At 31.3% G+C, this 72,089-nt stretch overlaps 6 protein-coding genes across 8 annotated transcripts in view; 2 read left to right on the top strand and 4 right to left on the bottom strand.

Moving 5' to 3' along the window:
* The window catches only part of LOC114380848 (amino acid permease 3-like), a 4,867-nt gene extending 2,340 nt beyond the window's left edge, over nt 1-2,527 (bottom strand). Inside the window, exons 1-2 of one of the 2 annotated variants that reach the window (XM_028339932.1) lie at nt 2,363-2,527; nt 42-148 (exon numbers count right to left, since the gene is read on the bottom strand). In XM_028339932.1, coding sequence (XP_028195733.1) covers nt 42-144 — 103 coding nt within the window. In that variant the 5' untranslated portion in view covers nt 145-148; nt 2,363-2,527. Of the gene's footprint in view, nt 1-41; nt 572-2,362 lie in introns of those variants that run through there. The other variant, XM_028339931.1, reaches the window with a different exon arrangement.
* An 11,945-nt stretch (nt 2,528-14,472) lies between these two features.
* On the bottom strand, nt 14,473-19,247 carry LOC114381412 (cyclin-A1-1-like). Its single transcript, XM_028340662.1, has 11 exons — nt 18,931-19,247; nt 17,259-17,652; nt 16,969-17,108; nt 16,704-16,796; nt 16,355-16,488; nt 16,162-16,237; nt 15,989-16,065; nt 15,853-15,889; nt 15,514-15,663; nt 14,967-15,101; nt 14,473-14,873 (listed from the first exon to the last, which is right to left on the bottom strand). The coding sequence occupies exons 1-11, from the start codon at nt 19,141-19,143 to the stop codon at nt 14,811-14,813; spliced, it is 1,512 nt and encodes a 503-aa protein (XP_028196463.1). The 5' UTR covers nt 19,144-19,247; the 3' UTR covers nt 14,473-14,810.
* A 26,719-nt stretch (nt 19,248-45,966) lies between these two features.
* Nucleotides 45,967-46,374, bottom strand: LOC114381562 (protein DOWN-REGULATED IN DIF1 11-like). Its single transcript, XM_028340835.1, has one exon. It carries the CDS (start codon nt 46,372-46,374, stop codon nt 45,967-45,969), a length of 408 nt encoding a protein of 135 aa, XP_028196636.1.
* Nucleotides 46,375-48,622: 2,248 nt separating this feature from the next.
* LOC114382145 (SWI/SNF complex subunit SWI3C-like) lies at nt 48,623-54,515 on the bottom strand. Its single transcript, XM_028341380.1, has 9 exons — nt 54,285-54,515; nt 53,661-54,128; nt 52,484-53,019; nt 50,923-51,286; nt 50,771-50,844; nt 50,256-50,383; nt 49,973-50,046; nt 49,663-49,847; nt 48,623-49,412 (listed from the first exon to the last, which is right to left on the bottom strand). Exons 1-9 carry the CDS (start codon nt 54,310-54,312, stop codon nt 48,972-48,974), a joined length of 2,298 nt encoding a protein of 765 aa, XP_028197181.1. The 5' UTR covers nt 54,313-54,515; the 3' UTR covers nt 48,623-48,971.
* Nucleotides 54,516-62,688: 8,173 nt separating this feature from the next.
* Nucleotides 62,689-68,520, top strand: LOC114382750 (proteasome subunit beta type-3-A-like). Its single transcript, XM_028342345.1, has 6 exons — nt 62,689-62,958; nt 63,052-63,159; nt 65,413-65,502; nt 66,557-66,641; nt 67,282-67,376; nt 68,205-68,520. The coding sequence occupies exons 1-6, from the start codon at nt 62,771-62,773 to the stop codon at nt 68,251-68,253; spliced, it is 615 nt and encodes a 204-aa protein (XP_028198146.1). The 5' UTR covers nt 62,689-62,770; the 3' UTR covers nt 68,254-68,520.
* Nucleotides 68,521-71,736: 3,216 nt separating this feature from the next.
* LOC114381928 (E3 ubiquitin ligase BIG BROTHER-related-like) overlaps nt 71,737-72,089 on the top strand; it is a 1,088-nt gene continuing 735 nt past the window's right edge. Inside the window, exon 1 of one of the 2 annotated variants that reach the window (XM_028341161.1) lies at nt 71,737-72,089. This exon is cut by the window's right edge and continues 324 nt beyond it. In XM_028341161.1, coding sequence (XP_028196962.1) covers nt 72,040-72,089 — 50 coding nt within the window. In that variant the 5' untranslated portion in view covers nt 71,737-72,039. The other variant, XM_028341159.1, reaches the window with a different exon arrangement.

The following is a 72,089-nucleotide window of genomic DNA, read 5'->3' as shown; positions in this document are numbered from 1 at the left end:
AGTAAATTTTAATACTTGGAGTTTGGAGGCTAAATGATTACCAGTTCTTTTGAGACGGCCATCATCATCAAAGCTCTTGGAACCTACTCGTTGAAGCGTGTCATTGGAGACTTCAAATGTCTGTTTGCCACCGTTTTCCATCATCTTGCTATGAGAGACACAAACCCAAGTTAGGCTTCAGAGTGAAGACTCAAACTCTAATATGCAGTCTCAGAGTTTGTGCACACTGCCTAGTAGGATTAAGTTATGAGTTATATTTTGTTCATGATCAATCAATCAACATGAAAAGAAAATAAAAAATGGGAGGATGGGTGTCTCTCAAATATGGATTCAAGGCTTGCTATGAGGCAGTGACTTTTGTGAACTAAAATTTCAAGCGTTGCTAAGTTGAGAAGTCGAGAGTTTCACACACACACACCTTAGCTGGTATGTTTGGAAATCAAAGAGCAAGGAAGTGTGTGTTTATGTGATATTTGTCTAAACTTTGGACAATATTCTTAAGTTCTGGAGAAATTGGTTTAAGAGGTTGTGCATGAAACAAGAGACGTGTGTGGTATATATAATGTGTTGGGAGGAAGAGAGTGGTAGTATTAAGAACTTGGAAGAAATATTTTGTGCTGAAAGTGCAGTTGCAACCCCACATGCACGATGAGTTCAAAAGGTGATTGATTGGTATATTTAGTCAAATTTGACCATTTTCAACACATGGTTATACAGGTGCAACTAAAATTAAATTAATCCATAATTTTGTGGTAATGGTTTTATATTAAATTTAAGTTAATTCATATTGATAACCTAGTTTATAATTTTTAATAAAAAGTTAAATTAATTTCTAAAAATTAAGAGAGAAAGTGGACATTTGATTTCTACACGAGTAATCATAGCTATGCTCTGCCGTTACACACAGTCACACACCGCTTTATCTCAAACCGTGTGGCTACCCCACCAGCCACTGTACTACTGATTTATATGAGAAAAAAAAATCTCCCCTACCACTATTTTTTGGCCACTTTTCCACTTCCTCTACTCGTTTTCCTTCTCATTTCGTTTTCCTTTTTCCCTTTACTCAAATGGATTTTTTTTAACGAGAAAGTATCTAGGACTTTTAATTCGCACCAAACTAATTCTTTCTCACTAGGTCGACCAATGTCACACTTCTAGACTTCTAGTCACCAATTTATGCCTATCCAAAAATCAAACATCAATTTTATGTTAGAACTCAAATGTTGAACTATTTGAACCAATAACTTTTAATTCAAAAATTTCTTTTTAGGCAACATTAATTAATGAGCATCGTCTTCTAAATCAACAGAACTTGTCCTTTCTTTGGAAAATTGCGGAACACAAATTGTAAAAGTCATGCCTAATTAATTTGGACACTTCATATAGTTTGTAACGAGCAATTGCTGTTTGAGTTGTGTCTCTACTAGATTGAGAAATCCTTCTAGATTCCAAAAATATCTTGCTTGTTAAGTGCATGTGCTGTTCTGAAGTGTGGTTTATTTTGGTATTCACAATATGTACAGTTCGGAAGAGATTTTTTTGTGTGTGAAACTTCAAAAAAGTTATATGTATACAAGTTAAACATACCAAGTTATTACAAGTCATAATTGTGGCTGATAAACTTGGTAACTACTAATTATAACTGGCTGTAAAACTAATTAGAACTGTTACCTCGTAACAAAATTTCCATAATATTCTCTGAAATTAGTAAAAGTACAAAGTATTGAAAAAATTAAGAAAATGTTGAACTATTGATAGTTTGTATGAAAAACTGACACTTGAAAGTAATAATGTAAATAACTTTAATCGGTGTGTGTTGCTGGGTTATATTTGAATATCTAATAGTGAGTGAAATAAAATATAACGATATTATACGCAATAGAGGAATGGCTGAAAAGGGAAGAGAAAGTTATATATCACACTTTAACTATGAAATAGGAGGAAAAGAGATTGATTGAATCTCATGCCTTCAAAGTAAAATATCTAACAGTAGTTTGAGAAAATATTTTTTACAACAATATCCGCCAATGTTTTGATAAATTAACTTTTTTTCCGTTGTTATCAAAATGATAAATATATGAATAAATAATAATGTATCAACAATGTATTGGAGGATATGTGTATCAATATATGTAATACTTAACTAATCCAATTAGTTGTAGGACACCCTATGTTATTTGATTCAGGATAAAAAAAAAATGTAGTGCATAACTAATAACACTTCTTCTTTCATTTTTTTCTGAAAAGTTTCTTTCAAATGTTTCAAAGACAATGCAACAGCAACAATAGCAATCGATCGAAAAACTATAATCCGATTAATAATTGCTTCACAAATTAATTAAAAGCACAAGTCTCATACCTTCAGCTATATAGGGCAGGGCCTTCTTTCTTTCTCTATATATGCTTCTCTGTGTCAGTAACCACTTTACTTTATTAGATGCAATGTAAATCGCACAGCAAATTTAAAGCTATAAAACTAATAACAATGAGAAAGAGAGGTATAGAATAGAATAGAAGCTACAGTGTTACACAAGTAGCGCCTTCTCTCTCGGACTACTCTTATCTACCTTATATATAGTAGAACAAAATATGTATCATAGAGCCTTCAAAGTATCGTTATACTTCTCTTTAAAGGACCACCTTACGAAAAAAAATCTTGTTCGTAGAGCTACCATTCAATATTCTTATTGAATGAGAATAAGGTTCCTTTTATTATTCATTCTGGATTGGATGAATTGCCTAATATGCTACACGATAGGCATATTTATCAATTTTTCAGTCAATTTGTTTTATGATTGTGAGATATTAAAATAATCCATAATACGGGCTAATGGTTCTCCTCAGTCGGACAAATGCATACTGAAACTCCCATAATTGGTGGACATGGGGCATCTAATTCTTATCTTTAGTTCCTATGAGGATAGAAAGGGTTAGTAGCGAAAGTCTCTTGGGTCTATCTTTCAAGATGTTTCTAAGTTAATTTTAATAATTTAGTTTACATTCTTATATTGTTCTGTTTTAAGTACTTATTAAAAAGTTTATAAAAAAAAATCTATGCTAGATATTTTTATATACTAGAATTATTATCAACTACGGTTCTCCACGATTACGTCTCTTTCTAGTATTTTTTTTTCATTTTTTTTATTGTATTTAATCTTTTTGTAGTTCTCTCTACTAGTTCTCCATTCTACAACTTTATTCGTTTTGCTTTCAATTCCAACACAATTTCTTGACGTACAACTCAGTCGAAGGAGACACGATACGTATGCTAGGCTAGAAAAATAATCGTATGTACAGTGAAAAAGTAAAACTATATCTTTGATTTATTGTGAGTCAAGTTTTTAAGATACGTCGTGCATGTAATTTGCTTCACCATTTAGGATTTACGTCCAGGCCAAGTTCACATCCAAAGCAGCCCAAAAGCAATTAATAACATGTTTAGAAACTCATTAGGAAAAATCACCAATACAAGATATAAAAATTATATTTGTTAACTTTATAAAATCACATATAAAATGTGACAAATAGCATTCGAAATATAAAACTAAACATATTATAATGCTTTGTGCATGTAATTTGCTAGCGCTTCACCATTTAGGATTTACGTCAAGGCCAATTTCACATAAAAAAAAAAAAAAAAACAACCCAAAAAGCAATTAATAGCATGCTTAGAAACTCAATGGGAAAAAAAATCAGCAATACAAGATATAAAAATGATAACTGCTAACTTCTTAAAATCACATATGAAATGTGACAAATAGCGTTCGAACTATAAAACTAAACATACTATGATAGTTGCGTTGTGAATCCACATCAAGGAACACAAAACGTGTTACCAAACACAGATCAATTTTTTTTAGAGGCACATATATTATCTACTATTAGAATTGTTCGAGAGTTTGATAAAATTATTATAAAAATTCAATTCAAATTCACCGTATATAATACTTTCTCACTTATGCCTCTTTATTTTAAAGGAGTCAAATCCATCTGCCTGCCCGTCAAAACACTTTTACTATCCATATCATATAATTTTCACCCATATAAGATATAATATGCACGTGAAAATTTCTAATTAGGACTAAGAGGAAGGATAGTCACCTGGATAAGAGAAGGAGATCCCTCTATTTTTATATGGAATTCTGTTTGTTGTGCATCTTGTGTTATTTCCTGTGTATTCGATCTATCTTATCATCTGATTATTGATGTTCTTCCTCAATAAGCCTTAAGAGATTGCAACTTTTCAACTTTAATTTGATTCTTTATGTGGTTGTTGACGAATATACCACCAATTTTTGTGAGTATATATATCTGATGATTCTTTTTGGAAATATGAAAGAATCACCAGTTCTTTGTTTTGGAGAAGAGGGAGGAGCTACAACAAGATGTGTCCGTGTCCTCCTTAACAATAGTGAACATTTTGAGAACATCGATTAGAACTTTGTAGGTTATGAAAGGATAAAAAAAAAAATAGTTTGTGCTTAAATGTAGAGATAAATTTAAGCCACGAAGACTGGAAGATATGTCTAGGGGTATAAATTGCTGAAATATAGCTACCTTTGAAAGCAAGAGTCAACCCTTCATTTTAGTTTTCTTTTTAGATTCTGAAGGGTTTGGGTGTTTTGATTTGTTAATTTATTTTTAACTTCCCATAATCACGATTAGAAAATTTTAGTTTTGAGATTATCTGACTTGGATGTGGCTATAGGTACCCGCATTATTCTCTCCGGTTATTGTGCATATATAGTGGCCTATTTTATAGTCTTCTATAGCACCTTCACATTAGACATGACATTTGAATTTGAGGATCGATCTCCATCCGACTCCAACTCAACTTTAATAGTAAAGAAACTCGTTATAATTGGGTCGGATTTGGATTTTAGTTTCTCCGTTTTATAGAAGCAAGTTGCAGTTGAATTTGGAGATATGAATCCCACCTCCAAATTCATCCCCAAACCTATCACATCTTTGATAGAGACATAGATAAATATAGTCAAATCTATCTTATTTTGTTTATTCTCGATTTTCATTATATGTATTTTTTAAATATTGTATTCCTTTATCGTACTCTTTATTTAAACTCTTAATTTAATCTCTCTGAAAAGAATAATATATTATTTTTAACCCTTTTTTAAATTTTAATTGCATTTTTTTTTCTAAACTATAAGTATTTTTTATTATGACTATCTTACTTAAGTTGAATAAAATCATTATGAACAATAAATTTTTTCATTTGAGATCAATACCAAAATTGGAATAATTAATCCTGAACAAGTTGATCCACACTCTTTGGAAGGATTTAAATTACTCCAAGTATAGGGATAAACTAACACAAATTTATTCCAATTTAACTAATAATTTTAAGTTTAAACTTTAGATATATAACTATGCTAAATACTTGAAGAGATAATTCTATTTTTCATAGGATTAGTTCTACTTAACTTAACTCGAATACGATTGTCACATATAAAAAATAGTTATGAGTTGTATAAAAATAAATAAAAAAATTTAGGCCTTAAGATCGCCTCTATTTGTATGGCATTGGATTTTCAAACCTGGACTAATATTTTGATTAGCTGGATATTTTATTAAATCTAGTGTAATACATTGGGCAAAATGGTGTCAAGTATTTATGGAAAGCCAAATAGTTGAAAGCATTGTTCACGTCTAGAAAACATGAGAATAGTAATTTTGGGGTGGAGGAACAAAAAGAAAAAAAAGTGAAAATAAGAATTCTCGCGAGGTAGTGAAAATGAAGGAGTTCATAGTGGTCATAAGGCAACATAGTTAAGAGATTCGAAAAGGATGGACTCACTGGAGAGACCATTGTTAACTTTTGACGGAAGAATCATGTTTAAGATATGACTTAAGAAATATAAAATGTGGATACCTTTTTTCAGTGAAAATTTGAACATTAATTCATCAAGCATGATAGGATATTAGCCTCTTCTACTAAATCCAACCTGACAACCTGCATAAGTGATTGTTGTATTATTTGACAACAAAATATCTAGGCAAATTTTCATTTTTGTTATGGACATGTGTGTTGAATTTTACTCTCAAAGTGGTTCCTAATGGGTTATGGACTGTCAATGGTAATGGATTTAGTGGCTTGTGGCATAAGGTATATTTAATAATTTTGTTTCAAGTAGTTATGGAATATTGGAATGTATTATCGAGTGGATTTATTTGTTATAAGTCAGTATTGTTCAATGCAATGTTATCATATTCATTTAAATTGATTAACCATTTGATTGGGACACTGAGTCGTTGATTGATCAAATGAATCAACAATTGACTCACATGACTTGTTGAATATTAAAAAGTTCTATATAATTCATAATTTATAAAAATGCTATACTTAAAAAATATGCAAAAATTTATCAAATCATACCTTATAAAATCTCAAAAAATTTACAATGCAAATTATACTAATTCCACAAGTACATTCTTCAAATTTACTCCGACAAGATCTAAACTTAGGGTTCGCAACTTTACTCCGGCCAAGCCTCTATGCGTGGCAAGAATGGAAAAAAAAAAAACATTTTTATTATAATATTATACTGTTTATTTATTTTATATTATATCCAATGGTAATGAGTGTATTCCTCACTCGTGAATCACTTAAAACAAAGTTAAAACTTATTGTCTCACTGGTGAATCACCTATTTGATGATTCACCCTAAAATTAGCCATATAAAATAAATTAAGGTGAAAAGTGAAAACGACAAATGTGTTTGGAAACCTAAAGCTATGTTTATAATGATGACAATTTCTAAACTAGTTAGCATACCGGACACAAGTTTCGGTTATAAGTTATCGGAGAAGAATCAAATTCAAAGCAAACCAAATACCATTAGTCAAAAGTTCTCGTGTACGCAGCTGAAATGTTTGAACATTTGCATATGTAGAACTTTGCTAGGTGGTAGGTTTTTTTTTTTCTTTTTCTGACTGCTGGTGGTAGGTAGAGAAAGGTATAATCAATTAAAGTTAAATATTTTTTTAATTCTTGTACTTTAATATTTTTTTTAGTTTTTTTCTTTATAATTTTTTTAATCCTTATAAATTATATTTGTTTTGTTTTTAATTTTTAAAATATTTAAAATAATATTTTTAATTCTAAAAAAATATTATCTAAAATATTATAAAGACAAAAAATAAAACCAACATAATTTATAAGAACTAAAAAATTATTTAGACAAAAAATAAAAAAAAATTATAACGATTAAAAAGATATTTAATCCCTAATTAAATGTCCTCTTTCTATTTTTTATTATTTCCAAAAAGTTGCAATAAGTGCTCATCTCACCTTCTGCTAGCTCTTGTGTGACACTTACCAGCACTGATATTTTTAAATTGAGAAAAATTGGTGAACAGAAAGAAAAACAACTTTCACCATTGTTTCTTATCTAGTATAAAAGGTAGTAACCATGTCATTTTTTTTCGTTTGATGTGTCAAACAGAACATTGGGTGGTTACTAATGGCCATTTTCAAAAGTAGTATGCATATGCATGGTATATCTCCCAATGTCTCACAAACACATTAACCTATAACTAACTTTAACTGCCTCACAGCGCAGTTTCATATCTACGTTTAGAAAAATCTCTTGTTTCTTTTTTTTTAAGGAAGAAAATCTCTATTACCAATTTTTTAAAATCAAAATGGTAGTCGAATTAGTAAATATGTTAATTTACGATTTATTTATCTAATAAATGATAATTATGCACATGCTTTTAATTTTTTTTTTATTTTATAACGGGAGCACTATGCACTCACATTTATTTTTAGAAAGATTTTTTTTAACAATATGCGGATTATGTTATAAAGATAAAACTTAATTTTATTAAAAAAAAATTACAATTTTTTCTGTTAATAAGTTCTTAAAAATAAACTTATGTCTTGGAAGGGAAACGAAACCGAACCAACGTTAAAACTTAAAATTTAAAATGTAATTTTTTAAATGACGTGACACAAGGTGATTGGAGAGACAGGAAAGGGGCCAAAAGCATCAAGAAGCTCAATTTTAAAAAAAAAATCATTTGGGGTTAAATTTAAATTAATATTTCAAAAGTAATAAGTCTTAAAAGAGATTAAGACTTCTGAACTAAAAGTCATAATATTTTTATAATTTTATTTTTTTTACCTTCTAAGTTGTAAAATATTTTGTGACTTTAATTTTTTTTTAATTAAGATTTTAAAGTTATAAGAGTTTTTTTTTTCTTTCTATGGCTCTAAAGTCCTAAAGTAAAATATTTTTTCAAAAAATAGTAAATATTTTTTTATTTTAATTATTTAATGAAGTAATGTATGTTTTATTTTTTTAGTTTTATTTAATATTTTCTATATTTTTTTATATGATTTAATTTAATATTTTTATATTTTTCGTATATTATTTTATTGAATAACTTTTTTTACTAATATTAAGGATTATTATTTGTTTAGTAAATTAAAAAAATAATGCAAAACACTTAAATTTAAATAAAAATATTAAAATGTTTTGTTATTGGTATTAACAAATAATATTAACTTATCAGATAACATTAATTTTTAAAAAATAATTATTTTTTACATTTATGAGTAAGTAAATTAATAATTTCATACGGTAGTATTAATTAATTTTATTTTAATATTAACAAAAAAAATAATTTAGTAATAAAAATAGTTGTTAAAATAAAAATAACATAATACATTAATATAAAATAAATAATGCAAATTAAACAAAAGCATAAAATTAAAAAGTAAAAATAATATTAATCGTTAACTTGTTTGTATGAACAATTATTACGATATATTATATCTTTCGATTCTCCATAATGATCATTTTAAACTAATATTTTTGTTAAATGAATATGTAAACATTTTAAAATTTTTATTTAAATTTAAGTCTTTTGCATTATTTTTTTAATTTACAAAGTAAATAATAATCTTTAATATTAGTAAAAAATATAGAAAATATATTAAATAAAATAATATACAAAAAATATAGAAAATATTAAATAAAACTAAAAAAAAATAAAACGTACATTAATTTATTAATTAATTAAAATAAAAAATTATTTAGTATTTAAAAAAATGTGCAAAAAAATTGAAATCATAAAATAAAATGAAAACTTTACTTTATCACTTTAAAGTTGTAAAAAAAACTCTTACCACTTTAAAGCTACAATAAAAAAAAATTAAAATCATAAAGTATTTTATAACTTCAATGTAAAATAAATATGAAATCGTATCAAATGTTACGATTTTTTATCCAGAAATTGTAACCTATTTATCTTTTTTGGTTTATTAATTTAAATTTTACTCCCAAATGTTAAATTTTCAAAAAAAAAAAAAAAAAAAACTGCCCCTTCTTAGTACTGTGGGCCAGGAAAAGGGACATGTTTTGGGGCAGTAGTCATGGGAATTACACAATAAAATAACGTCTTCTTTAATTAATATAGATTTTAAAACATATATTTCATTATTACGTTAAATTTATTAAGAATCATAAAATTGCATAAGTTTCACTTTTTTATAGAAATTTTTATCCTTTCTTTTTTGTTTTAAAGAAAATTTAACTAATAATATAAAATGAATTAAATTATTCCATTTTACCTTTTGTTTTATATTTCTTACACAGAATTCTATCGATCTATTTCTGAAACCTACACAAAATTTATTTTACTATACAAATATGCTACATTGAAACCAAAAATAATTATATATAATTTTTACAAAAGAAAATCATTTATTATAGATCTTGTTTCCCTTTATTGAAAAAGAGAAATCTATCATGTTTGTTAATTAGTAAATATGCTCCTTAAAAAAATTTAAATTAATATTTTAGTCGTCCTCTCATTTCTTTTTAGGATCAATTTGTTATTCTTATTTTAAAATATTTATTTTGATTTTTTAATTTATTTATTAGGTTCAATTTGATTCTTTTATTTTTCAAAAGTATGTTGTGTTTTGTAAATGTATATTTAATTTAACAAAAATTTAATTATAGAAATAAAAAATTAAAAAATTAAAATAATGTGCATAATTAATTCAAATAAATATAAACAAGAAAATATAAGTAACTTATATTTAGAGAAAAAAAATAAAAATTGGAAATAATTAATTTAAAAATATAAGTAAGAAAAATATCTTAGCACTTCTTTTAATTTATTAAAATTTGATTATACATTATCTATTAGAAAGCATGTTAGGGAGTGCTATAACAACACACTATCTCATACAATTCTTTTGACATATTATTTTTTATTTAAATTTATTAAACATTATAAAATAAGAAAAATGATTTATTAATTAAATAAGAAATGAGACCTGTTTTTTATAAATAAAAAATAAAATCTAACAAATTTTATCCTAGAATTAAGTGACTCCAAAAATATGTTGTTGGTATCTTGTGTCTCGTGGTGTCATCACCTAGCTAGCCAAGACATTGGGGTGGTTGACTTGACTCCATGGTAACGCGGCAAATTGGAACAGCTAGTGATCGACAACATGAGAGCGTGTGCCACATGTGGTGCAAAGAGGAAGAAGAGTGCGCCATGTGACACGTGACGCATGAGTCAAGACAGTTCCAAAAACTAACACGGTCACACAAATGGTAGTTACTTTATCTCTTAATGAATAGTTCAGAATTTGAATTATAATTCATCCTTGTATATAAAATAAATTGTATTAAAAAAAAACACATATTATATGGGTTTGCATTTACAGTCTCCAATTCCATTAAAACGTACCAATATCATACTAAATAAATAAAAACTAAAATGGCCATGTTCAGTGGTAGCCATGCAGTGAAGTGGATATTACTTACGGGTTCCACCGCTCTATGTGTTTGTGTTCAATTAATTAGGCAATGATTATTATATATAGTAATAAATTTTAAGTAATTATCAGATGTTTCATTATGATATATAGCGGAAGACTTGAAGTGACTTAAACTATGTTTGTGTTTTGGTATAATAGCCTTTCGAGAAAAGGACTAATCATCCAACGATACATCTAGGTTTCCTTTGGCTACATAATCTCTAGCATAGTTGTAGCTATCAATTCTTTCTAAGATCATGTTGGATAATATGCATGTTTTTTTGTATGATAATATGCATGTTATGTATTAATTCCATGAACTTATTATTAATCTACAATTGCGTGCAAGATTGGTCTTGGTCATGCACATATGAGAAGAGAACTACGTAAAATGAACCAGTTTTTTGGGTATGTAGTTGAACATTTCATATAAATTATAGCCGTTTTATGAAGATCGCACGACTCACATCTAAAATATGTGTTTAATTAAATTTTATTTTATTTCAATTTTAACTTCGTGAATGCATAATTAGTCAACTTCAAGGAAATTCGGATATGGAATTGTATAAAACGATTCCTACATGACTACAAGTTAACAAAACAGAGGTGTAAACGTTCAGGACTTCAGGAGCTAGGTAGGGCCGAAAAGGTTCATATTCAACTATAGTGCCTATCCAGAAATATGGGGCGGGGCAAGAAAGTCTTCGTCAAAGTACGTACACTAGCTAACATCACTTCATAGGTACTGTTGAAAATTGAAATGCTTCGAATTATGGGGGTGTTACTCAAATAAATTTACTTTGGATGATAATGCTTTCTTTGGGTAATTAGCTACTTGGAGTGTTTTGTCTGTGCAAAATTCCTTGGAAAGACCACTACATTCTCAAGCCCAATACTGCATGCACGTGCACTACAAGATTTTTTACAATTTGCTATTAAGTATTAAATAATGTTTGAGAAAATTAATTAGAAATTGAAAATTATTGAAGTTTAATCAAAAGCTACTGAGTCATAAATACATATTCAATATTTTATATTTTCAATCACAATATTATTATAAATATTCAGTTTTATTATTATTATTGTTATTATTACTCTAGCTGAAGACCCTTTTCTATGTTGTGATGACAGAACTTGTATGTTTCTTTTTAGTCACTAATTTTTTACAAACCTGAATTCTCTATTCTCAAAAAATGATTTTCTTTTGTTGCATGTTTGTTTTTTCTCACTTTGAAAATTACAATGCTTGTTAAATAAATTACGGAATGACCCATGCGTATAGCTGAATTATTGAGTGAAGCAAGCCTAATCATTTGGGATAAAGCTTTCATGGCTCACAAATTTTGTTTTGAAGCATTTGATCAAAGTCTAAGAGATATTATTGAGACCAAGTCCAGTGGTAAAATCTTTGGAGGTAAGGTGATGGTGTTTGGTGGAGATTTCTGATAAATTCCATAGTGCCTCTCATTTTAAATTTATTTTAATTTTCATATTGCCTCTCATTTTACTTCTGTCTTGCAGAACAAATAAGCATGCATGCTAAATAAATTGCGAACGACCCGTGCGTATACACAGGTTACAGACTACTAAGATGAAAATAAAGATAATTTGGTTAAAGAGAAATATAATAATAAGATTTATGAAGATACACATCTATCCTTACAAGATTAATATTTTTTTTCTCCTAAATCCAATGGCTATTTTTCTGGAAGAGTCCTTTCTCTCAATTATGGGGATCAAAGAGTGGCTAGTGACAGTGTGATTGTGAAGGGTGGGTGGTCGAATATGCTGCACTAGCGTATCACAGTAGACTCGTGATTCCACTTATGAAGGGGGCACCACAAGTGTTCTTGTGAAACGGATGAAAGAAAAAAAAAGGATAAATAGTCATTTTCATTCTTGAATGTGTAGAACGTTAACTTTTGTTCTGTTAACTTTTGTCCATTACCATTAATGAAATAGTTTACGTGGCACATTCAGGAACGAATTTGTAAGTGTTTTACACATTTAGGGACGAAAATAACTATTTACCCAAAATATAATTTAATCTTCATCTTTCTCGCCTTTTTTAATCGTTGCAAGCATATCATTACAATAAGCACTTAAAAAAATAAGAAAGCAAGCATAAGTTAGAACACACGTAATAATAAACATAATATTGATTAATAACCATAATATGTCTATCGCTTTAAAATTTCTAATGTGACAGTATCTACTCAATATATGAGACTCAAACAAAAATACACAACCATTAAGTTAATCCTCACAAAAAATGAGATCTAACTTAATTTTGTCAGTACCTAATGTTGTCACAATAGAAATTTCACAACAATATATTATGTTTGTTACTATGTTTGTTCTAATTTATTATTGCTTTCCTATTTTTATTATAATGTTATGGCTTTGAATGTTGTCAGTGTTCTACTCATTATGTGACAAATAACTATTTATCCACGTGATTTTTAAAATTTCTTCTCTACCTCTGCACAACCAAATCAGTCCAATTATCCGCTCTTCCATGCCTCTCTTTCTTCTCCACCCTTATTTGAGCGCAAACAAACTGAGCCTTAACGTGGGATTCTCTCACTCTCTTTCACACAAGAGATACAATATAGTATTTCCTATGAGATTCACTCTTATTCAAATACTATATTTTTATATTATCATAAAGAAGTAAAGAGTTGATACCGACATCCATATATTTTGTCCACGCTTTCAGGATTTACTCAACACTATTTTTTCCTCTCACTGTTTTCTCACAACTACTCAGAATTTTTGCTTTGGTTCGATGCTTTCCTTCACCTCCTATGCCTTCTATTTATAGAAGAAGAAATTAGTGTAAATTTTTTCCAAACTTTTCAACAAAAGCATGCACCGTAAAACATTTTTCAAAATTTATCTGGACCCTAGCTACACATCTAAATGGGGCTAGTAATTTAATGCACTGTAGACTTTGGCTCATCCCTGCACTAATATCATTTTAAAATATATGATTCTTTTCGATAATAGATAAATAATATATATATATATATATATATATATATATATATATATATATATATATATATTTATAATAAAACTTTTATTGAATATATTTTGATTCTTTAAAAGAGAATAATTTCTTGAAAAGGAGGATTATAAGATAATTTGGCTTCATTGTTTACTCTTATTTCTATTATCTCCATATTTCATAATAAGAACTAAAATTGAGAGAATACTCAAATGTTCCACTTAAGCTCATTTACAATTTAGTATGTAATAATCAATTATTTATTAATTAGTCTTTAATAAATTAGATATATCTCATGAGAATTAAATCTTACACATATAACCTATGGGTCCATGTTAGAATTTGTCATGTAAACAACATTAATATTAAAATTGTAAAACTTGAGTTTATTTATTTAATTAAACAAACAAACTTCATCAAGCATTTAACAAATCAAATTTAAATAATTCCCGAATAACTTAGTTCATTTACCTTTATAGTTGTAAACCCAATTATATTTAAGTTCAATTTCTAAGAATAAAAAAAAAATCTCAACTTCGATCCTCTAGCGTTTTACTAAATTATACTGACACATGCATAATTTGTTTTCCTTTTTTAAAAAAGAAGGAAACGGGTGGAAATCATGCCACTTTTCTCCAAGTTTCTTTCAAGCTCTTCATGGTGTGCAACTGAGCATACTTTGAATATATAAAAAAAATGCCTGCAATGTATACACTCAGAATCAGAGGAGATTAATATTCTCATTCCTGTAAATGATTAAGCATTTGAAGTGCTGTGTATACAAGAGGACGAAATTTGTCATATAGAATTTTTATGACATCTATTTTATGCTAGCCATGGAGAAGAACACTAGCTCCATCAGCACATCTCCATCTGCATCATCTTCCAAGTTCCAACTATGCATCTAACAGGAAATGGTCCTTGCATCATTGAGAGACATGAATTTCCTTGGCCTGTGCATCCAATAATTGGATTGTCAACATGAATTTACTTTGTTCAACTCTGGAAAACTTCTTGAGGTATTGAAGGAGGGATGCACTTCTTGGCCACACATTTGTACTGTTCGCAAGTGAAGTATGAGGAGGAAGTAAGCAAACTGATAAAAAGGAAAAAACAAATCATAGCAATTTTGTTTGTACTTAGAAAAATTACCTTATGCTGACTGTATTTATCTCTGATTGCAGGTAAATTAGAATCATGGCTGCTGCAACAAAGACGATGGAGATCTTTTACACATGCACACAAGTCCGAAGGCCGGTAGAGCGTGTAATGCTGCAATGTGGAATTCTGTAGCAGAAAACAGAAATTACTGTAAGCCATGAAGAAAATCGTACAAAAAACATCTCCTCAGGTACATGTGGTATAAAAAATGGTACTCTTGTCTCAAATATAAGGGAAAAAAACATGAAACACTAACTAAGAATAAGAAAGTTAGTTAACCACATTTAATTACATCAATTTCAATTTAAAAGTAATATATTTCTCAACTTATCCTTCATTAAAACTTGATATTAAGGATACCAAAAAATAATTGAAACTAACACATCAATTAAATGAAGGGTATTTTAGAGATAGTGACATTAAATAAGATAATGTTAGTTGAAATTTTTTTATATTTGAGACCAAGAAAAAGATGTTTTTTTTTGCTTTCTTATATTTGAGACCAGAAGGAGTATAGAAATTGTGGCTAGCAGCATACCCATGGTTTCTTTGAAGGGAAAAGTATAAATCTGGCAAGGAAAATTGCAGAGGCAGCTATTTGTGATGGAGGATAACACAGCATACTGTACTCCAAGAGAGATAATTCGGCAATAAAGTTGGTTAGACACTCCAGTTGAAGTGAAGGGATCTGAGACATGAAAAAGTAAAACCATAAAATAGGCCAATTTTTAGAAATGGAATCTACAACAATAACATTGAACCATAGTATTTTATTTACTTATGAGCAATAAGCCAATAACAATGCAAAATAACCGTGGTGCATGAGCAACATGCATAAACCATATATATACAAGAGCAGCTAGAGCAAGAAAGGTACCTCCTGGACATCATGAGCAGCCGCACGAACAAATCGTCTGAAATTATATATCACAGTAAAGAAAAAGTAAGTATTAGAACAGTGCAGCTTCAAAAGCTTTCCAAAATCATATTTATGATTGGTAACTATTTATTACCTTAAGAAACATTTAACTGTTGGGGCTGTCATTTCGAACTCAAGATAATTCAAGACAGCAGATTCCATTTGCAAAACCTGCATTAAAATGATTTTGCTGACATTTGCTCACTTCAAGTCATAGGAAGAAGGAACTTAAAACTGTAAAATTTAGCCAAAGAATTCAATGCAAACCTCTTCTTTTAAGTAAGTATTGTCAGTTATATAACGAAATTCTTCCACCTGAGGTGCACAAATCTCCTCATATTTACTGTCAACAAGAAGCAAAAACCAAATTATTGTTAATGCTAGAGCCTAGAGGGCAAGAAAAAAATAATTACGAATCCCATTGATTAGAAAACATGAGAGGGACATTATGCTTCCTTACGATGCAATCATCATGCATGAAACACCAAGAAGTTGTAACCTTTGCCTATTCATAGCATTCCCTGAAAGATACCGATCTAAGTAGTTCACTGTCAAATACAATGTTTCAGGTACAAGACGATACTCCTCAGCCACCTACAATTGAAAAGTTGAAGTTTAGCATACAGAAACGAATGTGAGTGTGATGATAATGAGCTCTAATTTGAGTAAAGACATTAGAAAGAATAATGAATTAGCCTTTACTCCTTTGTTTTTATTATAACCAGATCATCTATATATATACGTTTTTTTTAACTTTACAAATCACAAATTTCAACACTCAAAAAATGTTTACTATGAACAAATATTACCTCAACAAGCCAGTCAACCAATATAGCGCGCATGCTAACATTTATGTCCTTCTGAATTGTGTCCATGAAGTCAGTGGAAGGCCTTTTCTTTTCCTAAAATTCCAGAAATTGGAAGAACACCCAAGATAAGAATAAATATAAATTATCATTTTGATAGCAAACATTTTGCCAGTCAGTAATGATGAAAACTAGAACAATTCATTATATCCCATGTAGAAAGTAAGAAACACAAAATCATTATTTTAACTGAAAAAAGAAGTTCAACCTCGGATTCACGTAGGTGTTTGTAGATGTCACAAACATAGGTTGCACAAAGCTGCGTATCAGAGTAAATGTTATCGATATTGACAATCTTGTCCACTCTTTCTTCCAACTCAACAATTATTTCCCTACTACATACGTTTCCTGCTAACAAATAAACAAAACTACATTAGAAAGCACTGAAAAATGAAATGGTATAAGTAAAAAACATTATAATCCAAAATTTGATTGATCATACAATTAAACTTAAATAAATGTGATTCAGTGCAAAGCAAAATTGCAGCAGTGAACAACCTTCGGGCTCTGTGGTATCAGAAATGTTCAAATTGCTTATTATCTTTTTCTGAATTGAATCAACATCTGAAACATCCCTGTTATCCAGATATTCAACTTCATCCGGACTCTTGATAGAATCACATGAAGATGTTGTCTCATCCATAGAAACGAACCTTCCATCTGATTTACTAGGAGAAACATCAATGCCGCTACGAACAGGCACGGCAAATGTGGCAACTGTGGGAGCAGCATCCTTCTTTTGTGATAAAGAATTAGCCTTTGGAATAACAACGGAGCTTGAGTTAACAGATTTTAACTGGGAAGATTTGTTCCCAGAAATTGTTGATTTTGAGACGCTGGTTCTTGCAGGAGCCTCTTTCTTGGTCTTGGCAACTTTATTTGAACCTTGCACCTTGCATTACATAATTCAGCTCATTTACAACCAAAGATAAAGTAAAACCTCAACAAACAACACATAGATAAGCATCAAATTTTTCTGATAGCAATTGATCAATAATACTAAATAAAAAAGTATTGATAGAAATATTGATAGCAGTTGGAGCCTTGGAGGGAAGATGGTAATATTATAGCATCAAAAATAAAAAGAGGAAATTTCGCATCAATAACGAATTAAGCTTGTACTCAAGTTTTCAAGAAAATATCCTCAAATTTGTACCCGTTTGGTACAGAGGAAAGAAAACAAAGGGCAGGGAAAAATTTAAATTGTTTTTTTTTTTGTACTATTGAAGATAACGAGGTTAGAACTAGGACCTCGTATGCAAACTATCAAAACCTCCTAGATAAGATGACCCTAAAAGAATGAGTTGAAGATAACGAGGTTAGAACTAATGAGTTGAAATTTTTCACATTTAAGAAAAACTAAAAAAGAATGGGGAAAAGTGTTTAGGTCGATAGAACTTTTGAAATATGTGAATTGAGTCCCTCTTCACATTTAAACTTATCATCTAGTGGCATTTTTTTATCAACACAGAATTGAAAGAGGGACTAAATTCACCTACTTTTAAAAGTTAGAAGATTAAATTCATCAATTTGAAAATAAAGGACCAAAATCAAGTTTGACTGAAAGTTCAAAGATTAAAAAACACACTTTTCCCAAGAATGTTTTTTAAATTTTATAAAAATCAACTTTTCAGTCTCTTCACTTTTCCATTTTTTTTTCCTTCAAATAAAAAAATACATTCTTATCAGAGATTATCACTAGAAACATTTTCAAGTTTTCAAAAAAGCCCTGGCCACAAAACGCAAACATTCAGCTGAAAATTCACACCGATCATAGATTTCTCGGCATCAAAAGCTCCAAAACTAAACTACAAACCCTTGTTCTGAGCACAGTGAAGAAATGCAATACAAATTCAAACACGCAAAGGGTTTAAAAATAAAAACCATGCAAGCACTTATTATCCACTACTACCACCTCGCAACTTCACATTCATGAAACTTTTACAAAAACCCTTTCGCACAAAACAACAACATTCTCATTTTGCTTTTCAAGCACAAAAAGAAAAGAAAAGAAAAACATCAATCATCCATTTCATAATGCATCCTATAATTTTGATACACATTACAAGTTCAAAAAACAAATTCCATCATTATTCCGTAATCTCTGGGATTTTTCTTTTTTCTTTTGCAGAGAAATTAACAAAAAAATAAACAAGGAAACAATGATTACCAAAGAAGAAGAAGAAGAAGAATAAGGCGCGTTCCTTTGATTAGTGAGGTTGGCGAGAGGCGCTCTCTTCACAGCCAAGTTCTGAGTAGAAACCACCTTCGCCTTCCCCGACGACGACGACGACACCGACGATGGATGTCGTTTCGCTTTCGCCAAAGACGACGCCGTCGAGGAAGTAAACGACGAACGACGATTCTGCGTCGTCGACGACATTATTTCGAGTCTCCCAACTAAATTCAAACTCACAGCGAGAGTGCGTATTAATCAGAGAGATGTGTTTTTCGTTTTTGAATAAACGGAGAATCGTTTCGTTCTGTTGTTGGAAACTAGCTAATATAAACGGTCAAATTGGGTTTTTTTTTTTTTTTTTTGGTTCTTTTGAGGCGGGGGAACGGGTTGATTTGAAATCGCAAGAGATCTCAACCGTTGATTTCGGCTCGGTATTCGTTGGGAGCGGGTTCGGTCCCACGTGCTTCCGACCATTTCAAATTTTGGTCGCAACCGTTTTCAAACTAAACACATAGCAAGTACATAAAATAATTCTTTTGTCTGTGGAAACAGACATTCATATTGCACTATATTATTTTTATATTTATAATATTTTTTTATTATATATTGAAGTGTATATTGATTTTAATTCAGTATATTTTTTAAATATATGTTAATTTATATGAATTGTCTTATTTTTAAATTTTAGTAGTATAAAAAGAATGTCTAAGTTTAATAATTAGTGAAATAGAGAGTTATCTTAATTTTATCTGGTTTATATTTTAAAAGATTTATATTAGAAATTAACAAAAAGATTTATAATTAATGTACAATTGGTAGGAAAGAAGATGATATCAAAAGAAAAATGCAAAATAAAATAATTTAGATCTTGAATTTTCACAATTAAAAATGAATCTAGATCTTGAATTTTCACAATTAAAAATGAATCTGAATATGTAATAAGTTATGCATTAAATTGAGAGATACTAAAATGCCTTATATTATATGTGACTTCATCTAACAACAATGGGACAATGTATTATGACATTACTTGTGTATTGAACTCTTTGCTTATTAAAAAAAATTAATGTATAAATAAAAATTCTATAAAATAACATGAAGAAGAAGAGCATAAGGTAAAAAAGAAAACTAAAAAATGAGAAAAAAAATTATTCGCCCTTGCCTTGCATCTTCTTTGTTTTCTTTTGAGAATTTTCTCTCCAATCTCTTCTAAATTAATAACCTATGCAACTTCTTTGTTCTCTCTTTAAAATTTTCTTTCCCAAATCTTCATATTTTCTTTTCAATCTCTTCATAATTAATCACCTATTTACTTATTGTTGTCATTTTTATTTAAATCAAGCATAATTATAACACCGGTAAAAACAAAGAATAAAACATATAAAAGTGGATACTCAATGTTAGATGTAAGAATAATTACTCAATATATAATATAAGGATGGTTATTCAAATTTGTTTATTGACTAAGAAATTCTCTTTCTTAAATCAAATACATATATACTCGCACATACCAAAAAATATATAAAATAAAATGCTATTAAAGAAAATTGAGTGACAAAGATTGAAGGGATTATTTTTTTTTCTAATGCAAGAAGGAAGGAAAACAAATAATTGATTTGAAATTGATACCTTAACTGATTTGGAGTCCACGAAAATGTCCTGGAATGAAAATACTTTCCTTCCTGAATAGAAGCATCTAATTTGGAACGGGAAAGAGAAAAATAAATTATTACATGCAGGAGACCTCAAAGATATTATTGATTGTTATATTCTTAACATTGACCAACATCATTCATCCTACTTTTTCCCATTCCTATTCCGCCTCTCTTATCGTCTCCTCAATCAACACCTCTCTCAATCTCTCCATTCATCCTCACCGATTCCAACCATTGTTGTTACATCAAACATAAATAAAATTAGGCATTTCATACACTACACTGGTTGAATTTGATTGATTTTGAAAAAAAAATCATTCAATTCAATTAATTCAATTTTGTTAATCAAACTTTCCATTCGATCTAATCTAATTTAAAATGGTTTGGATTGAATCAATTTTCAATTTTAATCCTACTTTTAATTTTTTTAAAAAAATATTAAACAAAAAGTAAGATATACAAAAAATATTATAAAAAATAATTTAAAATATCAAATATTTTATTTATACCATTGCATAACTAATACTATGATATTTAAGTATGTTAACTCAATTAATTAATAAAAATATCTTTAATTAAATATATTTCTCATAAATAGATATAAATTATATATATGATAATTTTGTTAATATATAAGAAATAAAAATAGAGATGAGTAATATTATAAGTTTATGAATAAAAATATATTGATATGTATAAGTTGGATTTAAATTGGTTTTTAAAATTAAATCTGAAACCAGATTCAATCCAATAAAAAAAATTGATTTTATAATTTTTCGATCCGTTCAGTTTTTATTCATCCCGTCTTTAACTTTTTTATCTTCAATTTTTCGGATTGATTTTTTTTCAGTCCACGGTAAATAGAATCTCTTTATGAACACCCCTAACTTCCACCAAGTTCCCAAACTCAGGATTCTGGTGAACCCATATTCCAATCAACGATTGCTCACTCATCAGAAGACGACAAGTAAAACCCAAAATTTGAGGGGTTCATCACAATCTCAGAACAACAATAACTCTTTAACAAAAAACAAAAAAAGGAACAATAAAACTCATAACAATAATAACTCTTCATAAAATGCAATGACAGAAAGAGGAGTTCATCTCAATCCCGGAGCAATAACTCTTTAAGTCTTTGATGAAAATGAAGAAGGTATAGAGAGGTGTGAAAAGTACAAGAAGATGGAGAGCATTGGTTGCATCGTTGTCTTGTCTTTTCTCGGTTTATTTCTTTCTCCTTTCAATAGCAAGCTTAATTTGGTTTTTGTTTTTCTGTTTCCAATTTCCCTCTTTAATTTTGAATATCATATCTCAGATGTGATATTGAAGCAATGATGTATGTGTCTGGGAAGAATGACCCTTGCACTCTGGATGAGTCACGGAGGAAGCAGTGCCAAGTTAAGTGGTCAACGTCAAGATGTAACGGTCAATAGAAGTAAATTGACAAAAATACTAAAATTGTCAATTCTTTAAATTAGGAGACCAAAATTGCCAATTAAAAATTAAGGATGAAATTAGGAGATCAAAATTATAATTAAACCTAATAAAAAAAATATTCTCAAAAAATTATGATTTTTTATAATCTATTTTAGTCTATCTTTCTGCAAAAACATCCCCAAGACGAAACAAGGATCTAAGTTTTAATTCCCCAAAATGCGTCTGTTATTGTTGCCCTATGTTACTCCTCAACGGTAAGCCAATTATTTTTGCTTGGAACGTTGTTAGGATTCATATATTCAAGATGCATTTTCTAGGATACCATGCTTATGATTATTATGTTGATTCTTATTATTAATTATCACCTATTCATTGAATTAGTGTTTATAGTATATTTTAATTTTTATATTTCTATATTTTGTGTTTTTCATTGTCTAATTTTTTTTATATATATTTGGCATTGTCTTTGTTAAGCATTATATGATATAAATCACTTACATTTAATTTTCTATTGTCATACCAATTTTGATGATAAAAGTCAATTATTGGCTTCCATAATATAATTCTATGAATACAAAGTCAAAAAAATAAAAATAAAAATAAAAAACATCTAAGTTATTAGGGAGATGCTTCAATTATTCGGGTGCATTTTTTAATGAAGGATATGTTTGTAAAAAAAATTATTATACACCTAGAAAAGTTATAATGTAACCAAATGTGAGATTTATTTGCCATGAAATATATTAAGACTAACAAAACGTATTTTACACATTTTTAGGAATCATGATTCTCACTAATCGAGTTTTCTAGTGTTGGATCAAGTGGCTTCGGAATAATTAAGAAGGGGAGGTTGAATTAATTTTGAACGTGTCTTGACTAATTAAAAATTTGTCCTTCTTAATGTTACTATATTCAATTAGGTTTTACTACTAAGTTATGAGAAAAGTAAAGAACAGAAACAATAACTTAAACAAAAGTAAAGCGGAAATAAAAAGTGCATAGCGGAAAAGTAAAGAGTGTAGGGAAGAAGCAAGCAAACACAAGATTTATACTGGTTCGGCCATAACCCGTGCCAACGTCCAGTCCCCAAGCAACCCACGGTTCTTGAGATTTCAAATAACCTTGTAAAATCCTTTACAAGCAAAGAGCCTCAAAGGATGTCCCCTCCTTTGTGCTTAGTGTAACACCAAGTGGATGTACGCTCCACTTGAACTGATCCACAAGAGATGTACTCTCTCTTATTGTCAGTATTACAACCCAAGTAGATGTACACTCTACTTGTACCACAAAGGATGTACGCTCCAATGTGTTAAGACAAAGATATCTTAGGCGGTTAGTCCTTTGAAATCTTTGTAGGGTGAAGCAAAAGATATCTCAGGCGGTTAGTCCTTTGAAATCTTTTGTATAGAGGGAGAAGGGAAGAATCAAAAGAATTCTCAGACGGTTAGTTTGAATTCTTTTGGCAAGAGGGAGAAGGAATAAAACAAAAGAATTCTTAGACAGTTAGTTCTTTGAATTCTTTTGGCAAGAGGGAGAAGGAAAGAAGAAGAAGAATATCACAAGTTTTTGGCCAATGAACTTTTCTTGAATAAAGAAAGTATTGAACAAAAACTCTTAGAAAGATGTTGAGAATAATTGAATGAAAAATCAGTCTTTTTGAAATTCGTGTCATGGTCACATATTTATAACCATTTGATGGCTCTTGAAAAAACAAGTTAAAAGTTGTGACTCTTGACAATTTCTTCAAAATTAGTCACTTTAAAAGTTGTGACTCTTTTTGAAAACTAGTCATTTTAAAAGTTGTGACTCTTTAAAAAGTCTTCAGAAACTAGTCACGTTAAGAATTGTGACTTTTAGTAATTTAATTTTCAAAATAAGTCACTGGTAATCGATTACCATCATAGTGCAATCGATTACACATCAACAGATGTGACTCTTCATGTTTAAATTTGAAAATCAAAACGTTTAGAAACACTGGTAATCGATTACATATATTGTGTAATCGATTACACAAGTTTGAAAATATGTTATCACAAGTTGTAACTCTTGAAATTTGAAATTCAACGTTTAAAAACATTGGTAATCGATTACATGCCCATGGTAATCGGTTACTGTTTTGTAAATCAGTTTGAAAAGAATGTTGGCTACTGGTAATCGATTACTGCCTTCTGGTAATCGATTATCAGAGAGTAAAACTCTTGGTAAAAGATTTTTCTTTGAAAAATTCTTTTGGACAAATTGTGCTATTCAATATTTTCTTTTGAAAAAATCTTTTTATACTTATCTTGATGCTTTTCTTGAAGTTCTTGTATATCTTGAGTCTTCTCTTGAATCTTCACTTTAATCTTGAATCTTGATTGAACGACTTTTTGATTCTTGATACTTGTTTGACTCTTGATTCTTGACTTAAGTCTTTGACATCATCAAAATAAACTTGGAAAGCATTGCTTCCACATCTAGGGATCATGATTCTCAGGTATATAAAAACTTTCCTGCTACCAAATGACCCTTTCGAGAACCGTGAATAAAACTTTCTATTTTAATAATCCATTCAAATTCTATTCGAAGCCTTTTAACTAGGAGTTTAATATTGATTTGATGTGTAGATTTTCTTAGAAGGTTTAAAATAGTTTTGCACTATTATATTCAATTATAAATTATTATTGACATGACTTTTAAAGTAGTTATCTAAAAGTCAACAAACTTATCATACATGATGGGTTGTGATTGGATGACTCTTAGGATTTTTTGTGTGGTCAAGTGAAACCACAAGTTTCGAAATAGTAATCTAAGTCTTCTCCCAAAGGACTAGTGTTTATCCAGACAATTCCAATTAAACAACTAAGGTTTTGTATAAAATATTTTCTGAGAGGTTTGTTTGGACAAATGTAAATAACAATGAACAGTAAAATAGTAATTGAAAGAACAATTATAGAAATAAAAATAGTGTGAAATGAAGTAGCAGAATTGATTGTGATGTTGTGAGAATCGAGAGGTTTGAGTAATCAAGGTTAAACTTGGTTTCCCTTATTTCAATGTAATAACCACAATTTATCTAGTTATTCACACAGTTTATCCCTAATTCACAAGTATATTTTAACCCTAATGTCTTAGGTGAAAGAACCTAAATTATTTGGATTAATTCTTAATGTCCTGGCAAATTAATCTAAATAATCAATGTTGTCGGTTGATAATTAACAAAGCCTAATTGGTATTGACTTTTGTTTAGCAACAATCCCAATTAGGTACTCTTCTCAGTTTCAAGAACCAAAAAAGTGTTTGTCAACTAAACTAACGGTTCCTGTAATCAAACAATAGGTGATCAATCTAGAACAAGCATTAAGAATAGAAGAAGAATAATAAACGCATAAACAATTGTATTGAAAGGGAGAATTACATGAAATTAGGTTAACCGTTCCAACCTCGATAGATGAGGACATTAGTTGCTCATAACTTGATTACAATCCTTGAAAGAATTCATACAAAGTGTAATGATTAACAAGCCAAAAGCCTAGAAATGATCTACTTTATCTCACAGAACAACTGCTTCCATTTATATTGAGATCTCTCTTCCTTTGTGAACCAGGTTTTTATAAACTACTGTGGGCTTTGGGCCTGACGCGACACCCTCGGTTAAGCGTGGGTATAGCCTCACTTAAGTGAGACTCCTTTAAATTTTGATTGTCCACTATCTTCCCTTGCTTAAGCGCCCTGAATGTCACGCTTAAGCGAGGCCTTCGTGTGTCCCCTGGCTTGGTTATCCTCGTTTAAGCTTTTGTGGTGGGCTTAAGCGAGGACCTTCATTGGATTTAGTTGTACTCTATCTTTGAGCTTGCTAAACCGATCAAAATTTCACCCTCAAGTGACAAGTTGGCTCCATTAATTGTTTTAATTCCCTCGCTTAAGCGCCTAGATAGGCTTGCTTAAATGAGGCATGGCATGGCTTCTTCCTTTAATTGGTTTTGACTCGCTTAAGCGCATAGCAACCATGCTTAAGCGAGCAAATGTCCACTTGTAATTTTTTACTAAATACCTACAAAATTCAACAAAAACATCAAGAAATTCTAACTAATGAACATCCTAAGATATCTAACTATCTTTTTCTTATTCAATCCTAACTTTGAGTCGAAACAAGGCTCCATGTATCAAAAATGTCATATAATCACCTTAAATATTGTGTAAAAATTAAGCATATTTGGTGATTACCAATGATATTGTAAAACTTTTTTGTGCAATTAATGTATAGTTTGCTTTCTCTTTTCTTTTTAACACTATAACGCATTATATAGTAAAATTCTTTTAATCTTTTTCTTAATCTTAAAACTTTTAAAAATAATCTAGGTAGTATACTTTTTCACATTTTAAATTTGACAAGACATAAAAAAATAAATGCCATATATAATCTATAACTATTAATAAAAATAATTATTCTTTTTGGTGTACACATTTGCTATTCTTAAATTATCTTTCAATATATATAAATGTTTATATTTCTTTCATGAACATTCAAAATGTAACCGTTGTCATTAGTTTCTACAACTACTTTTTCTATTTAACTTTTTAATTTAAAAATATAGATAGATGGAGGAAGTGTCTCTCTTTCAACTAGTAACTATAATAAAAATTCAATTATAATGAAAAGCCTGGAGCTATATTGGGGACTTTAATTCAGTCTTAGGCTCTCACCAAAAGAAAGGCGGTTGCCTACCTTTGCATATTTCTTGTGAGGAATTCCAATTGTGGTCTACCTGTAGTCTTACTCATCTAGAGTCGTTAGGTAGTCTCTTCACTTGAAATAATGGAATGATAGGTTGTGCCTTCATAGACATGAATCTAGACTAATCCATTTGCAGTGATAAATGCTTCACCTTCTAGAATTCTATCTCTTGCTCTATCCTGGAAAGAGTTCATTTAGATCATCGTCCATTGCTCCTGTGGTTTGTTAGAGGTCTCAAAAACACACCTCCACCTTTTCTTTTTTTGAAAATGTGGCTTGAGAACCCTTCCCTTGGAAAGGTTGTTACTAAGGACTAGAAATCTCCTAGTTACAACTGTCTATTGTTTATTGTCTCTCGAAATCTTAAGAAGCTCAAAGCAACTCTGAAAAACTAGAACAAAGCCGTCTTTGGTAATGTTCATCACATGGTTAACAAAGTTCAACTTTTTCTTAGTGACATTATCAAAAAAACATTGAGCCTAATAGTGATGTTGAATCCCTTAGAGATCAAGAGAGGAAAGCTCAAATTGATCTGCAACAAACCCTCAGCTACCAAGAATCTTTTTGGAAAGAGAAGGCTAAAGTGGCTTGGCACTGTCATGGTGATCGCAATACAAATTTTTCCACAAAATGGCCTCATTCTGACAAGCATCTAGGTGTTTACCTTTTATTAAAAAAGGCGATGTTCTTATTGATAACTCTGATGATATAAAGCAAGGGGCAATCTCATATTTCTCCAATATTTATGCCTCCGAAAATCATAGCCACAATAATGATCTAATTTCCAAAACCATTCCTTCATTAGTTAGTGGTGAGGACAATCTGATGCTAACTAATGTTACTACCATGTCAGAAGTTAAACATGATGTTTTTGGCTTGAATGGTGATGGGGCTTTAGGTCTGGATGGCTTCGATGGATGTTTTTACCAAGCATTTTGGGATGTGATTGGTGAGGATATCCATTGGTTTGTTCTTCAATCTTTTAAGGATGGCTAGCTTCTACCTAATGTGAACTCAAATTTAGTGGTGCTCATTCCTAAGGTCCAAGGTGAAGACTCCATTGACCTTTCTTCCCCTATTGCTTTGGCATACTTCAATTTTCAAATTATCACAAAAAACTTAGTTGATCATCTTACCATAATTGCTCCTAAAATCATATCTTCTCAACAATTGGGCTTTATCCGAGATCAACACATAGAAGATGGGATTTGGCTAGCATCATAAGCAATCAATATACTTCCTAATAGAGCCTTTGAAGGTAATTGAGCTCTTAAATTTGACATTCACAAAGCATTTGACACTCTTGATTGGAACTTCCTACTCCAAGTTCTAGCCATTTTTCATCCCCATTTTTTGTCAATGGATTCAAAAAATTCTTGAATCTGCCAAGTTATCATTTAATGTTAATGGTAAATTAAAAGGCTTCTTTTCTTGCAAGTGTGGTGTTAGGCAAGGGGGTTCTTTTTTCCCTTTGCTATTTTTCTTGGCAGAAGAAGTCCTCAACAAGGGAATATCAATGCTAGTTGATCATGGAGACTTTCAATTGATTACTGGTCCAAGTGGTACTCAAGTGCCTAGTTGCATCCTTTCCACGAATGATATAGTGGTTTCTAAAAAGGGAACTAAATGTTCATTGGACTCTTTCATGAATCTTTTTAAAGGTTATAGTGTGGTATCTGGTTAACATCTTAACCTTCAGAAGTGTCGATTTTATCATGGTTCTCTTTCAGTTCCTAGACTCTTGGTCATGCGTAATACTCTTAGGTTTGCCATGGGAAATCTCCCTTTTTCTTACCTAGGAGTCCCTCACTTTTGTGGTAATCCTCGCAAATCCTTTCTCATGCTGATTATGGACAAATTAAACATAAGTTAGACAAATGGAAGGGTACTTTACTCTCAGTAATGGGGCAATTGCAACTAGTGAAATCAATCATCCAAGGCTTTCTCCTTTATTGTTTTAAGGTTTACTCTTGGCCAATATCTCTCATAAAATCACTTGATTCTTGGATTTGTAATTTTATTTGGATTGGAGATATCCATCATAGGAAACTTGTCACTGTAATATGAAGCAAACTATGCTTGCCTTTAGGTAGGGGTGGACTAGGTCTTCATTCATTGGACTCTATAAACAAAGCATCTATGTCAAAGTTGTCTTGGAACGTTTTTTTTAATAATTTTCCTTGGGGGAATCTTTTTATGACCAGAAACTTTCACCATGGTAAGCCTATCAACTCCTATGTTCGATCATCAATCTAGCATGGCATTCGTCCCTAGATTGATGTTGTTTCAGATAAGTCATCATGGAGGTTTGGAGATGGCACCTCAATCTCCTTTTGGACTCAGTTGGGACAACCTCTTGTTGAAATGCTAAATATTCCAGAAGCAGGTCACCCCCAGCTTCAAGTTACCGTCTTAGACTTCATAGAAAACTTCTCGTGAAAAATTCTTGATAACTAAACTCTTTCTAGTGGTTTCTCTTTTGATATTTTATATGATCATTCTAGCTCGACTTTCTCTGATTCTTTGGTTTGGTGTCCCTCAACCTCAAAAGCATTTATCCTTCAAGGAAGCATTTTCCTTTGTTCGAGGCTTACAACCCCTTCAAAAGGTTTCATGGCACAATCTTATTTGTCGCCCTTCAATCCCGCCATTTGGATCATTTTTCTTCTAGAGATTTATGGCTGATATACTTCCAACAGATGACAAGCTACAACAACGAGGGTGTTTTCTTGTTTTTGCATGTTCTCATTGCAACTTATAGTTTGCAAATCACCTTTTGATCCATTGTCCCTTTTCCTTATCTATCTAAAGATGGTTGAGTGGCATTTTGGAGTGCAATCTCGTGGGCTTATCACCTTTGAAATTGTTACAGAAATGCAATTTGGTTGCTAGCTCACAACTTAAAGTGTTAGGTTGCAGTTAACAACACGACATGGTTCGTTTGGGTTAGCAAGAATAATGCTCATTTTTTAAAAGGACCCTTCCCTAGAGCCTACTTCCTTAATGAAATTCTAGCAAAAGGTGGCATGCGAAACTTTATTCCTAAATTCACTATTCTTTAGGCTTTTAGAGTTATTGGGCATCCCTTGAAAGCTCCCAAGTTTATTCAAGTAACTTAGTCTCCCCCTTTGGCTGGTTGGTGCAAGTGTAACATTGATGGAGTCACCAGAGGTGTGCTAGGATTGGCAGCGCGTGATGGCATCTTCAAAAACTTTAAGGGCAGTTATATGGGAAATATTGAACAAGTGACCTCAATAACTTAAGAGGGGGTGAATTAAGTTTTAAATTTTTTTCGACTAATAAGTTTTAATCCCCTTTTAAATGATATGTGATAGATTTAGAATGTAGAAGAAGAAGCAACAATTAATTTAACAATGTTCTTTAAATGTGAAAGACAAAGTAAATTGCAATAAAAATAAACAAGATAAGGGAAGAGAGAATTGCAAACTCGATTTATACTGGTTCAGCCACTTCCCGTTCCTACGTCTAGTCCTCAAGTAACCCACTTGAGATTTTTCACTATCCTTGTAAATCCTTTACAATCTTTGAACACACCTTAGGATCCCTCACCCTTGTGTTCAAGTTTCTCACACGCCAAGAGACAAATAGTCTCTTGATTACAACTGAGTTTTATAAGATGAACAGAATGATTTCTCTCTTTTAGAGCAAATGATATAACTTGAAGTTCCTAGAATAATTCTCAATAACACACACACACACACACACACACACACACACACACACACACACATACATATATATATATGCCCATTGTATCTGTTTAAAACAGTTTGAAGAGATGTGTCTTTTCAAAAGATTTTCTGAAAATTTTTCATTGGTAATTGATTACATGACACTTGTAATTGATTACACAGTCATATCTTTGAAGGGTTATGACTTTTCAATAGTTTTTCTAAAATCTCTTCGCTGGTAATCAATTACATGACTCTTGTAATTGATTACACATATCAAAATTCAAATAATTTTGTGTCGTTGGTTCCTCAATTAAAAATTTTCAATATGTCATTTTCACAATTTCTCTAGTAATCAATTGCACGAACCTGGTAATCGATTATCAGTTCAAAAACAGATTTCTGAACTGATTTAACTTTAATAAAAGAATTTTGATAGTGAAGATTTTGAGGCCAAACTATAGCAATCAATTTGAGATTCTTTTAACAAATTTACTAAGTCCTTATCTTAGATTTTCTTGATCTTGTTCTTTGACTTGATTCAATCCGTACTCATCAAGTAAACTCTTGGCATCATGAAAACCTGCATGATATACATTCACAGGAAACTTCTCCCTACATCTCTAAGTTACCTTTTCTCTTAATGCTAAACTTCTTGGTGATATGGAAGCTATTGAAATTGCTTTCAAGGAGGGTTGGAGAAAGCTTTGGCTACAGAGATAGCGACTCTTCCTTGGTCACTTTGGCCTTTAGAAACTCTTCGGTTGTCCCTCAACAATTAATAAATTATTGGTTAAATTGTATTACTAGCACTCTTTCCATGCAATTTGTGATTTCTCATATTTAAAGGGAGGGAAACTATAGTGTCGATAAATTGGCAAATTTGGGCATTATTGTACAAGGGTTTTACAGGTGGGATTTTTTGTCCACTTGTTTAAGTGAACCCTACTTCAGGGAAAGGGTTGGTCTTCCTAGTTAAAGATTTCATCATGGGTTTAATTTTTTATTCTCCCCCTCCCCCGCCTTGTCCTGTTATTCTTTTTTCTTTTTTTCTTTGTATGATATTCAAGAGGTTGCAACATGTGATTTTGGCTTCCTTTAGTGCCAACCTAGTTGGGATCATGATAATTCGGTTGATGCTTGCTAGTCTCTATTTATAAAAAAATTATTCCCAATTGAATTAGTTTAGTTGTAACAAAATAATTGGGTCAAAATCAAATAGGTCTAGCTCAATGTGTGTGAGTGTTATAAATCCATTGATATCGTATTCAATTTTTATTGATAAAAAATAAATAATTGAGTCACTAACTAATTTATGATTAATCACTTTTTTTTAATCTTACATCTTTATTAATTTGATTTCTTTTCTAATTTCCTTATTTTCCAACAATTGTTATAATTTATTTGGTCTACCAACCTAAAATTTCTAGATTAAATACCGTGGATATTTATATCGTAAGTTTTTTTTTTTCCCAGTAAAATGTAAGCTTGTTGAGATGTAGACTTTTAGCATGTGCATCGAACCATTGAATATGGTATACAATCCAAATATATATTCCAATGAATCAAATCCTTGCGATACAATAAAACACAAGACTGATTTTAAGAAAATTAAGGTTATATTTCACAAGAAGTCAGTTTTTAATTTTTTTTATTAACTTAAAAGTTTATTTGACTGTTGAGTAAATAATTTTTTTTAATAATTTCTAGAAATAATATTTTTTAAAATATTAGTTTCTAACTTTTTATATTTTCTTTCATTTTCAACTTTAATGTATTTATCAAATTTTTTAATTATTTTTTTTAAATAAACCATAATTTTATTATCTTTATATCATTTTATATTTTTTATTTATTTCAACAATTAATTTTATCAAACACTTACAATTTAATCAATTAATTTTTCAACTTTCAACTTTCCGCTACCTACTAACTCTTCTAATTAACTTTCCAATTTCCAATTAATTTCACCCAACATAGCTTAAATATAAATTAATAATATTATATTCCATATGAGAAATTACAATTTATCATTTGAATAACTACTATTCAGAACCATCGAACTCAGTAAATGGTGCACCTATTGGTTCAAGCACAGGGTTGTCCAGATCAGCAACGCAATCTATCCAAATATTTTTACTCCTCTCTAAGATCTCAATTTGGTTTTTCCTAAATGTGGGCAATTTTATAATGTACTTTATTTATCATATCATCATGACAGCGTTTTCCTATACACCATGCACAAGTTCGGGACAACAACTGACACTAACAGTTTGGTTACCAAAAAGTATAGCTGCGAAAATCTCATCACCACAATCTGGCAAAAACTTAGATGCACATGCACTAATCTAAATACATTTCATACTTGACATTGAGCTTGTGTATAACTAGTTTCATCATCGGGGCATTGTTACGTACACTCGTAAAATTGTCTACGGATTAGTTAAAATTAATAGCCAAACAAGAGTTAAATTTGTAATTTTTGTGCTATTGGTATTATAAAATAATTAATGTTATTATATATAATATTAAAACTTTTAATATAGATTTAATGCGTATGTAAATTTAAATAATACATTTTATGATAATTAATTTTGATATAATAATTAATATATTTATATATATAAATAATAAATAAAAATTATATGTTTATTAACATAAATCTATTAATGTATTTTTTGATCTTATTATAATTGATTTTGATTTAATAATGTATTTTTTATCTATATAAATTTTAAATAAAAAACATAAATTTCATAAAAATTCATATATGTAAACATATTAATTATTAAAAATTGATTATTACCATTAGAGCAAAACTAGGAACAAGCTTCGTACGGATAAGCTAATCCATAAAGACTACTTGATGGTTCAGGAAAATGATCTGAAAAGCCCAATTTCACCATTAGAGTAAAACTAATCATAATTACCACCATTAGACTAGTTGTGGAATGTAACCATAGTTAAAATGGTGGAGGCTTTTGATGACTTGGAAAATTTGATGATGGCTTTGAAATGGTTAGAATAAATTATAGGATTAATTAAGTTTATTTTTAGTCCTCAAATGAAGATTTTGAATTTTTATCCCTAATTTTTTTAAAATTTAATCTCTAAAAAATTTAGAGTTATTATAAATAGTTTGTACCGTTGGTTACCGTCGGCTCGTGTTTAGTTGTTTATGTAAATAGTCACATCACTATAAACTATAAAGGAAGAGAATCATTTAATTTGCCTTCACACTTCATTTTTTAACAAAAGACATTAACAGGATGGATTTTAATAACAATAAATTCTTTTAGGAATCAATTTTTAAAAAAAAATTAAGAAAAAAAATTTAAAATCAACTTAAAAAAACTTAATTAACCCTAAATTATATTTATAGTAGAATAGTCGTAACATTTGTACGAATCGGTTTCGATAATCTTTTACGAAGAAATAAAGGAACTAATTAATTGACATTAATAAATTGACAAAACGTATGTCTATTAGTAAGTCATTTGCCAACTGTTTCACCTTATTCTTTGTGTTTGCATACAAATTACAATTTACAAATGGAAAAAGCTAGTGCGAATTCGTGCCTGCATGCACGAAAACATTTATAAATGCTCCCCACATCTGAATTTTGTTAAAGATTTTGTTTTAAAATTTCTTATTTAAAATCAACCAATTAGATTTATGTATTTGTATTCGTACACTTCGTGCAATTCACTTTCACATAAAACAGCTTTGGTTATCAATGAGTTGAAGATTGTGCGTAGCCCTCAACATATCCGACTCTTCGGACACAAATGGTATGCAAATTTATTATTTTCAGCTTGTCATTGAAATTGATGGTGATTATGATTTTATCCCAGAGTATTTGGAGGGTCATTTGGAAATTAAACGTGGTGAAAGCAAAGGTTTATATCACATTGTGTGACAATAATAAGTCTCATAAACAACAGTTATAAGATTGGAAGGAAAAGATTATGCATTTAATTCCCCATTAATTAAAAAAATAATTAACAATTAATATTTATTGATCAAAAACAAAAAAAAATTCATAAATACTTCCACTTTGGGCTCAACTCATTTGTCATCTGGGTTCTCAAACAACTAGGCAATGTAGAAATATTTCTGTCTTTGGCTGATTTTAGGACCAAGATGAATAGGAATTTTAGTGGGCATTCTATTGATCTTCCACTGTTTCAAAATTTAGTTCAGCTTATCTTAAAGACCCTCACTCCGTATTTATGAAACTTAATTCCTGTGAAGTGTCCTTAGGTCTTAGTTTCTTCTGAACCTATCGTCACAGATGATAGTTATGATATCAATAAGGTGTGTTCTTATCACGATGTATCAATTGTAGAAGCAAGATATTTTGATGTTTTGATGATGCCAAAGGATCAAGTACTTCTCAAGTTTTATTCAAGACAAGAATCCAAGAATCCAAGAAAATCAAGATATATGATCAAGTTGATCTCTAGAATCTTAGGAAGAAGGTTCCAAATAGAAAAAGCAAAAGGTTTGGCCAAAGAATTTTATCTAAATAATTTTAAATTGAGATTTACTCTCTAATAATCGATTACCAGAGGATGTAATCGATTACCAGTGGCCAATATGCTTTCTGAAAAGGTTTTAAATATTTTAGAAAGCATGTAATCGATTACACATGGCTTATAATCGATTACCAGAGGTTTGGAACGTTTTAAAACAGCCATAAGAAATTTGAATTTAAATTTCAAAGTTGTGTAATCGATTACAGTAAGTTTGTAATCGATTACCAGTATTTAAATATTCAAATTTCAAATGAGAAGAGTCATAACTCTTCAAAAGTAACTGTGTAATTGATTACACCATTATTGTAATCGATTACCAGTGAGGATTTTTGAATATAACTCCCAACAGTCACATATTTTCAAATGTTTTTGAATGGCCATCAAAGGCCTATATATAAGTGACTTGGGATACGAAAATTTAAGAGAGTTTTTATTGCCCAAAAAGTCATATCCTCTAAAAAGATTAAGAGAGTTTTTCTGAACTGAAATGTCTTATCCTCTCAAAAAAGATTCTTTGGTCAAACACTTTTATATTCAATAAGGAATCTTGATTGATCTTCAATTGTAGTATCTTTCTCTTTCAAGAGAGATTTCTTCTTCTCTTCTTACTTCTGAAAAGGGATTGAGAGACCGAGGGTCTCTTGTTGTAAAGGATTCTAAACACAAGGGAAGGATTGTCCCTGTGTGGTTCAGACTTTGTAAAAGGAGTTTTACAAAGAGAGTGGAAAATCTCAAGTGGATTGCTTGAGGACTGGATGTAAGCACGGGAAGTGGCCGAACCAGTATAAATCAAGTTTGCATTTCTCTCTTCCCTTAAACTTCTTTTATTTATTGTTATTTATCTTTGGCTTAAAAGAAGTTTATTTTGAATTGTCTTTTGAGTAATTCATGTTAAGGGTGCATTGTTAATCCAAAAAGAGAGAGTGGAATTTTAATTGGGGAATAGTCTTTGTATCTTAATTCAACCCCCCTTTTTAAGATAACTGAGGTCATTTGTCTAACATCAATTGTTCCTACATACCCTAAACTCACAAAATAAAACTCACACCATATATTCTCAGAACATAACATTTTTACTGCTTTTGTTTCTAGAAAGTTTTCTTTTGTTTATTTGCTCAAGTGTAGGTATTGGTTTCAAGCTTTTACTCCCTTGTATTTCAATAGATATATAAAAGAGGGAAAAAAAAATCAAGACTAATAATTCCTCAAATTTCTATCTAGTTTCTAATATCTCTCTTTTATTTTTTTTCTCACATTGGATAACATTGATGGGAATCTTATTACGAGTTGCAAAGTAATTTTGAGATTCACTTTGGACTATCTTAAAATAGTTAATTGCAGAAATCACTGTGACAATGGAAAAAGCAAAAAAAGAGAAAAATATGAAAAAGGATAATATACTAATATGGTAGATATCACACACCTTGCAACTGAATAGGAAGGCAAGCCCAAACCACCATTAGTCTTTGGCTGCACAAGCTGCAATGGTAAAGGGGGCTTTGGAAACCCATGATCTAATCTTTCATCCTCAAGAAACGACTCTATTCATCACAATATCACTAGTAGTAACTTTTGGACAATGGCAAACAACAAGTATTTTTTTCTGTTATTATTTTGATGTTATAGTCCACATGAGTGGGGAAAGGTTAAAATTGATTACTTTATGTTATTTATATTTCTGATCTATTTTTAATGGTTTATATCTAAAATTGATTATACTGTCCACACCAGTTTTAATATATCCTTATCTTTGTTTTTTCTTATCTTTTTGCTCCATTTTAGTGTTATAATTGTAATTTCTATTAGTGGTAGTTATTTCTTTGTTTTAGACACATTGGATATGCAGACTTTCTCTTATAAATAAAAGGTTTGTGAACATGTGTATGTGTGAGTAACTTCATACCTTTCACAAAATAAATGTATTATTTCTTGTTTTCTCTCTCTTTTTCCTTAACAAGTGGTATCAAGAACCTTAACGATTCTAGGAATCCAAGATCAAGGATGGGTCAAGGTGGTGGCAATCTTCTGGAAAATCTACCGATCCTCGACGACAAGAATTGGCATTGGTGGTATGCACGTATGAAGGTGATACTTGGGTATCAAGAAGTCCTTGAGATCATGGAGAAAGGGTATTCATCGCTTGCAGAAGATGCTACAAAAGAACAAAAGGTGGCATATAATGAGAATAAGAAGAACGACTACAAGGCCTTATGTTTGATTTACTAGAGTGTGGACAATGCCCATTTTGAAAAGATCGTTGGAGCAAAAACCTCATCGGAGGCATGGAAGATCTTGGAGAAAGGAAATGAAGGCGTAGTTGAAGAAGGTGTGTCTTCAAACGATGCGCATACAATTCAAATTGATGCAGATGGAGAAAAATGAAATAGTAGTTGAGTTCTTTAATCGTGTCTTTACTTTGACCAATGCAATGAAGTCATGTGGTGAGAAGATCACTGATCTCACCATCATAGAGAAAGTCCTACGTACCTTGAACCCCAAATTTGACCACATTGTGGCGGCCACAAAAGAATCAAGAAATCTAGAGATCCTGAAAGTAGAAGAACTCCAAGGCTCACTCAAAGCCCATGAACAACGACTTCTTGAGCGCTCAGGTAGGAAGGCACCAGATCAAGCACTCAAAGCACAAACATACAAATAAAAAAAAGCTCGTGGCCGAGGAGAAGGACATAAAGGAAGGGTTCATGATAGGGTAACCAAAGATAATCCAGAGAGAAATAATGAAACTCAAGAACAGTTCAGAACTGAGCAAGATGTACCTGAATCTTTAAGAAGAGGAGGGTACAAGGGGCATGGAAAGAAAAAAAGGTTGACCAAAAGACACTTAAGTGTTTCAATTGCGGAAGGATTGATCATTTTTCATCTGAATGTCAATACCCAATCTAGAATCAGAATAATGGAAGACAAGGCAATGAAGCAAATGTGGCCAAGGAAGCAGATTCAAAAGATGTTGTTCTCTTGTTAATGATGAATGATATTAAAGGATTTGAGGGCTTAGAAATTTGGTATTTGGATTCGGGATGCTCCAATCATATGACTAGTCATAGAGAGTGGTTGATCCACTTTGATAAAAGCAAGAAAAGCTAGATAAGGTTTGCTGACAATAGGATTATACAAGCAAAAGGCATTGGAGACATTTTGATCAGGAGAAAGGATGGCAACCAGGCAATGATCAAAGATGTCTTGTACGTTCCAGCAATGAAAAGCAATCTCATCAACATTGGTCAACTGATTGAAAAAGGCTTTAGTATGAACTTGCATCAGGGAATCCTGGAGTTGTATGACCCCAAGCATAAAAAGGTTCTCAAAACCCCACTCTCAGCCAACAGAACATTCCAAGCCATAATTGGAACTCTGAAATCCCAATGTCTGTCAGCTGAGTCTGAGATGAATGATTCTTGGATTTGGCATACGAGTATGGGCATATTAACTTCAAAGATTTAAGTATGTTGCATACTAATAACCTAGTCAATGGTCTCCCTCAAATTAAGAATCCACAAGTTGTATGTGAGAAATGTCTTGTTAGCAAACAACCTAGATCAGCATTTGGGTCTTATGTCCCTAGTAGAGCAAGTGATTTGTTGAATATTATTTACTCAGATGTATGTGGCCCCTTTGAAGTTTCTTCTCTAGGTGGGAACACGTATTTTGTCTCATTTGTAGATGAATTCAACAAGAAGTTATTGACCTATCCACTTAAAGCTAAGAGTGAAGTATTTGATACCTTTAAGGTGTTCAAGATACTAGTGGAGAAACAGTCAGGGAAAAGTTTGAAGATCCTAAGAATAGATGGTGGAGGGGAGTTCACTTTTGAAGAATTCGAGAACTTCTGTCGAGATAATGGCATAATCCATGAGATAACAGCTTCATATACACCTCATCATAATGGTGTTGCAGAAAGAAGAAATAGAACCATTATGAATATGGTTAGAAGCATGATAAAAGGCATAAATCTTCCACTGAGTTTCTGGGTTGAAGCAATGGAGACAACTACCTATATACTAAATTGATGTCCAACTCAGAACTCAGTTTCACTAGTACCAGAGAAGGTTTGGTCAGGTAGAAAACCATTAGTTCAACATCTCAGGGTTTTTGGAACCTTATGCTACACTCATGTTCCAGATCAGAAAAGAAGAAAGCTAGATGATAAAAGTGAAGCCATGATTTTTATTGGCTATCACCCTACAAGTTCATACAAACTCTACAATCCCAAGAAAAAGAAAGTAATCTACAGTAGAGATGTACAATTTGATGAATTAAAATACTAGAAGGATAAAGACAACCAGAAAGAGCAAGCAACTGTCAGCATGTCGGTGCCTGTGGAGAATTCAATTAGACATCAAGATGAAGCTATACCACATGGAGAAGGTAATGCTGAACAAATCACAGAACAAATAAGATCAGGAAGAATGGGGAGAATGCTTGCAAGACTCAGAGATTACCACATGTTTCCTGACAGTGCAATCACAGATGAGGGTGAGTTTATGAATATAGCCTTGATGGCTACTATAGAACCAGTAAAATTTCAGGATGCCATTAAAGAGAAAGTGTGGTAAGATGCCATGAATGAAGAAATAAGAGCCATAGAAAGGAATAAAATCTGGGAGTTAGTCACTTTACCAATTGGGTTTATAAAACCAAACAGAAGTTTGATGGTAGCATAGCTAAGCATAAAGCTAGGCTAGTAGTTAAAGGGTTCATGCAAAAGGAAGGAGAGGGTTACTTAGAAATATTTGCACCAATGGCTAGATTTGAGACTATAAGGTTTCTAGTAAGCTTGGCCAGTTGGAAGAATTGGAAAATTTGGCAATTAGATGTCAAATTTGCATTCCTTAATGGCCCTTTAGATGAAGAAGTTTATATTCAGCAACCCCCTGGATATGAAGTCATAGGTAGTGAAGACAAGATGTACAGACTTAAAAAGGCTATGTATGGACTGAAACAAGCTCCAAGGGCCTGTAATAAAAGAATAGACTCCTTTCTACATGGTGAAGACTTTAAGAAATGTACTATAGAGCATGGTATCTATGTGAAGGCAACTAAGGATGGTGGAGTCCTACTAATATGCCTCTATGTGGATGATTTGCTTATTACAAGGAGTAATCCAACTGAGATAGAAAATTTGAAGGACAATCTCAAATATGAATTCGAGATGTTAGATTTAGGCTTGCTATCATACTTCCTTGGTATTAAGCTTGTTGAAACTAAGGATGGAATAGTGATGCACCAGAAGAAGTACATTAAAGAAGTATTGAAGAAGTTCAACATGGATCAATGTAATAAGGTAGATATTTCGGTGGAAGGAAATATGAAACTGGATACAGGCGATCATGAAGCTTCAGTAGATGCCACATTGTTCAGGCAGTTAGTGGGATGCTTGAGATTCGTCTACCATAGTAGACCAGAAATCTCATATGGAGTTGGTCTTGTCAGTAGATTCATGAGTAATCCAAAATAGTCTCATTTGGCAGCAACAAAAAGAATCTTGAGATATCTAAAAGGAACACTTAATTATGGCATATTGTTTCCTCATCAGAAAGAAAAATGTGAGCTATACCTCGTAGCTTATTCTGACTCAGACTGGTGAGGGGATAAAGTGGAGAGAAGATCTACTTCTGGTTATGTGTTTCTACTTTGTGGTTTCCCAATTTCCTGGAGTTCCAAAAGGCAATCTGTAGTTGCTTTGTCTACCTGTGAAGCTGAGTACATTTCAGCTTGTAGTGTTGCATGTCAAGCACTGTGGATTCTGTCCCTTATTTCTGAATTAAATCTGAAGACTGATGACTTTGTGGAGCTGCAAGTGGACAATAAGTCGGCTATTGACTTAGCAAGGAATCCTGTGTCCCATGGCCGTAGCAAGCACATTGAAACTAAGTTTCATTTCTTAAGGGATCAAGTTAACAAAGGGAGGATAAGGTTGAAACATTGTGGGACATATTTGCAACTTGATGATATTATGACAAAGGCATTGAAGACTGATAAATTCAAGTTGCTGAGAAATATACTAGGTGTGGTGCATATTTGATGTAATGTTGTTGTTTGTATAGAAATTAAATGGGAGTGTTAGAATAGTAATTCATATTAGTGGTAGTTATTTCTTTGTTTTAGACACATGAGATGTGCAGACTTTTTGTTATAAATAAAAGTCATGTGAATGTGTGTATATGCAAGTAATTTCATACCTTTCACAGAATAAATCTATTATTTATTGTTGTCTCTCTTTTTCCTTAACATTTAGAACGTTAGTAAACTCATAAGTAGTGGGGTTTACTTTTGGGTTTTTTTTTTCCCACCAAAATGGGTTAAAAATGAAAATTAATTACCATAATGGGTTGGTAAAAAAAAATTATTTATCAAAATAAGTTATTTATGTCGCATAGAAATGTAGGAAGCGGAGCAACACATCTTGTGTTTTTTGCTTGTCTTATAATTGGAGGTGTCACCCATATATGCTTCATTCTGTCAAGTATTTAGTGTGAGCTAAATATCTATTTAATGATTAGATTTAAATACACATTTTTCACTCAATTGGTCGACGCAAAATATTTAGAAAAATAAAAATTACTTATTTTATTTAAAAAAATTCTTAAAAAATAAGTTTAAATAAACTCACTCATATTTTGTTTTCTTTCTTATGTACTTTGTTATTTTTTATATTTAGTTAAAATTATAAAATATAAGTAAAAAATGAAGCGTATATCATAATTACAAAGGTTACAATAAAATACAATGATATAGTAAAAGGTTAAACAATATATAAAACATTGTTACAATAATTTTAATTTTTCTTTATTTTAAAAATATATTTGCTTAACATAATAATATATTTTACAACAGTCTAATTTTGGTTGTTGAATAGGATTTGAGTTATTGTAAATCTTATAGTTATATTCCTATGGATAAAAAATAGTAATAATAGTATTTTAGATAAAGTAATATTATAACTAAATTAATTTCCTTTATTATAGCACAAATATATATAATATAAATAAATTGAAGTCTAAAAAATGTGTCATTGTGATTCTTGAAAGAATTGTGCACAAATGAATTTAAAAAAAGAAAAAGAAAAGTTTAGATTTAGCAATTAAGTTTTTAATTAATAAATTCAAAGCCTGTGTTCTTTTGGTGAAGTGCATGAAATAAAGACAAAACAAGAAGTTAACTACGTCTGTATAAAGCTTGCGTTCTAAATGATCGTATGCTCGTTTAGCTGCAAGGAATTTTAGTCTTTATTCTTTGCGATCATTTTTTTCTATTTTTTCTAATTTGCTTTTTGCTTGATCATTTATGAGGAAATTAGTTGTCTGAAAGATAATGAATCAAAAAATTACATATATAAAAAATGAGTTTTAAAAATTATCTCAAAAAATTAAAGTCAAAACTTTCGATAGATATATATATATATATATATATATATATATATATATATATATATATATATATATATATATATAAATAAAGATTTTTTATCTATCATGATTTGTAGTATATTATAGCAAGACTAGAATACACATTCTTATTACTTCATTCTTCTTTACCAAAAGATATAAAAATACTTCCTATTATTTCATTCTTTATTACTAAATGTACATACTCCTTTTTTTCATAATTAATTATACATTTATATTTATTATAAGTAATCTCATCAAAATACAAATATAATTGGTTGAGATGAAAATAAATTATTATAAAATCAAGAATTTAATTTTATAGGTATTTTATGAAGATTTGGTCAACTCCAAATTAAGAGAAAATGTGTCATGATATTTAGTTATTAAACAAATATTTAAATAGCTGATAGGATGAGACGTATCAGGGTAATACCTCCTGAGACAAGACAAACAACTTGATTTTGGTTTAATCACACAATGGTTTGCATATTTGGTTTACTGTTTAACTTGTTGTGCACGAATTCTAAAACCAAATTCAATGGTCCAACACAAACTGAATACAAAAGGAAAGATTACAAACCTCCATTTACTACCAATGTTCATTTGCAACGGTTACGCAAACATGCACTAAATAATTTTCATATGGGGTGACAATGGCCTTGGTGCATGTTTAATTTCGGTGGATAAAGCATTTGATAGTTTCGGAACATCATATTAAAGTCATATTTTGACCATTAGAGTAGAACTAATGATAAATATATCATCATTAGACAAATGTTGTTGAATATAACCATAGTTTAAAAGGTATAATTTTTTTATTTATTATTAGAGCATCTTTATTATACAATTTGGAGATAGATATTACACTCAAGATCGATTCTTTCCAAGATCCAACACTATAGACACGGTCGGGATCTTTATGATAAAAGAATGAATCTTACACAAAGAACTCTCATGATCTACAACTTTTTAAAAAAAAAATATTAAAAGCAAAAACATCTTTAGCGGAAAAAAAACTCATTTATTTATTTTTGGATCACTTTTTGTTTGTCTCATGATACCATGTAGAATTCAAGAAATTTTGTAATTTTTTGTTCTAGTGGTAGAACTCAATTTGAGATCTTGAATTTTACTTGCACACAAAAATAAATAGAGTATCTTTTTTTTCTTAAATGACATTAAAAATAATATTTTTGAAGAAAAAAAGAATTCTTAGAAGTTATTTCCGTCCAACTCAACCTTAACAAAAATAATGATATATCCAGTAGACATGGATTCTTGAGCTTAAAAACTCAATTCAAAAATCCCATTAAAAATATTCTAATAATTTAAGAGGAAACCAACGAAAATGAAGAGGGAAAGAAAGAAATTAAGAACACAACGCCAACTCATGATACAACCACATCTGACAGAAAAAAAAAAACAATAACAACGAAAATAATAAATAAAATGAAAAAAAATACACAAGTGCATCTGAATAAGCTATTTCGATACGCACTCACAAATATTCTATTTTTATATTACAATTCTTTGTATATTCTTTTATTTTTTTTGTCTTTTGACCATTGCTTGTGAAGCTTCAACGTACTTACTATTCACCACCTCGTTTTAGTAGACTAATGTCTACGTAAATCTTAAAAAATCAAAACGGGAAGTTAAACAATTGTTTATTCTTCTTTAGTTAAAATCATTTTCAATGTTTTAAAATTAAAAATGTTTTTTACATTGATTTCATTTAGAAATATATTTATTTAAAAAATACTGAAAACCCCTTATGAATTTAAGTGTGGATAATTTTTGGACATATAAAAGATGTTTTCATAAATTATTGATGTGGTTAATTTTTCAAATACAATATATGTATTAAAGTTGATAGGTATATATTTGTTAAATAAAACTTATGTATTTTTCATATATTTGTCTTCCTTTTACCAAAATCTAGTTTCCCTCGCATTAAAGATAATTTTATTCGAAGGAAATAGAATCTTTAAGGACGGTGAAAAACTTTCTTCAAACATTTAACACAGTTAAGCTAGAACAACCACATTGATACTTGATATACATGCTTGCGGATACATGACATAGGTACTAATCATAAGCAAGGTATATACATATATTTATTCTAGAATCTTAATTTGTTAATAGTTTTTTTCTGGTGAATCTTAGTTTAAGTGATTGATACTTTTAGGATCAGTTTATTTTCTAAAAAATGGAGGACAACATAGCAAAAAAATATATGTTACGTGTTTAATTGTAAAATTTGGTTGTAGGACAAAATAGTAGTGGTAAAGGACACAACAAAAAGTTAAAAACTTGTGCCTCAGTAAACCACAAGACATTTTTTTTTGTCTTCTGGAGAATACAGTAAATTAAATGTCAAATATATCCTTAACATAATTCTCCCTCCTTAGCATGAACCCACTACTCTCATGCTCATGTATGGTTCTCTCTTTCATTGGCAGATTTTTTCTTCTTCTTAAAACTAAATAAATAGAAAGAAACAAGGAAACGTAACCTACTAAGGTGAATTCATCTTTCTTTTCACACGTTCGAAACTTGAAGGTTGAAAATTGAAATGCTTTTGCTTAGTTTATATATTATATATTATTTACAATATATTAAAAAATAAAAATATATAAAATTTTATAATATATATTAAAAAATTAATTGTGTTCAAATAATTATTTTATTTGTATTGTTCAATGCAAACAAAATAATGTAACTCAAACATTTGTTATGTGTTGTTGTTATGGTGTTGTCCTTGTATCAAAGACACCCTTATATTGAGTCCCAAACATTTTTTTTTCTTTTTATGTAATTATAGTCTCAGTTAGCTATATAAAACTTCTATAGCGTTTTAATATGTACATATATAATAATGTTAGTATGCTGAAATTTGTGCTTTTAGTTCACACGTCAATAGATGAATATGTAATATAACTTGAGCATACTAGTAAAGAAGCAAAAGTTCTTGTTATCCAAGAAAATAGAGGATTACTATTTAATTTCAAGAAACCAAGTGAACAAAGTATATATAACTTGAGAATTTCTACCGTGTCCCGTTAATTTGGGGTATTGATACAGTTAATTTTTCAACCAATAGGAATCAAGTCTTTATATTTTACGAATTTTATGTACTTTACATACTTTTTGTTATCCTATAGTACTTTGTCAATGCATAATTTTAACATTTGAATTAAGTAAGAAATATAAAACAAATTAAGAAATAAACATTTAAACTCTCAATATAAAAAACTTAAGATAATTATATAAAATATCTAAAACTTGTAAAATACAAAGACTTGAAAAAATAAAAATGGAATTCAAAATTTTTGAATGATGATTTTTTTCTTCATTGTCTTGATTTATTGTCGCGTTGCTCGTTATTATGCTAATTGGTTTAACCTTACTTGTTTTTTTTGGCTTTAAATTAATCTTCTGTTAACAAGTTTGTTTTAAATTAAAACATCATTAAAGTTTAAAATAACACAGTGTAATTTTTAGTGATTGAAAAATCAACCGTAACTTAAAACATTGTATTTTTATGAGAGATTACAAATGTATCAATTGTATAAAATCTCATGATTCAGGACCATCGGGTCCAAAAGGGTAGTCCTGCAAATCACAATCAAACCAAACCTTCTCACTCCTCTTCAAGATCTGAATTTTATGGGCCCGGAACTTAGGCAATGTCAAAATATACTTTGTCATATCATCGTGGCACACTTTCCCAACATCATTCACAAGCTTGTCACAACAACCATTACTAACTGTTTTGTTACCAAAAAATATTGCTGAGAATACCTCATCACCACAATTTGGGGACAAATGAGACCCACAATTGGCTAAATACTTGACATACGATGACATTGGCCCTGGTGCATTTGATGGTTCCGGAGCATCTTGTGAAAGCCCGATTTTGACCATCAAGGAAGAACTAATAATGAAACATAGGACCATTAGAGAAATGTTGCTGAATGTAGCCATAGTTTGATCATCAAAGGTCTTATTGTTGGTAATGACTAATAAGCTTTGATGGTTTTGAAATGGTTGGTATGAAGCTATATTTATAGTTCAAAAGTACTTTTAACGTCTAAATGTGAACTGGCCGGTCTTAATTATGTTTAATGGAGAAATAAAGATGTAAGCTAATTAACTAATGTCTATAAACTGAAAAACGAAGAACCTTCAATTAACTCACATATTAATTAATGTCTTCTTTCAAAAAACAAAAAAACCTCAAACTAACGTTTACACCATATTTTTTTAAGTTTACCCTAAGAAGATATTTAAATGCAGTTATTGGAGAAACATGGAAACACTTGACACTTGGTTGTTTCCGACATATATTCTTACTCTTTCTCTCCCAGAATAAGAGTATCATTTTAAGTTATTTTATACATATTAAGAAAAAATTTTAAAAATAGTAGTTTTGCTAAACTAATTAATCTTATTAAATAGATGAAAAAAATATTAATAATATTATATTTAAAAATTTAAGTAATATTTATTAAGAGTATATATAGAAAAGAGTAATTGATGTTTCATTAAAAAAAAAACAAATGTAATACTTACTTTAGAATAAATTATTTTTTTAAACGTGATACTTATTTTGAAACGAGAAAATATAAAGATAGTAATAATATGTGTGTACAATTTATCAGGATTAATGTCTGAATTAAATTGAGAGATCAAAAAGTAAGTCTTACAAAAATAATAAATTTATACTTTTGGACAATTGTATAGTCACGTGTTTTTTTTTCTAATCCACTTGTATTTTTTTTATCAAAATTAATTCTTTAATGATATATTTTAAGATTGATGGCGATAAAACCTTTGGCTTTCGCATTAGAGAATTAAAATATTGATATAAAGTATTTTTTTCTAATCCGTTTGGTTTACTTTTTTTATTTGTCATTAAAGAATTAAAGAAGTGTTCAAATAAAAAAATTCATCTATCATTAGAAGTCTTTTTTTTAAGGGATAAATACTCATTTTAATCTTTAAATCTGCAACGCACTCACGCTTAAATCCCTCGAAAATAAAAAATTAAAATTGTGTGTCTGAGTTTGTAAAATAATATGATAAATCCGTCCAACTCTTAATTTTTTCTGTTAACTTAAACATAATTAACTACATATGCAGCTCTGGATTTGTCATTGGAAATTTTGTCATGTGTGTTGCTGATGATGTGGGATTAAAATCTCGTATGCAATTTCGCTTATTGTCATCTTCTTCTCAGCTTTCATCTTCTGCACCTTTCACCATTCCTTTCTCCCACCTTTAATTTCCCAATTCAACTTTAGTTTCACTTTCCCAAATCCAATTCGATTGCAAACCCGCTTCCTCCCCAATTTCACTTCGTGGTCAAAATTCTTGCGTTCAAAAACCTCTTGCGTTTCCACTCATAAACCCCCTTTTAATCCATAAACCCTTTCTAGTTCCAAATCTTACTCTGCTGAAAGCACCATTGGGTTGGTTGCCATCTGGGGTAGTGTCCATGCAAGTCTTTCTCTTTGTCCAGCAACTTACTTGCTTAGTTTATCTGATATCAAATATGTGAATCATGAGATCAGTTGAAGGTGGGTGTAACGGTAAGGTATTGTAAAGAGAAAATTGGGGGGAGAAAGAGAGGAAAAAATCCCAGAGCCTTGGTTGCAGCAGCAAAAACAAATACACTTGTCTACATGGACAAAATAGTCTCTCGAAATTTTGATGACAAATCTGTTCATCTCATTGATCACCTGTGTGGCAATCCCTTATTACACATGGCATAACACGTAACCAGGTCCCATGACACAGGTATATCTGTTTAGATTGACGCATCTAAGTAAACGGTGAAACAAATGTATTTTACTTTTTGTAAATCCAATGACAAAATTTAAATTTTTCATCATTATTTAGAGTCATGTCAGCGTATTTCTTACAAATTCAAGATAAAGTTAGATATTTACCCCTTCTTTTAATAAAGAATGATCGAGGCAAACTCTGCTGAAAGAAAAAACAAAAACAAGTTTTCAAGCCATTTTATAAAGCTAAAAGAAAAAGCTAAGAACTGAAAGTAAGAATCTTATTTTCTCACCTTTTTTCTGTTACGCCGTGATTCCGTGAAGGTACATACATGGATATTTTTCTGTAAAAGGTACATAACATGGATAAAGAAAACAAATTTTAAAATGTTTTTGCTTAAATTTAAGGTAAAACTGAAGTTAAGGTCATACATCCAATACAATAATTTTCTGTACGTGATCAATGATTATCTTCCACTATTTTTTTGTACTTCCCCGCACGTGAAGTCGTTTTGTATGATAAATAAAGAAGAATAAGCGTCTGTCTTTGACCATTGCAGACAAACATTGGACAGGGACAACAAGAATCCACAAACAGATTGCACCCTGTGCCCGTGACACAAACGATATAATAGAGGCATATCCAAGTAACATGGAATTAGATTTTACAACAGCAAAAGACAGTGGAGACAAAAAGTAACTGAGACCAGATCATGATTTTTCAACTAAAATTGTAAACTAGATATTTCAAATCTACCATGGAGTTCCTAATTAACCTAAACCAGAGTTAGTCCTTCACACCGGCCTCGACACTGAATGATTGGGAGTAGGCTGCAAATTACCGGGGCCATTGAACATCGGATCTGAAGAAGCTGAATGTTGTTGTTGAATCATAGAAAGTGGCAGCCTTTGCCCCAACCCAAACATTGAAGGCCGTGGGACGAAGGACATATGTGGATGAACTGGTTGGCTATTGCCATATCCTGAGATGCTAGGTTGTGAGGAAGAAGCAGAAATCATTTGTTGCCTACCATTGCTGTTGTTGTTAACCATGGATGGACCAGCACCTGCAACATTCATTGGCGGAGTGGTTCCACCATTTCCAAGACGTGTTGATACAATATGGGACCGATCAGAAGCCAACCTCTGCTTCACCTTCTCAACTTGTTCACATTCTCTCATCAACTGTGTTTCAATTTCTGCAAACTGCTTCAGCTTCAGTTCCAATCTTTTCAACTGTCAATAAGGAGCCACCAACACGTTATAGTCTTATAGACACCAAAGTACAGGCACGGACCTCTTTTAAATATTCCTTAAAAAAATTTCATTTACCTATTCTGCAAGAAAAATATTTAACTAGTGCATACACACACACACACACACATACATACATATGCACCCAGATCAAAAAAGGAAGCAATTAAGTATGTTGCCAGTTTAGGTGAAGCAATTAAGTTAAGAAATAAAAAAAAGGAAACAGCTATACCTTATTATTAACAATATTGGCACATAGCCTCTGAATTTCTCGCTCTTCATGATCAGCAAACAATTTAGCTTTCATTGCTGCAGCAGAGAGGCCTTCTTTGGCAGCATCTTTGATTTTCTCAGCAGATAGCAGGGTTGACCCTCCCTCATTTTGACCACATGAACCAAGTACTTTTGACTTGTCCTCTGAATTCAAAAGAAAAAAAAAAAGACATTTCTCAAAGAATTACACACTAGGTATTAGCATTTTACCAGACAATGGGGATTTAATTACACATCAGCAACTGAAAAATGCAGCAACCATAACTCACCATTTTTCTGATTTGAATTTGCAACCTCTCCATCATGGCCACCATCTCTATTATGCACGCTTTCTGAATTTGTCCTTCATATATGCAAATAAAAAATCCTAATTATATAAACAATGCAATAAGGCTGGCTGTTGGTGTAGAAGAAGAATAAAATTTATGGACAAAGAGAAAAGTGAAAAGCACAACAGGAAACAACTAGATATCCTTGTACACATTAAAAAATGAAAGGGAATAACTGAGAAAACACTTCAACTAAGAAATGGCAATCACACTTAACACTCACCTATTATCATTATCCGGTGCTTCTATATGTGACGTGCTCCCGGAATTATTCCTTGACAATGCAGCTAATGCTGCATGAGCACAAGTTGCAGCAACTCTTGGTCCAACAGCAGAGGCTAAAAAGGCAACCTTTAGAATGCATCCACCAAAACCAAATGCGTAAGAATTCAAGCAAAAGAACTCCAGAATATAATAGACAGACTGATTTGTTGTGAAACAGTGACACTATCATCATTAATTGCAGTTTGGGAGAGCTTTTTCTGGAGGAAAAAATCTTTTTTTTTCAAAAACTCTCAAAGCTAACAAAAAATGTGATTCACCAACATAAACTGAAAACAAACACACATCAAGACTTGCTCCTTTAAAGAGAAGAAATGAAACTATAAAAAAATAAGTTAAAAGGACAAGATATTAGGTGCAGCACTGATAGCCACTTCCCAGTCTTCTTAATAAGCATACTTCACATGCACCCATTAACAAAAATGGCAAACAAGAATATCGTTACCAGTCACCTACCAGTGCCATAACTGGATTTCCAGAATTTGCAAAAGGAAGCCTGCCATCAGAATCTTGGCTGTTATGTACAGGTCCTGTGAGAACAAGGATATGAAATTAAAACCATATCACAACTCACAAGTAGAAGTTTCAAAAGTTTTAGTAAGACAGACCTGCAGAATCCCCATTTGAGCAACAATGCAATCTTCCATTATCCTCTTGATTCTTCACAATGGATGACAAAGACAAACTTGAAACATTGATATTTTCCAACTTTCCATCTTCTACAGGTAAACGGAGAAAATGAAGAATGCATTGTGCTTTCGACTTGGTGCCAACATGCTCAGCAATTTCATTCCAATTCTCATTGTAAACCTCCACTGCTTCAAGCAGCAGCAAAGTCTCTTGATCAGTCCAACTATCCCCATCTAGATCACCAAAATCTGTAGTTGAATCCACCCTTATAAAATCTATACTAGAATGACCAGTGACAAATCTCCCATCATGAAAGCAATCAGTGCAGAGTAAAATATCAACCTGAAACAAGAGATGCCAACTACAAATAATGACAAATGTTTCCAAAGGCATTCTGCAGCTTAGTTTTAGAGAAGGGTCATCATGATGTACCCATAAGTTGTAAGCTTTTAGAAGAAATATAAATCAGAGAAATGCTTCCTTGCAGCAGAATGCCAACTTTCAAAATAATAAACTAGCATTGCCTGAAGAACCCCAACTATGCTGTATTAATCAAGCACTGTCTATCTTACAGACTGGCAATCATTTTTTATTTTTTTTTAAGTCAGCAATCATTTTCCAGTTGTCAGACTTTGTTATGGTTAAATAGAAGATTGCCCATTCAAGTCAGAATTTTCAAGACATGAGCACAAACTGCAGCAAACATAGATTTGCAGTTTTAGCTTCAAATTAGCATGTTCAAGTACAGTTGACATGAAAAGATATGTTAACATATGTATTAGAGAATGGAATTGAAGCCACAATAGGAAGAAACAAAAGATGGAAAAAAATAGAAAAACATGAAAGATTTTTCCAATTGGATTCCCTTAGTGGAGAGAAATATGTGAGAATTCAAGAAATAACCTAATCCTGTAACCAGGGGAGGGCTGGTACTCTAATTATGCATAGAAGGCTAGCAAAAGGTATCTTGAGTAAATTTCTTTGAGTTAATAACAAAGCCAAAGTTCAGTTTCGGTTTCTAGTTTTCTTATTTTATATTTTCATTTTGTTTGTTCTATTCCTTATGGGGCTCTATGCTCTAGTATATTATTGATTACATGAAGAAAAAATGGTTATAGAAACAAATTAATATCAAAGCTCATCAAATACACAAATCATCGGAATTTCTTATTGATACCTTCAAATATTTATCTCTCCTACATCACTTATCTTACTTCCTTGACTCTAGGACACTTAAGTTACAGAAACAATGCAATATTTATGAATTTTTAGTTCAATAACAAAACCTCATCAAACACAGAAGCCTAAGAAAAAGCCAGTGACATGTATAATGAATAATCTCTTAACTAAAGGAAGTCTGTCTCCACTCTCCAGCAACCCATATGTACAGAAAATTCAATGTCATACTTATGCACTGCCATGTGTTAATAACTGACAAATTCCAGCATATTACCAATAGGACAAAAGTAATTGACAGCCGCAGGATTATGCATGGTAGAGTGATGAAGGAGTTGAGTTTAAAACAAAAAGCCAGCATACCTCCTTTTGTGATTGGTAGTACACAACAGGAAGAGAACAAGAACAATAATGGCAATAGTTTTCAGATAGATGCTCTCTTATTCTTTCATCCAAATCAGAAATATCAGTATTGTGCATTGTTCGAGATGAATAAATTTCATCTGCTTTGAATTTACACTTGGGCTTGTCAAATTTGACCAAACTATCAATGGATCTTAAACCTGCTGATGGCACACATATTGCACCACTTGTGTCCTCCTTCAGGTAAGTCTCATTGTCCGAATTCTCATGACTTGGACCCGGAGCACAGTAATTGATAATTCCCCAGTGATCAAGGAACCTAACAATTCGAGTTAAATCTTCATTACCAACACCAACTGACAATCCCTGGCAACTAGAGACTGTAATCCTCTTCCCTGGGTCCTCCATGTATCTTGCAACAATGTAGTTCCTACACTCCATGTACTTCTCTGGCGTATGATCTGGCGACTTTCCTGAGAAGAAATGAGGCACTGCTTGTCTCTCAAGACGATGCACTGAGGCTGGAGAAAACCAATCTGCTTACATATATTCCAAATTTATCATGTAACTCAACATTTTAAATCAACCAAAATTCATTCTTAACAACATCAGATGTAATCTCCCACAACCAAAACATACTTGGAGCTTAACAAATTACATAAACTCCCACCAACGGGAAAAAAAAAAAGAGTTTAAATTCATTGCAACACAAAAATGCAACACACTTTGAAAAAAGAGTTTAAATTTGATACATGGTCCTTGTATAGATTTTTTTTTTCCACGGTGAATCAGTCAGAAATACTCTTAGGTATGACTTTTAATTACAAAAGTCAACAATTTCCAATTATACGTCAATTCATGATTAGATGACTATACATTTTAAAAAAAAGTCTAAACTATAAGTGCATTTCAATTAAATTCTTGAATAAAATATTATATATAAAAAAATCACATTCGAAATTAATAGTTCACCCCTAATTTTAAGGAGATACAACAACCTCCCGGTACACTAAAACATAAGAACTCAAACTAGGGACAAAGTTTAAGATATACTTTGAAGTAGTCACATTCCTTTTATATAATTATATCTTCATGTACACAAAGCAACCAAATAGAAACATTCCACGAAAAAACAGAAAAAGAAAAAAAAAAGTTCAAATCCAAGAGAGCCAAGAACCTGAATGCATAGGAACAACAAGAACCCTACTCCCGAACCGCTTAACGACGCCGGAGCCTTTCAAAACGGACGGCGGAGCAATGACGAAGAAATCGGCGGACACCGCCGACAGCGCCTGGAGCTGGCCGTGCGACACATTCTCCAGAACCGGAATGCTGCTGTGTTGCGATTTGTCGCCGCCGGCCTCCAGCGCAGCGATTGCCGTGACCGCCGCATGGGGGCGGGTCACGGCGCGCCTGATCGCCGGCGGGAACCGCGAAATCTGGACCCCGTCGGGCGACACGACCTCGATCTCCACGCGCTGCGGGTCCGCGAATTGGGCGCTAGGGCTGCGGAATTGGTCGTCGGAGTCGTCGTTGTCGTCGGGCTCGTTGTCGTCGTCGGAGTCGTCTTCGTCGCCGCCGTGACGCTTCTGGTTGCGTTTGTAGGATTCTCTCTTTCGCTTCTTCCTCCATTTTGTTCTGTTCTCTGTCAAGAGAAAGAAAAAAAACAAAATAGATATAAAGAAAGAAAAATTGAAATTGAAATGAGGTTGACTTTAGAGTGGAAAAAAGAAAGAAAGTGTGAGAAATTAAGGGGAATTTTGGAGAGAGGAAATTTTGAGGTTATTGTTGTGGATAGTACCTGAAGGAAAAGAAGGGGAAGGTGACATGGGAAGAAGGAGAGAAGTTTAAGTGGGGAGGGGGAATTGAGTGTGGGGTCGTTGATTGGCGCAAAGGGTGGGGTGGAATTTGGGGAAAATGTTTTGGATTTGGAGGAATCGGTTGTGTTTGTGTCAGGTCTGTGAAGCGAGGAAAGCAAAGGGGGCTATGATTTTGCGTTTTGTTGGGGGCATGCGGAGGAAAATAACTCCAAAATGTGGGTGTGTTGTGTGTGTTGATGACGTGGGTTTTTTCTTCTTTCTACTGGAATCGGGTGGGTTCACTGACACGTCATTCTAACTTTGAGGAGTGCTCTACACGCGGCCTATCTTGATGATGTCTCCTTTGAGAATTGTTATATCCTCCAAGCTGAATTATTACCATCCGAATTATTGAGAATTCAAACACTTGTCTGTTATTCATGTTATTTATAAATAATAAATAGTTATTTTTTATTTTTCATATGTAGACTGTTGATAAATTAAATTTAAATTTTAGTTTTTGAAAGTGAAAAAAATATAATAAATTTATTCATTTGTTAACGAGGGAGGTTACGTGACACCTTTGAAAATGAATTTTTCAACATTTTATATATCTAGGGACAAAAATGATTATTTATCTAAAATATAATTTAATTTTCATCTTTCTCATTTCCTAATTGTTGCACGCATAATATTACAATAAGCACTTAAAAAAATAGGAAAACAAACATAATATTGATTAATAAGTATAATTTATCTATTGTTATGAAATTTCCAATGTGACAATACGTTATCCAAAATATGAAACTCAAACAAAAATACACAACCATGAAGTTAATCCTTACAAAAAATAAAACTCAACTTGATTTTGTCATTAACTAATATTGTCACAATAAAAATCTCAAAACAACAAACAAATTATGTTTATTAATCAATATTATACTTATTATTATGTTTATTCTTGTTTTTCTATTTTTTTTAAATGTTTATTGTAATGTTATGCTTGCAAAAATTAAAAAAGAGAGAAAGATGAAGATTAAATTTTAAAGGGAAAATAGTCATATGCATCCCTGAATGCGTAGAACGCTAACAAATTCATCTTTGAATGTGTCACCTAAGCTCTTTTATCAACCGTAACGAATAAAAGTTAACAAATTGATAAATTTATTGCACTTTTCTCATTTTCAAAGACTAAAATTTGAATTTCATTTTTCGAAAATAAATTTATCAGTGCTCTACACATTCAGGCATGAAAATGACTTATTTCCCTTTTAAAATTTGTTCTCTTTTCAAACTTACCCCTTTCATAGGCTGTCTCTCCTCACTTATCCCACGGGCCAACACATTCACACGCAACACAATCCTCTCATAAACCACCTATACTTGTTCTCTCGTTAGCATTCACCATCCCTCAATCTCGAAGGCTGCCATTAATTGGACCACAATTGTGTTGGCGACAATGTTGTTGCTGACAGACCTGGAGCGACCACGACAGATGCATCCGTAGGCGACAAGGAGGTAGTATGAAAATGACCTATTTCCCTTTTAAAATTTATTCTCTTTTCAAACTTACCCCTTTCATAGGTCGTCTCTCCTCACTTATCCCACGGGCCAACACATTCACACGCAACACAATCCTCTCATAAACCACCTATACTTGTTCTCTCGTTAGCATTCACCATCCCTCAATCTCGAAGGTTGCCATTAATTGGACCACGATTGCGTTGGTGACACTGTTGTTGCTGACAGACCTGGAGCGACCACGACAGATGCATCTGTAGGCGACAAGGAGGTGGTGAGGGAGCAATTCAACAGCTCTGGTGTCCGGCGGTGGAAGAAGATTTATGGCAACACCAACTAGTGAATCGGAGGATCTTCGATTCGATATCAAGGTTGGTGTAGTGTTGTTAGCAATTGAACTTTTCGAATCACAGTTTATCAACAATTTTGAGAGTGAATTATTAGTTAACTCATATAGACTTAAAACAAGCAGTCTTTAATGCCATTAAGCAATTTCATTTTATACATTCATTTAATTATGATGTAGAAGAAAACAAGAGTGACAAGTATGTTGTTAAGTGTATAAATATGGTAATGGATGTGATTGGAAGGCAAGAGCACCCTTCAGCAAAAATATGCAAGAGGTGGAAGATAAAGAAAATAAAAGGTATTCACACTTGCACAGCTTCACTCATATCACAAGATCATGTTAGATTAGACTTATTTGTAATTACTCATAATATTGTTCACTTAGTGAAAACAAATCCTGGTATCCAAATCAAAACCTTGATTGCAGACATACTACAACGCTTTGGTTATATTGTGCATACAAAAAGGCATGGAAAACTAAACAGAAAGCACTTGAAATTGCATTTGGAAGTTGGGAAGAATCATACAGTTATCTGCCTATATGGATGATAAATGTTCAACACTTTCTACTAGGTACAATTGTTAGATACAAAACATCCAATTCAATGGAGGATGGTGAGGATGACTTTTCTAAGGTGATTCTTAATTGTGTATTTTGGGTTTTTAAGCCATGCATTGAAGGCTTTCAATATTGCAAGTCGATTGTGCAAGTAGATGACACCTTTTTAACTGGAAAATAACGTGGTACTTTGTTGACTGTCATTGGACAAAATGGTAGTCGAAACATTTTTTTCACTTGTTTTTGCAATTGTTAAGAGCGAGAGCAAAGAAGTTTGGATGTGGTTCATGCATCATTTGAGGAGATATGTTACGCCTCAACCAAATTTGTGTATTATATCAGACAGGAAAACCAGTTTGCTAGCAGCTTTGCAATTAGAACGAGTTGGGTGGACTTTTGTGTATTGCATTCATCGCATTGCATCAAAGTTTAACAAAGACTTTAAAATGTTGACTTAAAAAAACAAGTCATCAATATGGGTAAGCTTCTAAGCACTTCATGTGACAAATAATTTATTTATTACATGTTCGACATATTTATTACGCATTGTTTTTTCTTTTGTCATAGGATATGAGATGAGGAAACCACAATTTAAGGCAAAGTTGCTCGCAATGAGATCAGAGTTTCCACGAGCAGCAAATTGGGTGGACCAAATTCTTAAGAGTAAATGGACTCAAGCCTATGATGAAGGAAAAATGTATAGGCATATACGACTACCAACCTTGCCGAATGTATGAATTTTGTTTTGAAAGGAGCCCGAATATTTCCTATAACTGCCTTAGTCAAGGAAACATTTAATAAAATAAATTACTATTTTGTTACTAATGGCATGAAAATTATGAATATGATAAAGGTAGTACATAGGTACACTAAAAAGGTATGTGTCATGATGCAAGAAAATTGACCCATTGCTACCTCGCATTATGTTCGCATGTATGTTTGGGAAACATAGGAGTATGAGGTTCAAGAAGTTGCAAATATGTGACTTAGGCAATGAGTAATAACATGCATTGTCAAATTGAATGAATGATGGTGTGATTGTGGAGAATTTCAGGCACTTTGAATTCCTTGCTTGCATGCAATTGCAGCATGTGCTTCTTGCAATTTAAATTGCGATGACTTTGTTGACCTTCTATACAAGTTGGAAAATATTTACAAAGTTTATCAGCATCAATTTCATTTGTGAGTGTATGAATACACGGTTTTGATGATGTCAAAGTAGAATTAATACAAGGTTGTTTCAACAAACATTCAAAGGTTAAACATTGTTTCAAGATTAATTCAAGGTCAAGCAAACAAGATCAAGAAAAAGATAAGACCTCAAACAATCTCATTGGCTGATTGGTTTTTACCTTAACACAAATTGTTTCCAAGAGAGCAAAGGCTCTGGTAATCGATTACTAGGAGCTGTAATCGATTATCAAAAGACAAATTTTGCAACAAAGCTTTTCAGGAAGGTTTTGAAATTTGAATTTAAAAGCTTTAATCAATTACCATTGGTGTGTAATCAATTACCAGTAATAGAACTCCTGAAATTCAAATTAAAAAGTCATGACTCTTCATAATATAACTGTGTAATACCAGAAACTTGTAATCGATTACTAGTGAGAAAATTTTAGAAAAACAATTTGAAAAGACACATCTCTTCAAACCATTTTTGAAAAGGCACAATGAGCTTATATATATGTGTGTCTAACTTCAAAAATGATGAGAGAGATATTCTAAGAGAACTTAATTGTCAAATGCTCTCTTAACAACACTTGGGCAAACACTTGGAAATCTATTGAGAATTCATCTAGGAACTTCAAATTGTATTATCATCTCTGAAGAGAGAAATTCCTCTAGGATCTTCAATTTGTATCATCCACTCTAAAGGAGAGAAATCTTTCTGTTCATCTCAAAAAGTCAGTTGTAATCAAGAGACGAGTTGTCTTTTGGAGAATCTTGAACACAAGGATGAGGGATCTCAAGGTGTGTTCAAAGTCTGTAAGGGATTTACAGAGATAGTGAAAAATCTTAAGTTGGTTGCTTAAGGACTGGACGTAGGCATGGGAAGTGGCCGAACCAATATAAACCGAGTTTGCAGTTCTCTCTTCCCTTATTTGATTTATTTTATTGCAATCAATTTTGTCTTGCACGTGTAAAGAACATTAATTAAATTGATTATTGCTTCTTCTTCTACATTCTGAGCCTATAATTTAAAAAAGGGTTAAAAGTTTGTTAGTGAAAATTTTAAAACTTAATTCACCCCCCTCTTAAGTTATTGAGGCCACTTGTCCAACAAGTGGTATCAGAGCAGGATTCTTGTTTAAAGTTTAAAAACTTCACGAATAATTATGGCCCCATCAAACTTTCCATTTCCTAAGGGAAATTCTATTAATAGACCTCTTGTTTTCAATGGCGAGGGTTATCACTATTGGAAAACCCGAATGCAGATCTTTATAGAAGCCATAGATTTAAATATATGGGAAACCATTGAAATTGGTCCCTTCATTCCTACAATGGTAGTGTGAAATGCAACTATAGAAAAACCTAGAAAAGGATGAGATGATGATAAAAGAAGAAGGGTTCAATACAATTTAAAGGCAAAAAATCTAATCACTTCTGCATTAGGCATGGATGAATATTTTATAGTCTCAAATTGTAAAAATATAAAAGAATTGTAGGATACATTACAAGTAACCCATGAAGGCATAACCGATTTCAAGAGATCTAGAATAAATACTCTCACACATGAATATGAACTGTTTAGAATGAATCAAAATGAGACCATATAAGATATGCAAAAGAGATTTACACATATAGTTAATCATCTTGCATCATCGGGAAAAATATTTTCTAATGAAGATCTCATTAACAAAGTGCTTAGATGTTTAAGCAGACAATGACAACCAAAAGTAACAACAATTGCAGAATCAAGAGATCTTACTAACATGTCTCTTGCAACTCTTTTTGGAAAGCTTCAAGAACATGAAATGGAACTTATGAGACTCCATAAACATGAAGAGAATGAAAAAAAGAATAAAGGAATTGCACTCATAGCCATATCATCTTCTATTCAAGAAGAAAATGACAAAGAAGACTTGAATGAAATAGAAGAAGATGATGATTTAAGCTTTTTTGTGAATAGATTCAATAAATTTTTAAGAAACAAAGGAAATCAAATATCAATCCAAAGAAGAAAGGAGAAAATTTCTCCTTAGCCCCAAAATGCTATGAATGTGATCAACCTGAGCACTTGAGATTCAATTGTCCTGTCTTTAAAAGAAGAATGAAAAATCTAACAAGAGAAATTTCAAAGAAAAGAAAGAAAAGAAAGCATACATCACTTGAGAAGATAATGACATGGATTCTTTAAGTGAGTCAGAAAATGAAATCATAAATCTGGGTCTCATGGCCAAAGACTATGAAAGTGGAGAAGAGGTAATGCCTTCTAACTATGACTTATCTATTTCTTTTGATGAACTCCAAGATTTGCATAAAGAATCTGTAAAACTTCCCAAATTAGTTTCATATTCTAAGAAAACTATTTCAAGTTTAGAAAAGAAAATTTTAAAATTAAATATAGTTGGAAAATCTTAAATCTGAAGTTAAAATTTTAAAATCAGTAGATAAAAAATCAATTTTCTACAAAATGCTTAATACAAGAAAACAATAAAGCATCTCATTCATGTGAATGTTGTGATAAATTCAAAGAAGAAATTGAAGATTTAAAAATTGCTCGTCAAATTTACTCTTGGTAAAAATAATTTAGATATTATATTTGGCAAACAAAGATGTGTTTTTGATAAAGCTGGATTAGGATATAATCTTGAAAATTAACAAAAGATGCATAAAAATTTCTTTGCCTCTACTAAAAAGGCTAGTTCTCCCTTGTTAACATGTTTTTATGGTGGTAAGAATGATTATAGTGCATCAATATGTTATATTAGAAAGAATGGTAGTACCCTTGGAAAAATGGTATGGGTTCCAAAATGATCCTTACTAAAAACTAACATATAAGGACCCAAGAAAATTTAGGTACCAAAATCAAAATATGATTATATGAATGATGGACTCTTTGAAGTGAAGTTGATATATTGGTAGCAGTTGCTCCAAATATAGGAAGTGGCCGAACCAGTATAAATCGAGTTTGCAATTCTCTTTTCCCTTATTTGATTTATTTTATTGCAACCAATTTTGTCTTGCACGTTTAAAGAACATCGATTAAATTGATTGTTGCTTCTTCTTCTGCATTCTGAGCCTATCATTTAAAAGGGGGTTAAAAGTTTGTTAGTGAAAATTTTAAAACTTAATTCACCCCCTCATAAGTTATTGAGGCCACTTGTCCAACATCATTTCCTTGGAAGCAAAGATAAATGGCCTCTATATTTGACTCCATATTTTATGTTTGATCTTTCAAATTGAACAAATGGTGGTGTGATTGTGGAGAATTTCAGGCACTTCGAATTTCTTGCTCGCAGACAATTGTAGCACGTGCTTCTTGCAATTTAAATTGTGATGACTTTGTTGACCTTCTATACAAGTTGGAAAACATTTACAAAGTTTATTAGCATCAATTTCATTTCCTTGGAAGCGAAGATAAATGACCTCTATATTTGACTCCATATTTTATATTTGATTCTTTAAAGCAATGAGACACAACGGGAAACCCAACCACTAGTCGTACACATAATGAGATGAACGAACCAATTCCAAATAAGCCTAAAAAATACTCATTGTGTAGAACTGAAGGACATAATCATAGTAACTGTCCATACAAGCAAGTTGATGACTAATATTGTTTCTATTTTTTATTTTTAAGTTTCTGTTTAATTTGTATTGTTCATTTTATATTAATGTATTATGTTATTTTTATTTTAACAACTACTTTTATTAGTAAATTATTTTCTATTGTTAATATTAAAATAATTTATAAAATAAAATTAATTAATATTACTGTACGAAATTATTAATTTACTTAATGATAATTGTAAAAATTAATTATTTTATAAAAAAATTAATATTATTTGATAAATTCTATGTTAATATTTGTAACATAACATTATAATATTTTTGTTAAATAAATATGTAGTACGTTTTAATATTTTTATTTAAATTTAAGTCTTTTACATTATTTTTTTAATTTACAAAAAAAAAAATCCTTAACATTGGTAAAAAATATATAAAAAATATTAAATATAGAAAATATATTAAATAAAACAATATACAAATTAATTCATTAAATAATTAAAATAAAAACTATTTATGATTTTAAAAAATACAAAAAAATTGAAGTCATAAAATAATTTACTACTTCAATAAAAAAATCCATTACGACTTTAAAGTCATGTGAAAAAAATACTAAAGAAAAAAAACTCTTATGACCTTGAAAAAATACAAAAGAGAAAAAACTCTTATAACCTTAAAATTGTGTGAAAAAAATATAAAAGAAAAAAATCTTACTTTAAAGTCATGTTTAAAATAAAAAATAAATAATTTAAGTCATAAATTTTTTATAACTTTAATTCAAAAGTCTACCTTAAAACTTATCCCTGAGTTAACATGTATATAAGTAATCATGGGAGTGAATGTTAATTTCTTTTATTAAATTTGGGGTATCTTCTGTTGTGGTGGGTGTTAGTAAAAGGAGTGAAGGAAAATGTTTTCCAAAAAATTGGAGAAAAAATAATATAAATTATTGGATTTGTATATATATATATATATTATTTATTATCTATATTAATGATAAAGATAATTTCTTTTATTTGATGTTGATATTTTATTAGACAATTTTACTTTTAAATTATAATAACTTTTAATTACTTCTATATGTTAATTTTATTTAACTTTTTTATTTTTTATTCAAAAAAATTAGGGAGACAGCCTTAGTATTTTGTTTTTTGAAGTCACGATTATAGATTATAGAATATTATTATTATTATTTGGTGGCTTAACCCCAAAGAAAACTAGGGTGCTCTCTTTCTAGAAATACCAACTAGGACAAAACACTATTTGACGACTTAACTCCAAACGAAGAAAAAAGACTGAGAGCAATTGCATCAACAACAAATTGAAAGGATGTCGATCTTCGAGTACAACGGAAGCGCCGTGGTGGCTATGGTCGGCAAGAACTGCTTCGCCATTGCCAGCGACCGAAGACTCGGCGTTCAGCTCCAAACCATAGCCACGGATTTCCAACGCATTTCCAAGATTCACGACAAGCTCTTCATCGCTCTCTCTGGCCTCGCCACCGATGCTCAAACATTGTATGTAGCGCTACCCGTTACTCTTTTTCTTTTTCTTTTTCTACCATTTTTTAAATTGTTTTTGTTCTCTCTTTGTTTACTTTTTTTTTTAAGGTATCAGCGTCTTGTTTTCCGGCACAAACTGTATCAGCTTCGTGAAGAGAGGGATATGAAACCAGAGACCTTTGCCAGCTTAGTCTCTGCTCTGCTTTATGAGAAAAGGTAATGCAGTTTAGATCTGAGGAAAAAAAATGTAATATTTGTTGAAAGTTTTAATTTTTTGGTGATTTTGAAAGTGGGTTTTGCTTATCGAAGTCGTATGAATTGAAATTGATTGTGGGGTTGTTGTTCTTAGTGAGTTTTAATGAATTGATTGACACCCTTGTGTATATATGGAGTAGATTTACTTGTAATATATGATTCTAGGTTGCCTTTCCAAATGGCACTTGGATTTGAGGTTTTGTATTTTTAATTAACGATGAGGTAATGGAATTTGTAGATGTTAGGTGTGACTGTGTTTGTATGTATCTGTCCTATGGTCATAGTAGTGAGTAGCTCCAAGAAGACTCTTTTTTAACTATATGTAATTGACTGGAATTTATTGACAATCACGCTAGGCTCATTAAATATGAAGTGAGATCAGCGTAATTTTGTGATCTTTAATAAATTTAGCCAGAGGGTGAGCCCTAGTGCAATAGCAAAGTTTCCCTTTGTGATCCTTGGTCACGGGGTTGGATATGCAAACAGTCTCTTTGCATTTGCTAGGAGAAGACTGTGTACAATTACCCTCTCCCATGTCTTTGCAAAGTGGGGAGCCTTCTGGAACTGGGGGGTACATTAGTTTTTAATAAATTTTATTCAATAATAAGGAGTTTGTTTAAAAGAATGTGTTAAAGAGTGTATTGTGCTAGCCTTTTTCTAATAAATATTCCTTTCTGAACTTAGCTGAGACCAGAATTTCTGTTGCAAAATACCTGTATGTATGTAAAAATGATTACTTGTCTCTAGGAACTTAAATATTCTCTTTCCTTTGTTGCTTACTCAGTTTGTTGCACCGCTTCCCGATTTCCTTCTTTCCTTAAAAAGACAGGACAGATTAAAACATGCATATGACATTCTGGGGTTGGTTACTTTACATGTTTTTCCATTTTCCCTTCATCATTCCTGTTTAAATTTTTAGCACTGTGAAACAGTTTATTTATGAATTGTGACTTGACATGGCTTGATAATGAGCTAGATTTTGTTCTTAAATAAATAACTAAAAAAGAAGCAGGACTGTATAGTGGTGGAATCTAGTTTGTAACTTGTGTACTTGAGCACGTTTAAAATACATGAGCATACTAAATACTAAGGTAGTGTCTGGCTTAGTTTTTTTACTTTTCTTCTTCTTAAAAGGAATAGTTGGGCCAAACACATTTGGAGAAAAACTCTTTAAGGGCCTTAATTTTCCTAAAAGAAAGTGGGTGGGGGGCAGCTTTTAATCTAAAATTTCCAAACAAACTTGGCCTAATACCTGTCAAAAAAGTATCTGAGTCCTGAGTTATGATAATATTAATCTAGAATAGATAACCTTTATTATTGCATATGATATGGAGGCCTTATAACTTATTAAATCATTTTGGCAGCTGAAATTGAATGCATAGAGTTTTGAAATGAAACTGGGTTATTAGTGTTATGTGAAAATTTAGTTTAGAGATGGTTTGACCAAGTGTCTTTTTTAACTCGGCATATGGGGAGAATGTTTTGGGTGCATTATGGTTTGGAACTCGCAGATGGGAAACTGTAAAGTGTAAACTGTTACCCACCATTCTAATGGTGGAGGGCTATCCTCTATGGTTATCTTTTGGACTTGTGTTGATACCCAGCATTCTGATGGTGGAGGGTCTTCCTGCATGGTAGTCTTTTGGGAATTTGTCGAAACTCACCATTCTAATGGTGGAGGGCTATCATGATCAGGAGACTTGTGATTTCGTTTTGAGACTTATGATCAAATGATTAAATTGTTTTGTCAATTCCTAGTTTAAACATTAAAACTATTACATTGAGTGTATGTTTTTTTTTAAAGGCATTTCATTGAGTGTATGTATGCTTATACATTTAGTTCATAAATACACACACACACACACACACATGCCTGTCTGTTTGTCTGTATGCATATCCATGTGTGTGTGTGTGTGTGTGTAAATATGTATGTTTGTATGTATGTATCTTAAGATTTGATTTGAAATGATGATGTACAATTCACATTAGCATAGCAATTCATAATTTGAATGTTGACCAATGTAGCTCATTGTAGGTTGATGTTGAATCATGTTGAATTTTGTATCTATTTTGGGCTCCCTTTTACTTGTTTGCAGACCTGGTTGTAACAAATCACAGTAAAGCATAAGATTTAAAATTTTCTTGTTATACTAATTTGTTAATAAACTCTAATTTGGAACAGTGAAAACAAAGTTTGCATTTTTTGCTTTTCAGGTTTGGTCCATACTTTTGTCAGCCTGTAATTGCTGGATTAGGGGATGAAGACAAACCATTCATCTGCACAATGGATTGTCTTGGGGCAAAGTAAGTTGAATTATTTTACAGTCCATATTTTCTTGTAGAGGGAGGTCGGTATGTTTAAAATCTTGCTAGTGTTAGCAATGTGTAGTATAAATGTATAAAGCTATTTTAGTGATATGTATGCACCATATACGGTTCTGAGCAGTGGTTTACATCTTTTTATGCATGGATAAAACTTAGATACAGTACTTTAGGTTCTGTTTGTACAGTTCTCCAAATAGAAATTGAGTTTTATCTTGATAATCTCTGCTTAATAAAAGTCTGCATTAAAGGATTTTATAGAATACTGAAGTGAATCTTCAATTCTTATTAGAGAACAGTAAAAAAGGACATAAGGTACTGTAGCTAAGTTTTCTCCTTTATACATTTGGCTGAAGATCTGATTGTGAGAAAACCATCATCTGATATTTGAACAATTTAACTGACCTTTATTAATTCCAGCTACTTGGAAATTAGACATGAGAACAGATTTTATAAATGTTTTGTTCTTCCAAGTTTCAATAGCCTAAAAATTGGTGGTTTTCTATCCTCCTATGATACAAAAGTAAAAAAATTAAATTGAGTAGTTAATAAAAGATAAAAGCAAGTTGTAGTTGACAAAAAAACTTGGTTTAAAAAAGAAGTGATGAAGATGTACCGAATTTGTAAAACTAGAGGCTAAAAGTTTGTATACTCATTAATGTGTAATATATGTTGCTGCATTTTTGTTTGAACAGAAATTTAGTGTTGACTCATGCTTTGTGAAAAGAACATTGCCTTCTGTATTAGGTTTCACTAGCAGCTGTTAAAGTAGCAGCTTTGCTCCATTTTTTTTATTTTCTTTGTTATCTGTTTTAGTAATTTTCTCAGCAGAATTCCTTATCCTCCATTAGTCTGTTTCTCATATGCCTACATCTTCTGTATCCTCTAATCTGAAAATGTTCTAGATTGTATGTTGCTTTGATGGTGCCTTTTATGCAAGATTATTCTTCCCTTATAGTAAATAACCTGTAAGTTGTATATTGTCATATGAGCTGGATGTATGTAATTCTTTATCTTACCTTTTTCTTGTTTGCAGGGAGCTTGCAAAAGATTTTGTTGTTTCTGGAACTGCATCTGAGTCTCTGTATGGTGCTTGTGAGGCGATGTTTAAGCCTGACATGGTTGGTCCCAAAGACTAACTTGTTTTGTCTTATATTTGGTTTTGTGAATCAACATAGTAGTGTGTGTATCATACTTTTAATATGGATAGTTTCTTGCAATTGACCCAGAATGCAATTCATTTTTGGTACTATTATAGACATTAATATATTATATTGCACCGTACATGTAGAGTAAGTTTCATTGTGAAAGTATAGACAAATAATCTAATCATCATGGGTTAAAGCCTAATAAGTTTAACTAATCATTGTGCAAGTGAATTCAGGATGATTTTTGTTTGGGATGGGGGGGAGTTTTGTATGAATACAATAAAATGCTATTGCATATGCAGACATGTATGAAGTTAATTCTAATAGTTATTGACTTACAAAAGTGCAGCATTAGTGCAATGTCTAATAAATGGGGACTGAATTTGGATGGAAACAGATATCCTATGGTGTGTTAGCATCTGGGATTCAAAGAGAAAAGGCTGTTAAAGCTTTAATAGTGCCTTGATTTTGCAGTTTGGTTTCAGCATCGAAGTTGTCCACCTTCATACTTGTGATTTAACTTCGAAGATTTTTAATTATAGTTTCACAATGTTCATTAAAGATATGCATGCAGCTTATATTTTTTTTGGCTTGGTTTCTGATCTTGACACAGGAACCAGAGGAATTGTTTGAGACCATCTCCCAAGCACTGCTATCATCTGTAGATCGTGATTGTTTGAGTGGCTGGGGAGGACATGTCTATGTTGTGTAAGCTTTACAAATTCTGATTCTCTTAGTAGTTTGGTCTTTAGTTTTTATATGCTCTTGTCAATTTCCGAGCTAAGTATTCACATTTACTGTATATGCACTTGTCCATGTACAAGCCACTGGCCGGACCAAAAGTTCTGACTTTTGCTGAGCTGTCAATATGGGCTGCTTGGCCCAACGAGCCAAGCCTGAAAAATGGGCCAAACTGCCCTGCCACAAATTTCTAATGGGCTGCATTTTTTGTGGCCTAGCCTGGTCTGTCGGGCCTGTTTCATTTTATTTTGTCTAAATATATATAAATTTAAAAGGAAAAATAGAAAAAGAAAAAAATTAAAATAATACTTGGCCGAAATAGGTCAGGTTGTTTTGGGACTAAAATTCTTGAGCCAGGCTTGACTCATCGGGCTGGGCCATATTGGCCCAGTTCTCTTTAGACCACATTTTTTAGCACAGCTCGGTTCAACCTGATGGGCTGGGCCCATTTTTACAGCTTGCATCTATGAAATTAATTTTCACAAGAAGGCATGATGAAACAAATCCTGAGTAGGGGAGTCCCTCCTCTAGGCCTCTAAACTATTAGGCCATTGTCAGCGACTCAGCGGTTGTGACTTATAATAGTGTTATTTTTTATGGATTGCTTATAATCACTTCGAAAGAGAAACTTGCAATACTCTATTTGTTCCCTAAAATGTTGTCTTACATCCTCCTTTTATTTTACTTTTATACTATTTTTCTTCCTTGAAAGTAGGACATTTAACTATGACTCTATGCCTATTCATATTATAGTATCTGTAAGGGCTTATTGGTATGTTGATTTGTCTTCTGCAGCACGCCAACCGAAGTGAAGGAAAGGATTTTGAAGGGAAGGATGGATTAACTTGTAAGCCACCTGGGTTTTCTGTTTAGTTTGGAGTTGAATGGCATGACATTTACAATCCTTTGTTAAAGGGTACCTTTGTTATTGTGGCTCTTTAGATAAATGTACCCTGAAAATTATTTATAGACGGTTCACTTGTTCTATATTTTAGATTATCAGTGAAAGGAGGAGATTCTTGAGTTGGGCATGTTGTGAGTGATCTATTGGAATGTTTTTCAGTGCAGACTGGCATGCAAAGCACGATAATGATACTAAAATTGCCTCAAATCTATTTCTCCTGTTTTTCCCCCCTTCCTTTCATGTGTCCTTGAATAGATTAGTTTCGAGAAATAAATGTTTTTTTTTCTCTCAAAAATCAACTCAAGGCTAATTAAAAAATAAATTATATTTTTTAACAAACTATTTTAAAAAATAGTCTAAAAAAGTTAGTAAAAAATTATTTTTGTATAATAAATCAATGGGTTCAAATGATAATACATATTGATTATGTGAAAAATAATCTGACTTTGATTTTCTAGAATACAATCTTGGGGAGGAATGGAAAGTTTTATAACTAAATTCTGAATTGAGAATTATTCTTATAGTTGGTTTAAAGGACCGAAACTTTTGGAATTAAAGGACTGAAACTTTTGAAAATATTTTAGAGTTTTACCAGAAAGTCAAAATATTCTTATTAAGGTGATTAAAAAATAATTTAAGCAAAACATCTAGTCTAACTCTAAAGGGCAAAAATTAACACGTATTGATCTGCAGGCGTAAAATTGGTTGTAATAGTAACATGCTTAATTAAATCATTTTTGGGATGTAAAATATGATCTTCAGAAACACTACGAGTCTCTCTTGTTCTGGACTTAGTACTTGGATTGCTCGCATGCATTTCTTAAAATTGGGCCAATAAATTTGAATAAGATATAGAGAAAATTAGTAGATGGAATGGAAGGCAGATCTGTATGAGTTGCTGCAAGATTTATTGTAAGCCGTGATTTAGTATGATTTAGAGGAATTTTAAGTATTTTATCTTGAATAAATTATTAATAACTTATTATTTGATTTAGGTTTAGATTTGGTTACCTTTGATTACAAATACTTTTTGGATGGCTTATATTCTACTTCTGATGTTAATTAAGCTTATTTCAGTTAAATAAAAGGCGGATCTCAACTTTGAGGTTGATTTTGCTATTAGAACCCTCCAAGGGCGAATTGACTCACTTGTATGTATCTCTTAATTTAAATGCATTTCTTGAAAACTTGTCTGAATGTCTTAAAATAATGAAATAAACTAACCGGTTGAATTGATTAAATCAGGAATTAGTTATGCTTTTTGCTCGAATATAAATTAATTTTGCTACGGTCAAACCTCAAATTTAACTAGTAGAACTAATCGAATTATACTAATAATGTTTTGTCGATTTTAAAAATTGGTTTAATTTGCATTTAAATGTGATTTTTAGTTTACATCAAGGATATCTTTCAATAGTCGAAGGTTAGTTCCCTCGAGACATTTTTTTTGTCTCCTGTCACTTGAATTTCTGCTTTGTTATTTGCTTGTTAGCCATATTTTAGATCTTTTATGGGCCACTTACAATTAAGCATAATTTACTGTGCAGTAAATTGCAATTCTGTTGTTCTTATCGGTTATTGGGTAAATGTGGTATTTGTTGGTAGATTCTATATAAAATGGTATGGGTTATTCTTCTTGCACCCAATAAATTTTTTCTACACCCAATATATTTTAAAAAAATTTAACTTTACCTTTTTTTACTTCTTCTTCTTCTTCTTCTTCGTTCCTTCCTTTTCTCTTTTCTTCGTATCTTCTAAATCCGTAAGACACTATTCATTTGGAATTTTTGGCGCGTCCGTCGGTCTCTTCCTTCTCCTCCATGAAGCTAGTGTTGGTATTGTTCATGGTGTGTGTTTGGTGTTCGTCGCTCCTCCCTAGTTTCTCCTCCAATAGTTTCTTGTCGTCCTCCGTAAGTTTCCTCTCCTCCGCCATCGTGAGTAGCGCTACGTCGTCACCAATAAGTTTTTTTTTGTCACTGTTTACTCCATACGGATTGTCAATTCGTATGATTTATACGGATTGCTAATCTGCATGGTTCATACGGGTTGCTAGTCCGTATGGTTTATACAGATTGACAATCCATAAGAACTATATGAATTGACAATCCGTAAGGTTCATATGGATTGCATCCTTACGGATTGTCAATCTGTACGAATCATACAGATTGACAATCTGTATGCGTTCAATACACACAAAAAATGTGGACAACAAAACTCACGACGGCTCACGACGATGATAGCGGAACAAAGGTGGACACTAAGGACAAGCACACACAAATTGATGAAGATAAACTATGGATTGATAAAAACAACCACGGATTGAAGAGAAGATGAGAGAATTTGAGAGGAGAAATAAAAAACGCATGAATAAATGGTGCAGACACATGGATTCTCAATCTATATTTCACATTTAAGCGTCAATGAAGGAGGGACAAAATTGATTTTTCACTCAAAATGTTGGGTGTAAAAGAGATGGTGTTGGGTTAACGAAGAAAATCCCAAATGATATGTGCATGCAGCTCTTATTGTTTGTAAAATTGTATGGCCAGGCTGGAGTAGTTTTACACTTTATGTTTGTTAATCTACAAAGGTTTAGAAGGAGAAAATGGGTGAGTTTGATTAAATTTATAATAAATAATTTTAAAATAAGTATTTAAAAAAATATTTTTTAATAAGTAAATAGGATTTATTTATCAAAATAAGTAGAAAATTATTATTTTTTAAACAAAAATAATTTAAACAAATAGACTAAGAAAACAGAAAACTACTTATTTTATTAACATAAATGTTTTTTTAACAAATAAATTTAAACTGACCCATAAATTATTATATTCTTGTAATCCTTAATTTTTCAGTAGTTATTATTTCAAAATGATATTTTATTTTTCATATTTTTAAAGATAAAATAGAAAAAAAATTATTCATACAAAGTATCTTAATTTTAGTAAAAGAGGTACATACTCTAAAAAGACTGAAAATATTTTCAACAAAAAGAAAAAGATAAAGGTTGAAAAGGCAAAGTGAAAAGTTCTGCCCCACAAGTAGATATTATTATCATTAATGCCTCGCCATTATGGAGGTTTTTGCGGTATGAAGTTTTAAATATAATTTTAATTTATGTTAATATAGTGAATTTTAATTTTAGTTTTTTTAAACATTAATTTAATTTATTCCTAATATTTTTTTTATAAAAAAATTAGTCTCTGTCATCATACAACCACTCACGTTCTTCATTTGACAACTAATATACTAAAAATTGTGTTTAGATATACATTCTGTCAGAAGAAATTGATAAATAGAAACTCAAAATAGAACCAAACTACGGTAATAATTCGAAATGCAATGAAAGGTTCACAAGTTGAGGTAAACAAGCAGCAGCAATTGCTAGCTGATACCTTCAATTTTGGAATAAGGTATATTGCAACTTAAGGATAATTGTTTAGCTTTTGCTTTGCACGTAAGCTGCCTTATCCAAAAAGAGAAAAGTTGATGGGGGTATTTTATTAGTATATTACTAGGAATAGCAAAGAATATGGAATATTAACAATACATGAAAATGGTTTTCTATTACTTGACATGCAAGTTTTGTTCATCTTCAAAGAAATTTCCAAACTTGTGCTTTCATCCATTGATCTCCTCAAATACCTCTATCACATTCTTCTTTTCCCAAATCCCAACCCATCAATTCTTTTGGTTAATTAGTAATTACCCTTTTTTTGTCCTTCAATGGAACGTGAAGAAGGGAAACAACCTCCCCAAAAGACCCCATTACACAA

Source organism: Glycine soja, chromosome 13 (genome assembly GCF_004193775.1).
Source record: "Glycine soja cultivar W05 chromosome 13, ASM419377v2, whole genome shotgun sequence".
Classification (NCBI taxonomy): Eukaryota; Viridiplantae; Streptophyta; class Magnoliopsida; order Fabales; family Fabaceae; genus Glycine; species Glycine soja.
Note: the sequence above shows the minus strand (reverse complement) of the source record. Positions and strands in the feature narration are given on the sequence as shown.

Excerpts from the sequence above, each read along its gene's own strand:
- LOC114381412 (XM_028340662.1), bottom strand. The coding sequence starts at position 19,143 with ATGTCGTCGACGACGCAGAATCGTCGTTCGTCGTTTACTTCCTCGACG. Across the intron at positions 16,489-16,703 it reads TGGTTGACTGGCTTGTTGAG|GTGGCTGAGGAGTATCGTCT; the intron begins GTAATATTTGTT and ends TTTCAATTGTAG. Across the intron at positions 15,102-15,513 it reads TCCCTTCAAAGAAACCATGG|AATTCCACATTGCAGCATTA; the intron begins GTATGCTGCTAG and ends TTTCTGCTACAG.
- LOC114381562 (XM_028340835.1), bottom strand. The coding sequence starts at position 46,374 with ATGGCTACATTCAGCAACATTTCTCTAATGGTCCTATGTTTCATTATT.
- LOC114382145 (XM_028341380.1), bottom strand. The coding sequence starts at position 54,312 with ATGTCACCTTCCCCTTCTTTTCCTTCAG. Across the intron at positions 51,287-52,483 it reads ACTACCAATCACAAAAGGAG|GTTGATATTTTACTCTGCAC; the intron begins GTATGCTGGCTT and ends CTCTTGTTTCAG. Across the intron at positions 49,848-49,972 it reads AAATTCAAATCAGAAAAATG|AGGACAAGTCAAAAGTACTT; the intron begins GTGAGTTATGGT and ends TTTTGAATTCAG.
- LOC114382750 (XM_028342345.1), top strand. The coding sequence starts at position 62,771 with ATGTCGATCTTCGAGTACAACGGAAGCGCCGTGGTGGCTATGGTCGGC. Across the intron at positions 65,503-66,556 it reads ATGGATTGTCTTGGGGCAAA|GGAGCTTGCAAAAGATTTTG; the intron begins GTAAGTTGAATT and ends TCTTGTTTGCAG. Across the intron at positions 66,642-67,281 it reads CGATGTTTAAGCCTGACATG|GAACCAGAGGAATTGTTTGA; the intron begins GTTGGTCCCAAA and ends ATCTTGACACAG.